The 72,089-nt window shown below is 32.2% G+C and overlaps 4 protein-coding genes across 9 annotated transcripts; 2 read left to right on the top strand and 2 right to left on the bottom strand.

Annotated features, from left to right (window-relative positions):
* Positions 1–21,090: 21,090 nt before the first annotated feature.
* Positions 21,091–52,359, top strand: LOC106671045. Of its 5 annotated transcripts, XR_001341157.2 has the most exons (8): positions 29,930–30,043; positions 33,058–33,198; positions 34,414–34,671; positions 43,494–43,637; positions 44,315–44,371; positions 48,928–49,164; positions 49,726–49,803; positions 52,238–52,359. XR_001341157.2 is itself a non-coding variant. In XM_014401804.2 (7 exons), exons 2-7 carry the CDS (start codon positions 33,105–33,107, stop codon positions 52,258–52,260), a joined length of 813 nt encoding a protein of 270 aa, XP_014257290.1. In that variant the 5' UTR covers positions 21,091–21,274; positions 33,058–33,104; the 3' UTR covers positions 52,261–52,296. The 5 variants fall into 5 exon arrangements, 3 of the variants coding, with proteins under 3 accessions (XP_014257290.1, XP_014257289.1, XP_014257291.1); XM_014401804.2 differs by lacking the exons at positions 29,930–30,043; positions 49,726–49,803 and adding an exon at positions 21,091–21,274 and having other exon boundaries at positions 52,238–52,296; XM_014401803.2 differs by lacking the exon at positions 49,726–49,803 and having other exon boundaries at positions 52,238–52,296.
* Positions 52,360–52,579: 220 nt separating this feature from the next.
* Positions 52,580–54,180, bottom strand: LOC112127052. Its single transcript, XM_024227345.1, has one exon. The coding sequence runs from the start codon at positions 53,654–53,656 to the stop codon at positions 52,619–52,621; it is 1,038 nt and encodes a 345-aa protein (XP_024083113.1). The 5' UTR covers positions 53,657–54,180; the 3' UTR covers positions 52,580–52,618.
* A 625-nt stretch (positions 54,181–54,805) lies between these two features.
* On the top strand, positions 54,806–58,215 carry LOC106671039. The gene has a single exon (XM_024227344.1). It carries the CDS (start codon positions 57,004–57,006, stop codon positions 58,072–58,074), a length of 1,071 nt encoding a protein of 356 aa, XP_024083112.1. The 5' UTR covers positions 54,806–57,003; the 3' UTR covers positions 58,075–58,215.
* Positions 58,216–62,498: 4,283 nt separating this feature from the next.
* Positions 62,499–68,785, bottom strand: LOC106671068 (protein odr-4 homolog). 2 transcript variants are annotated; one of them, XM_014401868.2, is made up of 9 exons: positions 68,555–68,785; positions 64,528–64,695; positions 63,906–64,111; positions 63,678–63,846; positions 63,446–63,613; positions 63,260–63,385; positions 63,114–63,198; positions 62,877–63,050; positions 62,499–62,819 (listed from the first exon to the last, which is right to left on the bottom strand). In XM_014401868.2, exons 1-9 carry the CDS (start codon positions 68,657–68,659, stop codon positions 62,668–62,670), a joined length of 1,353 nt encoding a protein of 450 aa, XP_014257354.1. In that variant the 5' UTR covers positions 68,660–68,785; the 3' UTR covers positions 62,499–62,667. The 2 variants fall into 2 exon arrangements, with proteins under 2 accessions (XP_014257354.1, XP_014257353.1); XM_014401867.2 differs by having other exon boundaries at positions 62,499–62,822; positions 68,555–68,784.
* Between the last annotated feature and the right edge of the window lie 3,304 nt (positions 68,786–72,089).

Below are 72,089 nucleotides of genomic sequence, written 5' to 3'. Positions count from 1 at the left end.
ACATTATGAAAAACCCGCCCCGGTTCAAAGGCGGCCTCCGCCCATAGGTCCATCTTTAAAATGTCTTCAATCAGAGGCAGCAGATGTTCCCGGATAAAAGGTGACATCATGTAAACACACCTCCTTGTGCCAACTTACGTCTCTTGTAAAAAGGGATTCCCCGCCCCTTGACCGATACAATTTTCCTCGTCCTCCCCTTGCAGACCTGCCCTAAGCTCTCGCTTTGAGCAACCGGATGTCACCTTTGTAACTAAAACCAAAAAGGCTCACAGTCAAGAGATACACGACTTCCCAGCTCTCTTTCCTTTCGTCACCTCCCCATTTTTAACATAATGGGGCTTAAAGACATTAATACTACTGCTCCGAATGACAAATTATACTGCTGAATATACTATTGATCTCTGTCAGATAGGCAAAATTACAAAGGATTTAACTATAATGGAAACAAAATATTCAAAATTGTACATTAATGTTTAGAATTAAAGTAGCCATGAAGATAATAACATTGAACAATTAGCAATAGCCAAGAAAAATAAGAATTATTTTTAGTTAAACGTTTTTAAACATTAAACATAGTTGACCGAAAATTTCAACAAAAATAAGAAAATTTACATTTAAACAAAGTAAACATATATTTTACAAACGATTAAACTAGGACTATTAAAAAATTTGTTTGAATTTAAATATACTGTGTTAGTCTGTCAGACAATGTTCGGCATTCCTCTATTTTCACTCTGTCTGTACCAAAAAATCTCAGAATGATTATTCGAAAATCGTGAGATGCATTCAGGTGTGATGTGGATTTCAGAAAAACATTTTTTTTATCGTGCCAACGTTTCGATTTTATTGAGATCATCTTCAGGGCTCAAAGTGTTTGTTTTCTGCGTAATTGTGCCATTCTTCCGTGTCGTGTTGAGAGTGCCCACGTAATCACCACACAAATCTCAGAATATTTACCATAACTCCTTTCAAAAAACTGTAGCTATGAACATAAAAACTCGCTGAAAAATTCCCACATAGAGTGGCACGACTACTCGATCCCTATACGGAACAGAAGTACGGTTTCAATAATGAAAGATGCACCTTGTAACTTGGTCGTTACGATCATTCTTTTCCGTCTAACAAGCTGTGTATGTTTGTCAGACAGTTTCGGCAACCTCTTTTCAAACCGTTACACGTCTTTTGCCCAAAGTTAAACAGTTACATTTCTCCGTGTGGTCTGCGGGATAATGAATCTGTAATGTTGTTCTTACCGATCATTAGCTGGTTTAGACTGTGTGATGCAGCGAAGATATTAAGACCAAAAATTATAGGGATGACCAAATTGCCAAAATTAAGTGTTGATGTATCAACAACGTATGGCTTATTCTTTACCTGGTGAAAACGACCGAAGGGCTGGAAATGCTTTTTCCACTTTACTACAATTCGAATAAACATGCAAAATAAGTTTAAACTGTTAAAGTAAATACCATATTTCAACTTATTTCTGAGACAACCTGTATAATTTTATTAACAGTCATAATTTTTGTGCTTGTCACTAAAGGCAGTTCCAACGGTATTAAGCACTCTGGGATGTCTCATTTAATTTCATCGCAATTTCTTTATATTAAATTGTTTTTGCCTATGAGGGTGAAAACCAGATGTTATAGGAGGCTACCCTTTCGAGTATATGTACTTCACCCATTGAAAAAACCCTTACCTTATTATATATTTTTCCATTCTGGAACCGCTATGATCCACTGTAGGAGATCTTGATTCATCTCCTATTCTGTCATACCTCAGGTGATGGTCAAGAATCACATTCTTCAGAAGCACGACCGAATTTAAGTTGAACTCAAAACAAAAAAATGGTAAAAATTATCTTCATAATACATCTATGTTTTCAGGTATGAATGACGTAAATATCAGTAAGAAATAAATAATCTCTTTTAAATCATTGTCAGTTTGTTGTTACACATCTATTCCTAATTTCATAAAACGTTTTACATTATCATTTTAAATTAAACAATTAAATTGATTAATTTTTGAGTAGAAATTGCCAAAGAAACATAATTATTAATTAAATCATAATAAATGAGTGAAATGTGAAGTTAGCACATTCGATTGATGAATGTGCTTAATAATTATGTTATCAATATTGTATGGAATAATTAATCAATAATCAACGTTCTCATTGATTATTATCTCATTATATATAAATAAATTGTCACCGGCTTAAACCATGAAATAAATCTATTTATGTTAAATTTCCAAGAATGTTTTATAAGCATACAACCCTTCTCTGTTTGCTTTTCCTACCGCTCTTGTAATTCACAGATTATTCCTATCTTCACTTGTAATGTAGTGATTTTAATAACAAAGATCTTTTTAAAAAGACTTTCATAATATTGACACTCATAACTTTATACCGAGCTCGAGATATGGGACAAAACTTTAGTTACTGCAATGCTTGAAAGTAGAGCTTATGCTAAAACAATACTGCAAAATATTTTCAACACTTGATTAAATGTTTTGCAATCCTGATGATAAATTTTATAGATCGTCCCCCCCCCCAAAAAATATATATATAAAGAATGAATGTATATGATTTGAACGTTACGCTCTCGCTTTTTACCACAATTTTAAAATAGAGACGTTTCAAAGCGAACAGATTTTTATCCCAAGTTTTTAACATAATTCAAGCTTAAGACGACTTGGCTTTAAAAAACAGGGCTATCTTTTCAATGGTGACAACACAATGCGACCCCTGCCGATTGATTTTTTCCAAAGAGTGAATGCCGCCTTTCGAATCCTCTTAGGACGACCGGAGGAAGTCGCTTTGAAGGAGTGAAATGGCCTGTAGTTCCAGGCCTACCTGAAGCATTGACTGGGCCAATTATACGGTCGGTTACTCCTCTGCGCCTACCAAACACACTGTCCCATTGTCGACCGATAATCCAATATTCTGCCAACACTTTGTAATTGTACGGGAGTTTACACCCGCAGGTAATCTTCATCCTATTTAGCCACGCGTTTTTTTGTGCACCTTTACTTTTCAATAAAAAATGCAGGAAAACATCTGAGATATTTACTTTTTAGGCTTACGTGTATTTACGAAATTCTAAACATTTTATTCGGTTCAGTTGTCAAGGTGAAAAAAATCGCTAAAATAATAAGTAAATAAATGCCTACATTTAACAATTTGCAATGTTTAAATATTTCAAACGCGCCTCATAAAACATGTTCAAACATTAAAACAAACTTTATTTGGAGGGTATCTCAAAATCAAATAAAATTATTACGTGATTTTATTAATTTATTTTATTTATTTTTCTACTTATTTTAATAGTTTCACCAACATTCACTAGTTTTTAAAGGAATCTTTAAAATTACCTTACAAAACAAAAGAAAAGATATATTGATAAATCAATAGACAGAAAAAATGAAAGATATTTACTGATAGAGATATACAGATATAAATAGATAGAACGGTATCCCCCGAACAGAGAACGGGAGAAAAGAAAGAGCAACGCGAGAGAGAGAGTGAGAGAGATTCAGGGTCTCAGTGGCCCTCAATTCCAACCCAATGTACTTAACAATTACACACAAAACCAATTAAGAAAATTCATTAACTGTTGACAATAGTACCAAGTGTGGCACGCATAATTAATCAAATTCTTGAAGCCATTAAGCAACAAGTCGATAAACTAACTCTTATTACTTTAGCAAAACTTACGTAAAGAATCCGAATCTCTGATAATTTTTTTTCATAACATGAAGTACGTTTTCTTTTAGACCGTTTTGCAAAATAGAAGATATTACATATTCTGTTCCATAAAAAAGATGCACCACGGAGATGAAGGGATAAGGATAGTAGGACCTTAGTATAGTTTCTTAAAAAATATCAATCGTGATATAATTTTGCCTTGTTAATGAATTTCTTTATTGCACCTGACACTTAATTTTCCCATTATTTTACTAAACAGTGAAAGCCATTCATTCACATTATTTATAAAAATTAATTACAGGAAAGATGCACTAACAATTCCAACGCTTAAACAACAAAGCACAAGGATTAAGAGCTACTATTTTAGAAAGTCGGTAATCAGGAAGTTTAAAGACATAGTTAAAGTTCAATTTAAAGTATATAAAAATAATTGGTCTAAAAGTATAATTCGGAGTAGTTTTGGGATGGGAAAACAATTTTCCAGTTTTTTAAATATTTTTCTCAACATTGAATTCAGTTGAATCTGTTGTATATGTGCACCTTGCGTAAAAGAATCTTTTTTTGAAAACTGCGAGATAAAAAGAAAATGTTTGAGGGAAATGTACCGCTTTGGCTATTTATTTACCGATCAAATATAATTAAATGTTATTCGTCTTTATCTTTCAACATACCTTTCTTATCAAAAAAAGCATTCTTCTTAAATCAAAATAAGTTTACTTTAATTACTGCCTTATCTGAAGAACCTGCTGAAAGTTTTTTTGTGAAAAAAGTTTAGTTAGACGAAAAAAATTGGAATCACAGGGAAAAAGCAAATCCCAGGTATTTCCGCTGTGAAGAAATTAATCAACCATTAAAATAAGATAAGACACTAAAAAATTATTACCTTTATTTTTTAAATAAATAATTAGCATGTTCTATTTTAATTGAATTCTATAAGTTGAAAATGAGTGTAAGGTGTTAGAAAATCCATTCGTGTTTATTGTTGTCAAGTTTTTTTTTTGCAAGACTAACAGTAAAAGTGCCTCTGCAGATTTATTCATAGCCCGGGGGCGGTCGGCCCACATGATCTTTTGTGAGTGCTGATCTCGGGGGCGGTGTGATGGGTGGAACGAGGGTGGAGCCGCCTCCGGTCGTCATGGCGACAAAAGCCTTCACTCCTTATTAAGCCTTTCTCCTTCACCCTCCTCCTTCCACCTTCATCACTCCTTCCTTAACAAGGGGAAAGTGAAAATCAAGAGTACACAGCCGTCTTAAAGGAAAGTGACTCTTATTGAAGCTGTCCGGCTTAACAGGCGACATTTGTATACTTACATTTAACCTGATTTGAAATTCATAAAAAATAAAACAACATTTAAAAAATCAGCCATGGGATTTATTTTAATTATTTATATGGTTCTATGTTTAGAAAATCAACAATTAGAATTTCTAGTAATTCTATGATTACCTTAGATGCCAAATAATAATAATTTTCAACCAAGACTTCTTTTAAGATTTGAGAGGCTACACAATAAACCATACATGCAAATTTATTGAATGAGTTTATGAAACAAGAACAAAATTCATTGAGACACCAGCGTAGATTTATTGTTAACAAACAACAAGTGAAGAGAAAATTCTTGGTCTTTAAATATATTATATCGTGGTATGATCTTTATATTTAAATATATCTTTCCATTAAATCACCCAAATTTTGTATGTTACTCATAAAAAATCATTAACGATTCCTTATTTATTTAAGACTAATTACCAAACATTATATAATCTATTTTGGCATATGACTGCTACGTTGCTGTGTTTTAAACGAGGAAAAAACATTAATGTTATTGGCATTATATCACCTTAATTAGACAGAATTTACTTTTCGATAAGATAGCTTTTTCTTGTATGTAAGTGTAAGAAAATTTGAAAAAATGGAACTGGTTTTGAAAACTTTCAGTTCATTATATTTGGCAATATATGATATATTGATTATATTACTATAATATTCAATATAACATATTGACATAATAAAGCAAATATTTTCTCGAAAGAGCAAAAAGAATTTTCGAATGATCAACTCACGTAAGTAAGTTGTATTGATTTATGTTTACCACCTTCCAGTTTACATCATTCTATTTTTCTAGCACGCTTTCCTCTTTCACGCCATCGACTAAAGTGCCATCCACTCTATGAAAACTGTCAGAAACATTGTTTTAAAAAGTTATCACAACAAGACGAACTGTGACGTGGTTTTTCTTTGTGAGACTCGTTTGCCTAGAACTAACGGTATTTCCTCAGATTTCCGTTCACATTAAAAAGGAGGAAATCATGTTGGCGAATTACCCACACAAATGATGTCGATCGCTCTTGCCCCTGAAACATTAATCTCGTTTATTTTGAAAAATATGCCCTTTTAAAAGTAAAGTTTTGGCACGTACATTTTTCTGAGTGACGGAGCCTCGCACACTATTGTGTGAAGTTGAGAAACTATGAAATGCTATATACTGCTTTAAATATCCAGCAGTTTATAAGAAATATAATAAGCTTGTAAGAAAAATATGAAACGCATAAAAAATAACTTTTGTTCCAGTTTTATTTACAGGGAACGTTTTATCTTTTTGAGATGGCAAAAATGTTCAAAAAAGGAAAAAAAACATTCGTTTATGACAGTGCAATTCATAAGGGCCGCCCAAAGCCCTTCCACAAGCGACTAGAAGGAGGAGGAAGGAGTCTTCAACAAGAAGAGGCCTGTTGGTTTTGAGCTGAACGAGAGACGAGACGTGGCAATTGGTTCTTTTTGGGTAAAAAAGCAGCAAGGATCAACCATCTTCACACAAGCGAGAATCGGGACTGCAATTATAAAGGCCGCCCTAAGTCCTTACATCAAGCGAGAATCGGGACTGCAATTATTAAGGCCGCCTTAAGTCCTTACACAAGCGAGAATCGTGACGCAAGTTTTTTTTTTAATTTTAATTTGTTTTTCGTAAAAAAAAAAGGATTTCTTTAATCATTTAGTTTACAACGAAGAGTAANAAGTAGCGGAATGCTACAGAGGTAAACAAACAATATCATTTGGAAGAGGATTAATAAGTGTTGACATTCATACAAATGAGTAATCCTGTAAACGTAAACAGAATATTTTATATAGATTTTTTTTAATGAAAACTTAAAATCCTGCATTATTTTCCGGACAACCCGATAGTAACGCTATACGTTATAATAAGATTATTTCTGAATTAAAACCGAAAACGTATATTATGAACTATTGTAATGTAACATAGAGATATTTAATACGTACCTCATTTTACCTTTCTCTAAATGTTGATCATAATTCAGGAAAGTAATTTGAAGTAAATTCCACAACGAGAAGGAAACAAAAAATAAGAGTCAAGGGACCAAATGGCTGAATTTTAAAAAAGACAGTCTACAAATACACATTTTTACAAAATACTAAAAATTAAGCGTTTAGATTTTTACAACAGCGCTAAAGCTATAAGAATGGAGAAGTAACGTACAATATTATCCTAAAACTATTAATCTTCACTAGAGCGAACAAGCGAAGCCATTGGCGCTTTAGGAGTTTTATAAGAGTAAGAAAGGGTTCGGGATGAAAGATGTTGTACTAGGAGGGTGAGATAAAGGCTTTCGAGAGCCGTCTATATCGACTTTTTTGCGATTTCTAGGACAACTTTGACGGACTTCGTAGGAGCTTGGACAATGGCCCGAAGGAGTTAGGACACGAGTGACTGGATTCTTTGGAAGTTTGAACGTTTGGTTGAACCCCTCAGTTTAATTTCGTACTCTAGATGGGTTGTAATATAAATCTATGATTGAAGCGTTAGTTTTGTAGGGGGAGTTTGGATGTGTTGTCAAGATGTTGGTTGAGTAGTTTATATCATCTTTTCAGTACTCTTCTTTTTAGTCGAGTGTGAAGGTGCCAGATAATATTTTATCGATGTAAAGTCCTAAATAACGGATAACATTGGCTAGAGAAGGGGTGATACGGCTGAGAATGAAGGGTTTTGGGGATTTGGTTTCGTTGAGTCTGATCTGCAATTCCTTAAAACATTTTTCCAAACAGGATATATGGTCCTGCACGTTTATTGGACATATGTAATAAGTGCAAAGAAATAACTGGAAAAGTTTGCGGTGCCACAAATATTTTCTTCGAAGGACCTGGAGGTTTCTCAATTCCACTATTGGATCTAGGTTTGGTGAAAGGACTTACCACTCGACTAATAACTTATATTAGAAGTTATGTATTGGAACTGATAGAAATGTCTGCAGTTATACTGAATAGAGAATGGGCCCAAGGATGCTTCCTTGCGGAACTCTGAGATCGGCATAATGGTTGGGAAAGAAGAACATAACGATTGGTACTGCATCTATCAGACAAATAGGATTTTCGGATGAAGCAACAAGTGAACGGAAAAATGCAGTTGAGTTTTTAGAGCTACCGTTCAATGAGTATTTCGGAAATTTTTATGTTTCATGTATTAGCTTGATTTTTGTGATTACACTTAATGAAAAAAAAAGAAGTAAAAAGCCCTAAGAACTTTTTCCAACTGATAAAGAAAGAAGGAGTCTGCAACCATTTTAAAACAACGTAAACCACCATCTCTGAATAATCATCGATTAACGGTCACTAATCACCACACATTTCTAAACGTAAACTACATTTTTTACATTGCTTCTATTTTTTACAACATAAATTACAATAATTCACCTTGGGAATCTTTTTTTAATAATATATCGGTAATGTAATGTCATTTTTACTTAAATAATAAATTCCTCTCCCTATAACATATCGAGGCCTTTAAAATATAACAAATTTTAGCATTAGGCTCAAGGATTTTTCTAATAAACTGTTCATTTTAAGCTTATTTGTCAACTTAATCCTCGGGATAAAATCAGAGTGCTTCAACCTTTGGACCATTGAGACGAAAGAGGAATTAGGCGAACGTTCAAAACTAGTATCCGATGGGTTTTTAAATCGCCTTAATGCAACTTAAATGTCTACTTTTTGATTATAATTCTTCAATGTAAATCATCCTTAAGTCCGTGAATACAAATATTTCATTGAACAAATATAAATTATAAAAATTGTGACAAATTTTTTGATCCAGCCTCTTTTTCGCGTACTAAATACATATAAGCCTTGTTGATTGGTTTAAAACCGGATTTTCCGACAAACTCCAGAAAAAATTTCTTGACAAATTATAAGCAATATTTTCAACCAATTTTATCACCATTTAAAATTGATAAAAATCCTACCTTTGCAGGTGCGTGCAATGAACAGCCTTGCATCCTAATTAGATATTTTCGTACTTTGTTTATAAATTAACCCCACACTTTCTAAGCACTAATGCAAATTGTGTTATTCTCTAAAACTCTTAAACTTTTAACCTTTTATTTGTAGTTTTTTTTTAGGAAATAGTTATCTTGGGTATCGGAACCAATCGGAAAATGATTTTGCTCCAACTCAAAAAAATATTTAGCTTGAGTAACTGAATACTTCCATCTAAAAAAATTAAAGAACTTAAAAATCTAATTTGATGACCAATCATAAAATTAAGTTAAACTTTACATTTACATCTTGTAAATATTATATCATATTGCAAATTTCGTTTTAATCAATTGTTAAGTAAAATGAGAGAATTTTTTAATGAAAATTACAAATAATATTTTTTAATAAAAAAATTATGTATGAATTTATAAAGAGTTTAAACTTTGAACTGTATTTATCACTGTTAAATGTGTTAAATCTAATAAACAGCCGACAACAAAAAAAATTTTATTTAAAAAAATATTTAGATCTACTTATCAGAGGGTTTTATCAGGTTAACAATGAAAAATGTACCCGTTAATAAAAACTTCACGAGGTTTCCCGCTAATGTTAGATTAAGAGAGGAGATTTCTTTTATTAAGATCAATCAATCATTGAAGGGTTGCAAATTAATGACCATCAGAGTTTTATTGAGCTAATAATCTTTCGAGTCTGGAACGATAGAAGGGGCAGCAGGAAGTTTTAAGAGTATTATCTTTATTACGAAACAAATAGGGGTGGGAAAGAAGGGGCGGGGATTATGAGGGTACCGACTGTAAATGACCTTATAAACCAAGTCGGGGAATATTAAAAAAGGGGTGTCGGGATTTATAGACCCATCACAAGCCGTGGCACCGGGTGCCATTAGAGCTAGCCGTAGCTAGCTGTAATACACGGCTTGATGACTCTTGTGGCCGCCAAATGAAAACTTAAGGCATTGGTCCGTGCTGTTTCAACCCTTAACTAAATATTTTACAAACTTTAAAACTAGCTTTAACTTTATAGTGCTGGCCTTAAAGTGAAACGGGACAGGTGAACTTTTAAATACCTACCGCATTTATTCGTCGTCTCCTATAACACATTTTAATTATATTAAACAAACCGTAGAAGAGTTTTATTAAATGGGAAATGTTTGCCTTGATTTATAAAATAAAGTCTCCTGAGCTCAAGAGATATGTGCTTTATCGAATATCAAAATACTGGTGTGCCTATTCTTCCTGACCTATCCCAATATAATTGGTGAAGTTTCCTCTCGGGCCTTGGGTGTCTGAGGATTAATGAATCGTAAATTATTCGTTTCCATTTTGGTCTGCCAAGTATTGGTAGTATTTACAGATAGACAGACACCAGACCAATATGATCGGAAATTACTAATCTAAAAAAACTAAAGTAATTCATGTAGGATTGGATATAGTTAGTGGCTCTGGAAATTGAACTCGAAAGGAGCTTGTACATTTTATTGAACACAAGAAATACTTGAAGAAAAAACTTGAAGAAAATAAATATCATTTCGGCACATTAACATCTCTCTTTAACAACTTATTCTCAACTAAGTCCTTCTTCCCGCCTGCCGCTTGTATCTTTTCAGGTCACTTACGACTGTTCGGCCATCTTCTTCTTCATCCGCCACGGATGAATTCGTAAGTGGATCTTCCCTGTTACTGAAAAAGTCGTCCCTCGCTTCAGATGATCAGCGCTCGCTGATGTCTGTGTTGGTCCTTTACCTCTTCCAAACAGTGTTGTTTTCTACTAAATGTCGTAAATATTCGATAGATGTTTTAAAAAATTGGCACTTCTTCCGATTAACGTCTTAATAATATTCAGAACAACGGCTGATTACAATTTTTAAATTTTTCGCCGCTTCAGTTTCATTTTTTCCAGGAATGATATATCATCAAAATTCACCATCATAACTTTTTTGTAAATGAAGCATTGGAAAATGTTAGTCACATAACTCACAAAAACAGCAAAAGAATTATTCGGAATCTAAACAGCGCTCATAGAAATTGGTAAGGTCCAACTGGGCAACGAACGCTGGGTATTTATGGCTTTTTCGTCTAGTGGTTCATGAAAAAAACTGTTTATCAGATCGATCGAGCTAAAAATGGCAGGCTCTTCGTAACTGGCTTAACTGATCTCGATGAGAGGCATAGAGTGTCGGTCTTTAATTAATCTTGTTGAGAAATTGTTGAGATGTCGGAAATAGAAGTAAATTCTCTTGAACCGTCCTTTTTCGAAACCAGCACTAGGGGGCTGCATTATTCACTACTTTCTATAATGTTGTTGTTGTAAAGTTTTAAATTTTTTTAAATTTAAAATTTACTTTATATTATCTAAATGAACATCTCCACAACGCACGATTTTATATCACGCTTATTTATAACGCGAATGTTATTTTATTTCCATCAAAAAGTCAATGATTTGTCATAATTTGTCTTACTTAAGACAATATAATCAGTAGGCATGTTTACATTTAATTCTTTTGTTGTTTCGTACTAAAGTAGAAGAAGAACTCTACTAAGTTAAATACATGATATACAAAATTTTAATTTATACTGTTTATATAATATTACGACACTAAACGAAAATGTATCAAATGTAACCTGTAAATAATATCAAAAGTATAATTAATTATATTTATCACGTCTCTTACATTTAATTTTTCAGAACGTTGGGGTATATGCTATCTGTTGGGCTTGCGGAGAATCTTTCTGGGACTTACCTCACTAAAAATAGTTTCGGAAGGAAGCCGCCAGTTTATGTGTAACTTAATACTAATTAAAATCAGCAGTAAACCGTTAGGATTGAATTTTTACGAATAAAACGTAAAATTTTAAAAATATTTGAATAAATATTTGTTGAATATTTTGAAATAACGGAACATCGGATTTATTGAAGAACTTTGTCTGCTTTGAACATAATGATCAAACATTTGAACTATAAGTAAATTCGATCGAACTTGGTGACACAGAAATTTATTATTGGTTTTGTACCAATAATGGCTCATGATGTTTCATAAAATCAAATGTATTATTTAGAGGTTAACTGCATCCTTAAATTATAAATCAAAAATTTGCATGGCCAGTTGTTGCAGTTGATTGCGTCATCACTATTTATGTTCGTTTATGTGATCAATTTTGCCGAAAAATTAATATTTTCGTTTACCATAATAAATAATAAATTTTCCATATTAAATTTATCGGAAAATAAATTTTCCTTTGAAGTTTCCAATGACAAGTAGATGTTTAATTGATAATATATAATTTATAACAAATTTTGAAATATTTAAATAGTTTTCTGTTCGAAATCAAAATTTTCAGGTTAGTCGTAGCCACGGACGCCCTTGGTCCGGTGCTATTTCTGAACTCCAAGCAACGCCGTTTTTCCCTGCCAAGGATTAGACTTTTCCCCTTTTGAATCTAAAACAATTATAAAACGCCGGTCCTCCTTATCAACATCTGCTCCTTTTTTTCTATTTTAGAATCAAATTGAACGCAAAAAGCCGACATCTGGAATTACGAGGTCGTTCTATGTTTAAACGTTGATTGAAGAAAGACGTAAAGCTAGAACTTGGTTAAGACGATTGGAGATGACGAAATTTTCACAAAATACAACTGGCTTCATCGATTATAGCTATTGCAAAATACAAACCGTCTTATGTATGCAAATAGAATAATGGCCAAGGCTTTGAGGTATTTACAATCTATTGCCACTGCTATTAATAATTATGTATTTATAATGATGACGCATACACTCTGATGCAAAATGATTCTGTATATACAATCAGATTCTATGTATATTAATATATATTTTAAATATATTTTATTTAACATTGTTTCTAAAGTTTTGGCATTTTCCATGCTAAGTTCATCACGGTAGAGATTTATTTTGAACTACTGTAATAAAACGAAAATTGGTTAAATAGTTTTTTAATTACTTAAAAAGAACAAAAAACAATTAACTAAGTAAGACTTGACTTTATTATTTATATTGTTTATTAATAAACTTTTGAACTATTGTTTAAAATTTAAAAATGTTGAGTGTACTGTTATTGAATCGCTTTATAGTTTCACAATTTTATCTATTGAAATTGATTTATATTTGTATTGGTGACGCATGAATTCTCATAGTAGTGTTTTAGAAGAAAGTCATCCTTCCGTTTAGACATTTTTGGGCTTGGTCATCCGGGTAAATTTCCCTGCGAATTCGTTGTCTCGCTTACACATTTATATACCTCTTGATTTTATTCACATTCAGCGTAATAACAATCGTTAGATAGCCTATTCTTATTTCTTTATGAAAGCCTATAATGTACCAAAACATTTTATTTCACATCGCAGGTTCTATTTTAATTACAGTAGTCAGGTTGGCGCCATTACGTGTAGGGTTCTAAACGCCAATAAAGTTTTCTATGTTTATACCTAATTTAAAGTTTTCACCATTTTGTTATTTTTGAAAACAAAAAACATCGCAGGCATTTGACAGACGAACAGTTTGAGAAAAACCTTATTTTTACATTTTCACTAAGCAAATAAACCTTTACGAGCTTCCAAAGTTCTTGTCTAAAGTTTTTGTAAGATTTTCTTGCTTCTGCAAATGCTGACAGATATGGATGGCCGATACTGAAAACTGCAATTTCTTAAAGGATATTTATCACCGATCTCAAAATTAACGTTTAATAGCTATATATTTGATTTTTTGGTTATAGACAATAAAAAAATAGACATTAGATATAATTCTTTGGAACAAAATGGCACAAAGCATCGAAAAATTAAATTATATGCCCCAAAACTGTTAGGAAACGACGTCAGCCTTGCATTCTTCAAGAACGTGGACATTTTGAAAATTTAATTTAATATTTTGAAGCTTTGTGTTTTCTTTATTTTCAATTTGGTACCAAATAGTATTTTTTGTTTACTTTTTACTTACATTATGTTGTAACGTCTGCCCTTCTAAATGTCTATTCACGGGACACCCTGTACAGATATACATACACTCACGCTCATACACACGAAAAAATCATCAGAATGTTTAGGAAATATACACACTTAAAAGCTAAAATAATTTGATTGCAATTATTAACAATTTACTGTACAATATGAAATTATACAGAAGTAAACTAGCAGTACAGAAGAGTGAAACAATTTAGCATTACTAGTACCTTTAAGGAAACTTATTTTTCAAGATATTTTTCCCACGCAGTACAACTTCTTGTCATAATCACAAGGAAGTATGAAACTAAGCAGTTATTTACCAGCGTTAATTTCTGCTGTAATTTTTTATTATTGATGAAATCGTGTCATCTTTTGTCAAAATGTTTATTCGTTTCCATATTTAATTAGTCAAATAGGTAATTACAATTATTTCTATATTTCGTTTATTTGTGATGCTTAATATAGATTAGAAATTCGCAAATTTTTTACTTTCGTCCTACTTGTTAAGATAGTCCAAAAATTACCATGGCAAAAGTAGGTCAAGATCGTATCAGGATTTTTTCTAAATTATGTTGCTTAGAATCATGATTTAATTCAATTAATGGACCACTGTTAAAAACCGATTAGAAATATCAACAGGTCATGTTAAAATTAAATGGTAACATTAATAAATATATCTTTAAACGTTTACAGTGTAATTGGTAGAAAAAAACCTATCAACCCAAATCGTTAAGTCTTCAAGCGTCACTTTGTTGCAACAATTCTATTCTGGTTCGGCGAAAATGTTTGTTGGGGTAAATAAGTGGATTTTAGGTCAAGCCGAGGGGATCGGAAGATTCCATATAGCCTTGTCCTGTTGAATAAATTCAGGGAGTGACACGGCTAACATCTCTTAGGCGTTTCTTCTTAACGACAGGGGGGAAAGAGACAAAAAAAATTATACCATCATTCAGTAATTTATTGCAACGAATCATTCTTTACTTGCTACTACGAGAACATATATACAAATTAAATATGCAAGCGTTTCTATTTGTTGTTGTATCGCTGATTGAAATACCAGGTCGACTGGGCGAGCTGACTATATTTAAACACTTTGGCAGTAATATCCGACTACGGTACCAATGTCAGAACATACATGTATTCAACAGTGAGCTGACCTTTCTCAATAGACAAGTGATAGAAATGTTTGCTTCCAATAATAAAAATTACGGACCTGGGTCAAAACCCGAAAATCGAATAAAAATAAACAATTGAAATTTGATCTGACTGAAAGCAGCGTGGAATATAAATAAATATATAGATATATACCTGAGAGATAATGTCATATTTTTACTATAAAATGCGCAGTTTTTTTATATTATCATTCTCTAAAAATATAATATTTCTTTTTTGTGTAAATCAGTGTTTGTACACACAGAAACTTATGTACTTTTGAAGTAGTGAATATAACTTGTTACCTGTTGAAATCGTCTTCATATTCGTCATAAAAACAACATTCTGGCAAAATGAACATTTTGTGAACACTTTTTACAATGGTTGGTCTTGCATGTGCGAGGGAATTTGTGGGTGTATGAGATGGAGGGAGAGAGAGAGAGAGAGAGAGAGAGAGAGAGAGAGAGAGAGAGAGAGTGAGAGGGAGTGAGAGAGAGAGAGAGAGAGAAACATAATTTGGTCATTTCTACTTATTGATTAAAATCCTATTGCTTAATATCCTTACTTTATTTACCAATTTGATAATGTATTAGGAATTAGTGAGTGTAGAGTAAGTAATAAGTACTTATAAAAAACAATAAGACCTATTCTCTAATTTAAAGTGTTCTGTTCTATAGGACGACACGACAGTGTCCTTGTTCTTTCTTTAGAGTCTCCTAAGTAGAGGTGTTAAATACATAAAAGAGATGGGAGAGAAAGAAAAAGAGAGAGAGAGAGAGAAAATTTCTTTTACAAACATTTATCAGTGTTTAAATTTACAATAAAAATTAAAAGGGTTATAGAATTGTTAAAATAAAACATAATTTGATCATTTCTACTTATTTATTAAAATCCTCTTGATCAATATCCTTAATTTATTTACCAATTTGATAAGATATTAGGAATCAGTGAGTATAGAGTAAGTAATAAGTACTAATAAAAAACAATAAGACCTGTTCCTTTAAAGTTTTCGGTTCTGTTGGAGAGTGTAGGACGACACGACAGTGTCCTTGTTCTTTCTTTAAAGACTCCTAAGTAGAGATTTTATATGCACAAGAGAATTAGAAGGGAAGAGAGAGAGAGAGAGAGAGAGAGAGAGAGAGAGAGAGAGAGAGAGAGAGAGAGAGAGAAGAGAGATAGAGGTAGAGAGAGAAAATTTCTTTTACAAACATTTATGTGTTTAATTGTTTTTTTTAGAACATTCAGCAGGAATACGAACCTATATATTACAGGAAATATCAAATTCCATTTTTTAACATGACTAGAAATTCAGAATCATAAAGCAATGAATAAATAACAAGTAACAAGAGCAATAAATATTGATCAACCACAATAAGTACTAAAAATCAAAAGTTCGGTACGAAAACAACCACAACAACAAAGCATAAATAAAGACAAACAACAATGAACAAATAAAAGTGCAGACCTATCAAATAACTAATTACATTTTGACAAGACTAACAATTTGAAGACACAAACTAATAAATAGATAACAAATAACAGATGCAATGTTTAACTATCTACTAACTTCTAGAATTGTTAAAATAAAACATAATCTGGTCATTTCTACTTATTGATTAAAATCCTATTGATTATTATCCTTACTTTATTTACCAATTTGATAATGCATTAGGAATTAGTGAGTGTAGAGTAAGTAATAAGTACTAATTTAAAAAAAATTAGACCTGTTCCCTACTTTAAAGTTTTATGTTCTGTTGGAGACTGTGGGACGACACGACAATGTCTTTGTTCTTTATTTAGTGTCTCCTAAGTAGAGGTGTTAAATACATACAAAAATTAATCTTTCATGCCGGTGCATTTGGAGCTGTCCTGTAAATGTAGGTTCCCATAATCAGAGTAATATGTGATCGGAAGTTGAAGTGTGCAAATATGGGGTGATCGGATATGAAATACGTTTCCATTGTTTTGAGCAAAAATGGGACGCAAATTTAATCAAAAATCTTATTGTGAAGCTTTCTTGGGTGGTCTGCAAATTATTGTAGTTATCTCTTTGGTCTGTCTATTCATTTACGGTGTATCCGACAATTTTATTAATTAGCTTTAGCCCATGAGAGGCCTTTAACACGACTGGGTATTTTTTGGCCAGAACAGATTATTTCAAGGAGAGCTGAATAGTTTTGAATCACTGAATACCTCACCATCTGGAACCAACTCCTTAAGTGAAAAGTAGATTTTTTAATTGGCCAAAAATAAAGAGAACGTATTTTAAACTAAACATAAATATCAATTATGAAATATTTGGGTGAATAAAGTACAAATTAAATTTTGTATAAAATGTTGTATAAATTACAACGCATAATGTTATGGTGAAATTTATGATAGGAATTATGATGAGCGGGGGTTTGTGCTTCCGAGGCCTATAGTTCGTAGTTACCCAGTTCAGTGCGATCGACTCAATCCTTCTTCTCCAGAAGAATTACGTCATTAATTGTCGCTGCTACTATCATTCTCTGGGTTTTTATGATAGAGAACAATGTCACGTTCAACATCATAAGTACATTTGGACAAACTTTTCGTTTTGTAGTTCTAGCCATTTCCGGACGATATGTTAAGTAGATACTTTGTAAAACCATGCCCTACAACTTTGAAGATGAAGTCAGTCTACTTGTGTAGCTTTAACATGAATTCTATTTGATCCATTGAATAAGACGTGGGGGCTCTTCTGGACAGATTCCCACTTGGCCCTTGGCCCGTATATGGCCTGAGCGAGGATGGACGCCGTGACGTCAGTTAAATTCATTTATGTAATTAACCATCCTGTTTTTATAAATAATTTATATCAGTTGGTCAAGCTGGAAAGTAATGTAAATATGTAAATAAAATTGTGGGATGTTGTCATTTGCGGAGGATAATTTAACATTTTTCTTGGTAATATCTTTTTGTCGGTCGTCCAACTCGCGTATACTATTTTTAAACCCTTTTAATAAGTCTCGTTTAGGCCTTCGTACTAATTTAAACGCGGTCTTGAAAGTTCGCTAACATTTGCCGCCACGGGAGAAGCGTTATGACAAATTAAAAAAAGAGTTCTGATTAAAAATAACGAAACATGCTGGCATCTTTAAAAAAATTGAGTCGTACATAATTATTTTTTTAATGATCTTATATTGCGACATAAAAATAGTTTTGTTATTTAATAATAAGTTTAGCAGGCATTTATTTCTTATGGCAGGAAACTTTGGCTGGAAACTAATTGAATAGTAAAATGCTGACATCAGGTAAGGTTTTGTAAGAAAGACTTATATAAATTTTTTTAATGTTCTAAAAATATTAGGAATGAAAACTGGTTGATTATATTAAAACATACTGGAAGATGAGAAAACATAAATTTATAAGGTCTAGAGTCGTACCATAACAATGGTGATTGTACATAATAAAAGCTTTTTCTGAAGATATTAATTTTTGCCCGAGGTAAAATTTACTATTGTTCCGAACCTCTTGATGGATAATTTCCAGCAAATTAGTTACTATCTGTTATTACTGTTGTCATTTTTTCCAGAATGTTCATTTCACTATGATTCTCTAAGCTTCTGTATAAATATGCGTCTATCTGGGCTGTCAGGCCATTTAAAAAACAGCGACAGTTAAAACAGAACTTGAAAAAAAATTAAGCTTATGAACCTACGAACCAGACGTACCGGCACAAACGTCTGAATGCCAATTTGGCATGATAAGAAGAGCAACTGTTCCTTCTATACATAGAATCCGGCCTGTGCGCAGCTTTTGTTACCAACACCAATATGTATTTTTCTCCACTGACGCCTCAACTACTTTTATTAGAGTTTATATCTATGTTACAGAATCATTAATGTAATAAAATTGAAAATTACCAGAATCATTATCCAATTAATTTCTCATGCATGGCCATTTCTCGTTTTTATTTTTTAATAAAATCATCAACTGCCAATAAACATTGAAAGCAAATTACATTACAATCATTTAAAAATAATCAAGGTGTATGTAACAAAGTTTATTTTTAAATTGCTAGATGTATCAACCACTATTTTACTCTGGAATAATCTGATTCTTCCTACGGTCTGGATGATAAAAAAATTGAACATATTCCTTGTTAACTGCAGTTTACAATTGAATTTATTTTTTCATCAAGATATATCGAGCTCTATATTATTCGAAATTTATAAATTATATTTAGGACTATTTTACAGCGATTTGTTTATATGAATGCTTTTATTTGTAATATAAATTAAAAACTAGTGAAAGACTTGAGCCTGAGTGAAATATCAACGATGGTAAATGACTTTTTTTTTCAACTTACTTCGGCGAAACAGGTAAAGCGTATACATGACTACTTACATTACAACTCCTCCGCTGCTCAGATGCTATTTTCAAAACCGAAGCCTATTCTTAAAAATTACAACTAATTTTTTCTTAATTTGTACAATTCATCATGGTTAAGGAATTGTAAAAATAATGTATAGTTTATGAGAAACATTGGTAAGTTTGAAAAAATTAAAACCTTTTCGCAAAATTCAAATTCTTATCAAATTAGAACTTCTTACATTCAAATTTTTTGTTAATAACTATTCGTAATATGTTGATGGGTAGGAAATAAATTGTCTTTTCCACACTAAGCCGACCACATGCCTAATGTGGAAAAGACAATTTATGTCCCACCCATCAAGTTATTAAGGAGTTCCATAAAATTAGGATGGTCACTATCAAAAAATTATTCGGAATATAAATTCACATAAATATAAAATTTTAATTAAAATGATTATTTTGTTTTTGTTGACATGTGAAGTGATATTTCTTATATTGGTCTTGTCTCTCCTCTCTAAACGCTATATTTGGCAAATATAATCTGTGAGGTAGCACGTCCAAATGCAACAATTTTTGGCGCGAGACTCACGAAACATGAGACTTCGCGGTGTCATGAAATGACTCATTTCTATTTGCTAGTAGTTCATTCGTTCCAAAATTTTATTCGCCACTGTATTACATAATCGATTTTTCATCTACCTTCATTAAATCTTCTAAAACAACGAACTACAACAAAATAGCAAAAAAGAAACGAGATGTCGGACATTTTTGCCGGTTAACTTATTAGGTTGTTAATTATCGAAAACTTCTTTGAGATTTTTTCATGAGGTCTTCGCAGTGATAAACCTGCTTCTCTTATCTTAGTAGTTTTTTCAAAACCTGTCGCGTTTCAGCGTGTCTCCATAGTCTTTTTTTAATTATTAAAAAATAAATGGAAAATAACGATCAGATTTTCAGTTTAATGTTAGAAATGTTGAACAAATATTTTGATTGTGATTTATTTAGTGTGATGAATGGCTAAAACAACATTTATTTTCTTATCGAGCTTTCGGCAGAATATATCGCCTTCATCAGGACTCCGTATTAACAAATTAACATAAGTAAATTTTCAAATATACAATTTTTAAAATTTTCCTTAATTACTAACTCGAAAAAAATCGTTATACTATATGAACAGGTACACGTGTGGATAACGGATAGATGTGATGGCTGTTGTCCAGTTGTCAGTAGTGGGATCTATTGTGGTTAGTATATTTCAGTATTTACAGAGGATAAGGATTCTGTGTAGTAAAAGATACATTTGAGTACCCACAGAAATGTGTCATTATTCATATGACGACAGCGAACATGAAGAATTAAAAGGAAATCGGCGCAATACAAAAATATATGGCTGTATATTGCCTTATTTAGCCGTTTTCCGTTTATTTATTTTTTTGCCTAATTTTAGCAGCCCATGAACTTAGGCAATGAGTGTGAAAAACACTTCGGATTAGAAGACAGGGATGTTGTGGTCCACGGGATTTTCTCTTTTCTCAAGCAAATAAAACCGCCGGCTTCACTACTTCAAAATCCCTGTAAACAAACTCGACACCGTGGACTATTTACGTAATATCCTGCCGATGTGCTACGTCAGCCGTCTATTCCTAGAGGTAGTACGGGTAAAAACGGTCCATCCTGTTGCATCTTATTCACCAACAAGTTGAACATATAATAGTTTGGCAAAAATAGACACCTCATCGCGGTTCCTCTTCAGTAATCAGTTCGTCGTCAACCCGCACCCGGGTTGAATTTTGACCAAAAGATAATATTCTAAGCCGATATTATCCCATTACAAATTAGGTAAGAGTTTTTAAAACTTTTTCAATAGAAGGGGAAAAAGATATAAGTAGCTATTAACAACACAAATATTCTCCATTTTCCAAAAGTTTAATTTATCGTTTTCATTTGGCAAACATTCTATGAAGGAATCATATCAACAAGTATTTTAATAATGTATAAAGAAAACCTTTATTACTAGACTTTTCAACACTCTTTCAACCATGTAATTCTTTCGATATTCTGTTGTATCTGTTTACAGCTGATTTTAAAATACCCAACTATTTAATTTTGTAAGAAAAATCAGGGGCAATGACATTTTTGAAAAACAAGTCGAAGTTTCTTCATTTTGAGGAATATATCGCTTCATCCAAACGTTAATTATTAATAATTAATAAAGATTAACAAATTTGAAAGTTTACTTACAGTTTCAAACATGATCATTTTCTCAGTTAATAATGAACGAAATCTACAACCTTATCACTTTATATTTTCTGATCCCATCTTTCAATTTGGTCATATTACTAATTTTTTATTTAATAGAATATTATTATACATATATTTGAAGTATGATATATTTGAAACATAATATTAAACGATGATATCAGCTGGATTAACATAATAGTTATTTAAAGTCAAATTAATATAGCGCTGTTAGTTTCTTATTACCTTAATTACATACGCCTTAATTATACACAATTTTACTGAGAAACTAATCACTTGTGAAATTTGCATTCATGGAAAGTGAAGAATAATGGGTAAAAATTTTAACTGATTTTCAAAGGTTTAAACTAATGTAATAAAACATTAGTTATCATAGAGTTGTCATAACTTTACTTTGCTGTTAGGCTGTTTTGCAAAGCCTTCCTGTAGCAAATTTGAATGTGAGTTTTCCAAAATCAACTCTAAGGGCCAAACCTCGAAAAACAAAAATTTGTTAATTGACTTTTACTTTTCTTATAAATCTTATCTTGCGGCAGTTCATGAGATATTGACGTGTTCGTGCGGTTGACAACAAGTATTTTTAAAAGAAAAACGAAAGGAAGAAAACTTGCAGAATAAGAGATATTCTCCCGTAAGAGTAATTGCATCATTTGTATAATACATAAATAATATATAATGTAATAAAAGTAACATGTATAAGTTATTGAAAACGATCTATGAAATTACCAATAAAATATATTTATATAAAAAATATACTTGCTAATAATAACAAAATAGAAAGCAATACTTTGTAACTACATGCATGTAGTATAAATTCTGGAAACATGAATTCCTTAAAGGAAAATAATAGAAACTTTGTGTGGTGATTAGTGACCGTTAGTGTATGATTATTCGGAAATCGTGAGATGCGGTCTGGTGTGACGTAGGTTTCAGAAAAACATTTTCTTTATCATGCCAACGTTTCGATCTTTATTGAGATCATCTTCAGTGCCTGGAATTTACAAACATTGTTTAAATTTAACAAATACACATAGGATGTTCAACCAAAGTATTTCTACTCATTCAAAGTGTTTGTTTTCTGCGTAAGTGTGCCATTCTTGCGTGTCGTGTTGAGAGTGCCAGTGAGGTATTGCTGCTTTATGTGTATATACGTTGGATTTTGAATGGGTGGGGAAAGAAGTCGGTATAGAAAGGCATTTTTGCCTAAGGAGTCGGATTCTTTGAGGTGAAAAGAGCCGACGATGGGAAAAACGTTGGTAATAGTTCGGCCAGATTATCTTTTCAAGATTATATAGACGGGAATAATTAGGAAAAGGAAAGCTAAATTGTTGAAAAATTAGACTGTGTAAAAATGTTTGATGTGTGGAATGTGATGAATTTTTATATGTTATATTATATGTTTTGTGTGATGTGATGATATTTTTATGTTATCGATATTGAATTTGATTTATTGGGGTAGCTGCGACTGAGTTAACATGTGTCTGTTCTGTCATTGATGCTGTGTTTATCTCTGTTGATGTAAACCATTTCTGAAAAGTTACGTTTATGTTTGTTTTGTTCTGTGTGTAATATTTTTGGATTGTTGAAGTCGAAATTGTGTTTGTGTTCAAAATGGTGGATATAAAAAAATATTTTTTTGCATTGTATAAATTCACTTTTTTCCACATCCTAAATTTGTTAAATTTAAACAATGTATATAAATGCCAGTCCCCGATGTTGATCTCAATAAAGATCGAAACGCTAGCACGATAAAGAAAATGTTTTTCTTACATCTACGTCACACCAGACCGCATCTTACGATTTCCGAATAATAATAGAAACTTTAGAAACATTCTATATTAGAGAACAGAGTGCAAATGCAAACTGAAAGTTAAACAAAATAAATTATGTATTCAAAAAGTAAACAAAAAAAGGAAAACAATTTTTTTAAAGCTAATTGTACCGAATATTTTATAAAGAGAATATTACAAGTGACAGTTGATAATAAAATTTGTTGGTGGACACAGTTTGAGCCAATGCAATTTGTTATAGAAGGGAGTGAAACGAAAAGCGGCACGTTTAGGTACTTCGGTCATTTTAATAATAAATAAATAATTTAACAAGTAATTAACTTAATAAATAATCTAGTAATAACTATTATTTACAGTAAGGATTATGTTCTTCATTTTGTTGTAAAAAAAATACAGCTACTTCATTTCAGACCACATCCCCGATTCCCAAAATTAAAATTGTATTTGCATGTTCATTCCATATCAAATAATTGTGCAAGATTACACCCAATTTACTAACTACAATTGAAAATTTGAAAATTTGCACTTCTGCAGATTTTTCTTTTCTTTTAATGATTTGCAAAAGGCCAATTTTGTTGAGCTGGTACTTAAATATATTTTTAAGTATGACGCACTTTGTCTTAAATGCATTAAGGTTTACTTAATTACAACCTTCTCAATGAATTGTCATCTCAATATCCTTATTAGTCAATCTATTGCATTTTTTATAAACTTTGGGATTTGCATGTAAATGTGGAGGTAATTGCAAGAACTTTTTTAGTAGATAGATGATAAAGATGGAGGTATAAAGGAAGAGGGCCCAGAACCGAGCCCTAAGGAACACCCCGCTTTACTGGCAATGAAGAGATAGACCCACATCTTTGTCACCTCATTTTTTAGAATGTTCTCAGGTCACTATTTGTTAGGAACATGAATTAGTTGTAATATTAATACTGGATATAAATTGATTATATTATACATCGGGGATTAACACAAAAATTGATTTTAATGTTAACAAATTGACCAAGCATTCACGAAAACATTACTTAGAAATTCAAATATAACAACTTAATAAATATGATATAATTTTAGTTTGCCCAAATCCAAGGTAATGTTCCGTTAGAATTACGTAATAAAGTGCCTATTGCCAAGGGCGGCACACAGAAAAAAAGTGATGAACAAAGTTTGCAAATAACCTGTCCCGTTTTGTTTTCCAAACGGCCAGAATCTGTCCGCTTGCCAAAATGTCAGCTCGTTTGAAACTGTTGATCCACTATTAACGCATTCACGTCAACCCTTGAAAACGTCTTCTTCTTAATTGGCTGATTTAAATTGTATGAGTGTTTATATTTCACGGTACATATATTATATAACTAATTGCTTTTTTTTATATTTTTTCCTTTCTTTTAACAAAAATATTTAAGTCCAGTGTACTACTACAAGCGAAATTATTAATTTATACAAATGATAAAAAATAAATGTGGCAATTACAAAAAATTACATTATTTTTTTTTAACCTGTAAGGATCACCCAGTGACTGTCTTGTATTGGTTACGCCTTTTTAGTTATTTAGGCAGCTACAACCTAGTTTTGAGTAACTATCGAAAATATTATTATTGCACCCTTGAGACTTATTTATTTTATGTGCACATATTTGTCTGCCTAGCAATTCGGCTTGAAAGGTGGTTGTGCTGGGGCCAAAGGTCATGGTATTCATAGTTAAAGCCCCTTTATGCTCATTGCCGTACTATCTCTTCTCATTGAGCCTTCTGTATACCATAGACAAGCTCCAGGTTCTTCTTGTTTTATTTTATATTTCCATTAGGCTCTCTTTTCAATAATTATATTGGATTAGATTTAATCAATTAGGCTGAGGATAAGTTCGACGTAGTTGTTCCAACTATTCTTTGAAATTTGTGAAGAATTTCCCAGCCTTTTTTCGTTCTATTTTGGCCAACTTGCATAATGATCAACGATAACGTATAACGATCAGATCCCTTTAGAATATATCCTTTATGTTATGTACCACATAAGCTTGAACATATGTTATGTCCCACAGAATATTTGGCATATCCATTGTGCCATTGGTGCTTGGAAGGTTTCTTAAAGCGTGCATTCCACGTTAACCTTTTGTACTATTGAAACGTATTTGATTGTTTTTCTTGGCGAATGGCACTATTATTGCCCTTTCTTGATTTGAAAGAATTTGCATAATTAAAATTTAAAAAAAAATAATTCAATACAATTTTTTTTAGCATTAAAAGGTTTGTTGGTCAAAATTTCAAGAACATCTGTACCCACTATAATTTGACGGTTTTACGTTTTTTCTTCGTGTTTGATTAGAATAATGTCAGTAAAAAAATAAAACTAAACGTTTTAGAAATCTAATCGAGGAGTACAAACATTTATTATTTTTAATTGAATATATAATTTAATCAATTTACTTAGTGTATTAAGTACCCTCTTGGCTTAAATGTAAGCAATTTTCAGAATTGTCCATCGTTTCAAGGGGGGAAAATGAAAAGAATAACAACAGAGTAGATAATAATTTTATATTAAATTGAGGGATTGAACAGATTTTTTTTAACAGAACGAGTTTTATGCTTGTGTCCGCTTTTTTTAGAATTTCTGCAATTTCTGCGCGTATTTTGTGAAGTTTTTTCGCCGACTTTTTTCGTGCATAAATAAGCACTTCGTGGCAATATTCGCCCTCACCATTAGTAAAACAGTCATCGAAAAATTTGACCTGGTTTTAATCTAACTACGCGGCCAAAAGTTCTTGCCAATAGTGTTGAGCTTTTTTTTCTTATTATAAGTTGTGTTTTTTTAACTTTTACATTTTTTAATTTTTTTGTTTTATTTGTACAAACGAATTGTTGGATTTTTTAAAAGAATGTCCTTGAAAAGCTATCTTTACATAAGTTACGTATGCCATATGGAAATACACAAAAGTGGGACAGGATCGCGTAACACGGGAAAAGGGGCTAAACCTAAAATTTATGTTTTGTATTTTAGGATTGCTCCACTTAAATTATTATTTGACGTCTATACTTCTTGAATTGTTTTATTTACATATTTCATCTAGTATATCTCATTATTTTTAATTCTCTACTAAAATGTATTTGTATTTATATTTCTTTAATATTATCCGGTATTTCATAATTAAACTTAATGTGGACTTAATTAATTCAATTCTATATTTGCCAGGAAAGATGTTTATTTGTCTAATCCCTTGGTAGTTAAGGTAAATATAGGAGGCTTAATGTGGACTTAATTAATTCAATTCTATATTGGCCAGGAAAGATGTTTATTTGTCTAATCCCTTGGTAGTTAAGGTAAAAATAGGAGGTTACAAAGATTTTATTTGTTGCAGTTTTTACGATACAAAGTTTGAGTTTTATTTTTTTACAAAATTGATTTACTGGGTTGTTTTTGCTACCACCTAGTTAGTCCTGGAGCATACGAAAAAACCAACACCAACTTTGGATGAGTTACAACAATATTAATAATTGTTTATAAATTTTCACTTAGAATAGCTTCGATTTAACACTATAATTTATTTTTACTATTTCGTTACAGTGCAGCCAGAGTGTATAAGAAATGGTAATTTTTTTTTTGTGTCTGTAGACTACATTTTAAACTTCCAATCATTTTAATGGAATTATAATAAAATGTAAGTAGTCCGCAGAGCCTAAAACATGATAGAAGGATCAGCCTAACTCGACTCAGAATTGGCCATACGCGATTGATAAACAGATATTTTTTTGCCCAAAGCCAGCGTATGTTTCGCGTATCTTCTTTACCATGAAGATAAAGGCTGTCACAGTTACTTTAAGGGTGTCGTTTCTTGGCCCCTTATGGACAGCGAATAAGAATGACCACTACGAGTATTGTACTGATGTACGGCAACGAATCTTTGGCTCACCGGTACCGATTTTTGGAGAAGAGGCTGTTTTATTTTACATAGTATACTACATACATAGATATCTCGTTTTGTGTTCCCTTGTGGGTATATCGAGGGAGACTGAATTAGAGTGAATGTGAAGTGTGAGAGGGACGACGGTTGACAACTGATCCCCTGGTATAAAAGTTTAAGAGAGGAGAAAAAAATCGAAAATTTGAATTTTCGTAAAAAAGTAATTATTCTTTTTACTTAAGGTTTTTGACTTATTTTTTTTAAATCCCGCTCGTGACATTAATTTTTCATCTCAACCAAAAACCCTAGATAAAAAGAATAATTAATTGGAATGTTAAATTTAAACAATGTTTGCAAATCCCAGGCCCTGAAGATGATCTCAACAAAGATCGAAACGTTGGCACGATAAAGAAAATGTTGTTCTAAAACCTACGTCACACCAGATCGCATGTCACGATCCCCCAACAATCATCGACTAACGGTCACTAATCACCTCGCATTAATTGGAATAAGTAATGTGGTCAAGTATGACCACTAAACAAATATGGCTTAAGAAGTAAGTTTATAAGAAATGTGTGGTGTTTAGAGAGCGTTAATTAATGATTATTTGGAGAACGTGAGATGCGGTCCGGTGTGATGTAGATTTAGAAAAACATTTTCTTTATCGTGCCAACGTTTTGATCTTTATTGAGATCATCTTCAGGGCTCAAAGCGTTTGATGCATTTTGGCCACTCTCACCACGACACGCAATAATGACACATCAACACAGAGAACAAACACACCTCAAGAATAATCAAACCTCGTAGAATGAACACCTTATTAAATGAAAAGCAATTGCATATAAAATATTTCAACCATGCTAATGCAGAATGCAACTAAATTGTGATTTATGCTATTTTAGTTTTGTAAGTGTATGAATAATTTTTTGGCATACAAAAATGTCATTTTTTAAATTTTAAAGTACACCTAATCATTTTTAATCAATAATTATAAGAAACGTATTACTCAATCGTCTACATTATTTTGCAAAAGAGGTTTTAGTTAAAAAAAAATAGAATTAAAGAAGACAAAATCAAAAAGAGCAACGTCAGTTTACATTTTGCAGAAAACTGGATTTAAGTACTAATGATAAAATAAAATAAAAAAGTTAAATAAAAACAATTTATGTGTAGAGTGAAATTTTATTTTACTACTATTAATATACAATGTATACAAAGAATATAAAAATAAATAAAAATAATGTTAAAGAAAGAAGTAGAACAAATATTTATTTAGAGAATTTAAAAAGATTGGTTGGAAATTTTGCATTTTTGACAATTTTGGGCAATTTCTGTTAATTATTACGGGCTCTAATTAGGAAAGAAATTTGAAATAAAGCTGTTTTGTATTTATGAAGATGGAGATTTGAGCGAATTGAGTGCGAATCTTTGAGATGATATCTGGCTATTTAAATGGAAAAAAAATGTAAAAAGTCTGAGAAGATGTACTCTGGTGTTTGAAATGGCGGTTATTAAATTGAAAGTGTGTTTAAGATTTCTTTGAAAATACAAATTTTCGGCCAATGCATTTCTTTGAAGAAAAGGATAAATGTATCTTTTTTTTACACTAAAGCGGATAGAAAAATTTAAAACCAGCTCTATGTGCGAATAGTTGGAATAAAAGCGGCTATAAAAGTTTCTAAGATGGTAAAAGTACTTTATAGGGTTTCAGCCGGAGTATAATTCAGTCATCATTTTTAAAGACCAAAACTAAGTTAGTAACTTGAAAATAGAATTTCTGCACAATTTATTTTATGAATTGTCTAGAGGTCAATTTCGCTGAGCTGGTTTTTACTTCCAATTACTTCCAATCCATGCATTTGTGCCTATTAGTAATTGAGGTTAATCAGCCAATTGAATCTTCTCCATATCCTTATTAATCAATCTAATGCATTTTTCGATATCAGATTGGAGTATTGCATGTAGATTTGGAGGTTATCAGCAAAGAGTGTGTGGTTGTGAATGGCAAATCATAAAGGTAAGTACAGAAAAGAAGTGTCCCAGGAGGAAGCCTGAGGAACATCCCGCTTCACTGGTAACCACAAGATCTCATTTGTTTTCTCATGATCGTTTCCATCCAGACATATAAGACCCAAACCAATTTAGCTTTGAGCTGGATGACATAAGGAAGCCATCTTTTGAAGGATGACATGGTCCACAGTATCGAAGGGAGAGAAAAGGAGGACAAATTTTGGAGTAATGGATTTTGCACAATAGTAATTTATTTACCAAACACTTTTTGATTTGTATTATCTGTTTTGAAATCTATTGTGCAAAACCTTTTGTATTTTTTAACAATAACCTAACGAAAAACAGGTATTTTTATGTATACGAAGGTAATTCATTTTCAGGGGGGTTTCTTGGGGTTTGGTCTCTCTCAACCCGTACGGATTAATACCCTTCATTGGGGTCAATTTCGGTAAACAAACGCTCTTCGGCGAGGGGCGCGGTATCCTTCAGTTGTTTTGTTTACAGATAAATCTGGGCCAGAATTTGGACCAGGAGGGGCGGAATGAAAAAGAGAGGGGTAAGGGCGTTCCTTAGATAGGGGGGACCGACTTGTTTCCCAGTAGTCGAGGTAGTTCTGTGCAGTGAAGGGGAGCATCTCATCAACGAATATCCTAGGTGAGCTGGTCTTTCAAAGAAATAATTTAAATTAATAAATCAAATCAAGAAGCTATGAACTTCGGGGTGAAGGGAAATTGTACGAGCCACTATCAATGACAACAAAATAACCACAGTTGCTTCATAATTTTTTTTAATATAGCAATATAAAAGTTTAAGCATTTCCAAATGAAAGACATATAAAAAATTTTCTTTAAACAATTGATTAAACATGTAGTAAATCAAATATGTCACATGGTTACTTGGTACTCAACTTTTTCAAATTTTCAATTTTTATTAACGGAAAAATGGTACAAAATGATCCTTTTATAACTCATATTCAAATAAACTCAAAACCACATAAACTCTTTCTAATTTTCCAAGAAATTTTTTATTTGTTAAATAATATCATAAATGCAAAACTATATAAAATATTGTTTAAGTACTGTATGTATTATAAAAGTATGTAATGATAAATTAGGATATCTTATTAAACTAGAATTAGTTTAAATTTGCTTGAAAAATTTAAAAAAAATGCTTTAAAATTGGGTTTTTAAAGTGTGATTAAATTGTTTTCTTCAATGAAATTAAAAACTCAATGCTCTCAGTTATTGGGTTTGTGGATAACTGAGATCATTAATTAGCTGGTTGATAATCTACATAGTTAAAAACTCAAAAACTTAGTAAATTGATTTTTTTTTGTGTATTGAAAATTGTCTTTTTCTTGAAAGGAATCCATTTTGGGGGGTAACTTTAGCCGGATTATTACTCGCCCCCATTCCCTTACTCTAAATTTTCACGTTGGGTACATTTGCGAAAGAAAGCTCAAATTACAAAATTTCGACTCTAATGGAATATTACAATAATATAATGTTCTAATTTAAGTACAGGCATCGTGAAGGTAGTTAATTGCGAATCATAAATTTTGCCGCATTTAAAATGGGAAAGGCCAATTGGCCGGGGGATGAAAGCGTGCTGCCGAGGTCGCGGCCTAAATACGTTGGAGTATTAATAAACGTTTAAAAATTTATTCGCCCAAAAGTACTGCTGCTCTATTTTTGGACCAAGTGTGAGCATTAATTTATCACGGCGGAAGGTTTGCACTTCAAATACCCAAAATTCCACTTGCAAATTAAAACTACTCGAACTATAATTAAAAGCAAAAAGTAACAACAATAATTTACACAATTTTAAAAACTATCTTTGAAAATTAAAATTTATAAATACAATCCAAGGCTGTATAGTATAATATTTCAAATCCGTCCAGGATTTTTACTAAATTTAACATATATTTCAAATGAACTTAATATTTTAACCGATACATTTGCCTTGAATGCTCCTTTTGTCACGGGTTGGAAAATGGGTCTAGGGATTTGTCATAGTTCCAATTCGAGCCTATTCTATTCTTGGCTTTTGGCCCTCTTGTGCTGCCAAAAACACTTTGCACTAGTTTTTCGATCCAATTTTTTCAACCCGTCCTCTAAATTTAATTATCGCCGTATGAGTAACAAGTAAATTACAACCGGGGCTTTGCAATAAACTGTAATACATTAAAATTATAAACCTACCGATTTACAATTACGATTCTGTGATAAAAATAAAATTGATAATTAACGAGAAGAAAATAGTACTACAAATATATAGTAGGATTTTTTTAATTTACTCTAAGCTTTTGAGGTGAGAACATTTTGCAAAAGATCATTTTAATAAGTAAACTTAAATTAGCTAAAGAGAACATTTGGTTAGGTGCCGAAACGTCAAATAAAAGGATAAAACTGCAGAGAGTAGTTTAATATAAATAAAATACAATTATGTCTACAATATTGAAAGAGAAAATAATACGTGATAATGTAATAATAATAAAAATTGTAATGATGAAACAAGAAAGAAGAAAAAAACATTATTATAAGACAGCCTTATTTAGTTTTGTTTGAACTACAAAAAATTATATTAGCATCTAATTTAAAACTAGGCAACTTAATAAAAGCATACGATTCAAAGACATTTCGTTGTAAAATTAGCAAATAAAATAGAGTAATACAAATAATAATGCACAATGGAATAAAGAAAAAGGATAAAAAAATATGAAATTTTAGTTAAATCCCTCATCCTTCCAGATAAAACATTGTACAAACCATATAAAATATATTTTTCATATATTAAGAACGACAAAAACCTAGTAAATAAAATAAAATAAATTAATTAAATTAATTATTAGAATTATTTTGTACTCTCTATACTGCAGTGACAGTATAGAATTATTTATCTATCTTAATCGACCATTTTTTCTCATTTACTACTAATTACAGCTACTATTATTGTTGAAATTTTTCTATTTTATTTAAATATAAATATTTATTTATATGTATGATATGGGGGAGAGCACAAAATTTTATACGTGAATTGCATTTGTGGTTTGGGCGATATTTATTTTTACGCAATCGAATTATTTTTCATTAAAAAATATAAATATCTGAAATTTGTTCATTTTTGGTCATACATAAAATAAACCAAATACAGTTTTCACAACCACAATGATGCCAGCAGATGCTGAAATAATACCACACAATCAATCAAATTGGAATAGATGTTGCTATAAATCGGACACCGCAAGGCCTGACATATTTTAAACCACTAAAAAATTCTAAAATTGTCGTTATTAAGAGGAAAATTATTGGTGGGCAATTTTTTGTTGGTGAAAACCTGGGATAACACCAAGTGTATGTTTTTAAAGTTCATTGAGAATTTATTTTAATTTTTTGAGTAAATTCGTTTTGTAATTTGATTGTTTCCAACCTTTTTTCCCTGCCCATTTTTGCTGGTTTAGATTGTCAGGCGGATTTTGGCTTTTCGCCTTTTTCAGTGGTTCTGATAACTAAAATACAGTTTCGTCACTTCAAAGTGGAATTAGGGGATTTAAACTTTTAGTTACTATGTTTAATGATATTGGGTTTTTTCGTACATTTTTCCCATTAAGAAGAAATGTTCTGTGTTGTTAATTAATGATAATTTATTATAAGTACGTTCTTTTTCAGGGCATTAAGAGAGAGGTCGTAAACGAAAAACAACTACAAAAAGAAAAATGTTGCTCCACAACCACCTTGATATGATCGGGAGGAACGAGCCGATCCAGAGGAAAGCCAAATTCTGGCAGTCTTATGTCAGAGCTCTTAAAGGTAAGACAACGTGAAAAGCGCTAGGCAATCATCCTTATTGACTGATGAAAAATGTAATATCAAGCGACTTGTTGATATCAAGTCAATTATCCAATATGGCACTTGTATTCGAAAAACCTTTTTTGGCTAAATCCTGAATGTCGCATTCATGCAAATGTAAAGATTCTATACATATTATAATGAGCCAGTAAGCCTGCCCTTTTTCAACTTTTCTTAGAATGATATGAGAATCAATATGAATTTCTTCAATCAAAGTTTTGAGGGCGGAAAAATACATTGTCGTCCGAGGTTATATAAGTCGTCATATATCTTAACACTAAGAAAGAAGAGAGTCGTTTACCTTATCACCCAAAGCCTAATTGACGTGAATATAACCATTTGGATGTTCAGGTAAACGTCTCTCTTCTTTCTCTATCCAGTTGCCAGTCTTTCTCTACTTCACGGCGTCGTAACTGAAGAAAAAATATACAATGATAAACCCACAAACTTTACACATGTAATACAATATATAGCCCCACCATTCACGCTAATAAATTGCGCGCGCGCACACACACACACACACACACACACACACACACACACACACACCAAACTTTATTCACTCTCCCAGAGTACCCGATATTCTTAAAGGTAATTGGGGAAGAAGCCCCTCCATTTACGCAAATGAATCACATTCCCACGCACATGCAAAAGTTAATTCGCACTGTCGCTGAGAGTAGTCGATATTCTTCAAAGAAATTGGGGAAGTAGCCCTTGTTTTAATGAACTATTTATATTAAAAAACATTAAAAATTAGATAATTATACTTGTATGCCCTAATTTTGTCTATTTTCGTGCTAGATTTGGCATCATATTTGATTTATTTTCCAATTGAAGGAAATCACCTGTTTTGAGAACTATTTGAACTGCTAACGTAGAACAGTATAATTTTTTAGAAATTAATAAAATTTATCTCAGTATATTACGTTATAATGTTAACCAAACTATCAACAATTTTGAACAAATACACATTATGCAAAATACTTATGTTTATTTTTTAAACTCGATATGATTCTCAGTTTAAATTTTAGTTTAAAAGGGATTCAGCTTTAAAGACGACAAGTTGTGATCGTGACAGGCAGTTTATTTATGCTGGTTTCCCTTTTTGATGTCTGTCGTATTCACCATGAGATCAAATGTAATAGTAACTTATGAGTTAATACATTTTTTTTTCAGGCACTGATGACATAAGGGCACCAGAGGCGTCCCACTACTCTCGCTACCCATCATCCAGGGGTCTTTTCCGTCCCCTTCTCGACTCTTTCCCAACTTGGCCCCACGTCAAGTCTATGTACGACGACCCGATCGCCCCGTCCGACAGGATCTCCGTCCCTGGCTACCGTTACCTCCCTATATCCAGGGAAACATACGGCCTTTCCCCGAGGAACATCTACCCACATCACTACTCGAGCCTGGACCGTTATCCGCGCACCGGTAGGTACTGAACACATCAAAAAAATCTCCACGGGAACAGCTATGACCGGAGTGAAATAGCTCCAACCTCTCTCTTATTCGAACACACGACTCCCGCTTTACCATCGTTGTTCCCTGTGGGATTAAGATCGAAGTTTAACTATAGCCGAATCGTCTGAATGTGTTCACTTTTTCACCTATCAACCAGTCGAGAAAACCACATAATTTTTTTTTATCTTTAACAAACAGCGTTTGGTTTCGAGTTTCACTTGATCAATCGCTCATATTGTTTTCACTTATTTTAATTACATTACAAAATCTTCAGATCCAAAAAAATGCTTATATTAATACAAAACTTAGAAAACTATCGGGATTATCCATCGTTATTGTAACTAAAACTAAAATTTGATTGTAATAATCTCTTAAATGTTTATTTTAAATCATTAATTTGTTATAATTTAAAAAATCTATATTTATTTATTATTTTAAGGCAGAGTACAGTACTACTGTAGAGTCAAAGTAGTCTCCTGGCTAAATTGAATTTCCATCTACTTTGTAAATTTTATAAAACATCATATTTTTTTCGTTTTTCTATGGTCAATAAAAATTACCATTTAAAGACTGTGAACAGAAGTGTGTGTTTTTTTTACGAATCACCTGCTAACCTGTAACCTCTAACCTTGGCATGGTCAAATGTTTTTAGCAATTAATAAATACAAAGGGGGATAATGTCCATTTATAAATAAAATAGGCATGATTTTTGCTGCAAGAAATAATTTTTGTTCCCATACGCTTTATTTTATTCTTTATTTACCACAGTCTTTGGTCAATCGACCTTTTTCATTAGATGATCTGAACGCTCACCTTTGTTTTTATTCGCTCTTGATTAAAATTAAAATTGACCATGTCAAAGAACAAAATCGCAAAGCCTAAGGCATTAATTAATATTTTGCTTCAAATGAAACAAAAAATCATTCATCCGGTACTTCGATTCAAGTTACTGACACTTGTACATAACCATACTGAAATTCATTTTTTTTAATGAAGTTTTTTTCATATAAATAAAATCATCTCCAAGCATGTACTTGTACATAGTGTGATGCTTGGGCGGTGCTTTTTTTAAACATATATTTTCTCTTTTTTAAAATACTACGTCCGCAAACATTGATAGTAACGTTAGAAGCGAATTTATTCTAGTGCGTAAATCCTAATTCAGTAATGTATCTTGGTTAAAAAGAAATTAACAAAATAGAGAAAAGTGTAAATCGTTGATTTTGAATTAGCTTGAAGAGATATTTTAAAATAACCCAAAACCTAGCCATAGAGTAAGACACGAGTCACTGATTGTGGATGGTGCAACTCCCGACGGCAGTGAATTTTTGGAGCTGGACACCGATCTCCAAACCTCGATTGAACGATTTTCCAAAAAGGAATGCCAGCCAACATGTTTTTTCTAAAATATTTTTTAAACAATTTTTTTATTAAAAGAAAATTCTATCAGACGATCACGATTACGCTACCAGTTCAAGCACGACGAAAAGTATCACTTTCAATTTGGTAAGTACAAGTTTTTATTTTTTATATATTTTATTTAATCATTTTTAATACTAGCTTCATTATGCTTTGTACATAGCTTTTTACCGCTATATATTTCATGCTTTCTATCATGATGATTTTAAAACAAACATTCAGTTTTACAAAGTACTCATTTAGCCAGTTCCAGAAGTTTCATGAGAAATTGATTGTTTTTATATTAAAAGAAAAAATTATTCTCTAAAAATATTATTTAATTGAAATATCGCGAAAATATTTAGTGCCCCTGGGAGGTTCCCAAAGAAATGACATATTGGTAGAATTTTGTTCTAAATTAACTAGATGACCACCCATTCCTCTTTTCTCCATTAATTAGTAAAAAAATTATCATAGTAGATAATTAAATGGAGGAAGTAAAGCGTCAATGTAGTTTCAATTTAATTCAAGCCAATTAAAAAAAATTCAAAATTCTTAGGTTTCTTAGTTCAGTTTTAGGTATATAAAAAGTTATCGTAAACCATAGGACTAGTTTTGAAGAAAACTAAAAAAAAAAAATTGAAATTTCAAATATCCTGATATATTAAGAAAGACAACTGAACCAAAATAATTTTATACACAAATAATAATATTTGATAAAACCAGTTTCTTTCTTTCATTTAGAAAAAATAGAAAAATCAACTTAACTTTTTCATTAGGTTTAAAAGCGCATTTATATACAATTAAAACTACATTTGTAAATAAATTATTAAACTTTACTCACTTCACTATTCGATTTTGCAGTTTTAATACACACTGGTATCCTTAGCACACCCCATAACAATTGTAGCAAAATTAATGTTTAAAGAACTCGAAACCACTGGCATAAACGATAACATAAAGCTTCCCAACATCTAACACTTGCCAGCAAATCTAAAAACGAATAGCGTTTCCGTTGAATGATAATCTAAATAATCGAACTAAATTTACTACAAACACTTCACACAAATCTTTTTACAATTCCTAACGACTGATGTACTGAATGAGTGTTTCAATAGATTAATTAAGACTGAATGGACATCAAAATGGGATTATCGAATAATATATTTCGTTATTTTTTATCTTGTCTATGTTATTGTAGCCATAGTATACAATATGTTTTGATATTACAAGTGTTAATAAATCAATGTTTCATGTTTGCTATAAATATTAAGTTGATATTTTAAGTTTTGCTAATGAATGACCAAATGACACATCTAAAAACACTTTTGTTGGCCTTAGTCGTTGATATTTACCTAGCTACTTAATCGTAACATTTTATTATGGATATTTGTTACCATTGTACTATAACCTGTAGTCCTGTAATAATTTCGTTTAAATAAGCTAAATTTGACTCAACGTGCTTAATAATGACCGTTAAGCCTACTAGGGTGCTTAAGGACAGGGATAGGGATAAAAGAGGCGGTCACAAGGCCTTCTGCACCTCGACCTGAATAGATCCATTATGCTCTTGTGTTTTTGATAGTTCACTGCTAGCTTCAAGTTGTTAATCAGTCTTCATACATTTACCAGCGGCTTCTTAGTGTAAAATCTTGCTTGCTGTTTTTCCTATCCAAGTTGCAAGAACATGCACCTACCTAGGTACCTTCACAGAAACAAGCATGCTCTTCCTGGCAGTACAGGCAGTGTTTCTCCTGTCTGTACTCCTATCTGGTGCATGGGTTTTCTTAAGTGGCAATGTCCTGTCAGAAGTCCAACCAGAACCTTGATTCGGTTGATGTTGCCTTCCAGGAATTCCTTTGTACGTTTAGCGGATGGCCTTATATAAATCCCTTTGCTTACCTCATAATTGTGGTTAACCACCAGGTTTTGAACTCATTATGGATTCATTTTTCTGGCAGAATGTTAAGCCACAGTTGGGTTGAGGTCCCAGAGTCCATATTGACTCCCCTCTTTGGCCAGCATGACAACCTTTTCGATGCCTATATGCCCCGAGAGCCCAGAAACCCATGGTCAGTTCATTAGTGTCACTGATGTCCTGATTGATGATTAGTATCAGGGCCTCCATGCAGTTCCAAACACACTTTGCCTTCACCTCACATTAGTCGAGGGCGTTTAGTGCTGCCTGATGTCAGAGAATATGGCTATCTTCCGGGAATGTATTCCTATTTTAATTTTCCTGGCGCAGCAGTGTTCACTGGCTATGATTTCAGACTGAAAAACTATATAATATTTAGCTAGGTTTACCGTCAGTTCGGTCTTAGGATTCATCCCGAAGACTCCAGCCCCGTGCCCTTGTCGGTTTTGAAGTCATCGTGTTCCTTATGCCCATTTTCCCGTTCTGGTATCAGTATCTTGTACTTTCTAGTAAAATTGTATTTTGGAGTAGTGGCATAGATTGGCATGCCTAATATGGCATCTACCTGAATCTCCTCCCTCAGCTTCCATTGTTTATTTTCATGCCTATCGTTGCAGATGGTTGGCCATTGTGAGCGTGTGGGTTGCTGCTCTGGCTTCTCCTTGGATTAAAATAAAGTGGTGGACAGTTTTTGGGTGCCACTTAATAGCCTGATTGCTTTGGCTTGCAGTGTCTTGGTCCACCACACCACCGACCCATTGACCTTAATTCGCAGGTGGACATGAGCCATAGGGACATTTTGGGGTTTAAACCCCTGTTTTTGGCTCAGAGCTTTCAAGGGGCTTAACAGTTGAAAGGAAAACAAAAGTAAGAAGTAATGTTGATCGATTCTGAATACTGTAGGTGATGATTAATTATTTCTCTACTGGCCGTTCATTCATAGTTCATATTAGAAATATTTGAAGTATACAAATTTAATAAAAAATCTTGTCATTAGTTTTCTTTTATTCCAATTATATTTAATTATAATAATAATTCTTATTGGTGGGATAGAATTCGGTCGAACATTTGATATCCTTAAAGAGTTACAGCTGAAAAAAGTACGGAACAAATAAGCCTTTCGACTTTTCGATGGATTCATATCTATCATCATAATTATACATACTTAACTTAAAACTATTGATTCAACATTTAAGGGAACGTTTATTCTACCTTAAGAGTAATAGATAATTTTTTTACATTATTTGTTATCAAATGTTTTTCGTTGAAAATTATGTATTACATTACCTAGGAAATTATTTTTAAATGAAAATTATATACGTTGTAGTATGAGATTTCAATTTACTATTAGTAATAAATAAAGTACAAAACATAAAAACAACCATTATGAAGTTAAATTTTAAAAACTTAACTTTTTTAAAAAAGAAAAGATACTTTAATTTTGTATATTAGAAAAGAAAGTTCAAACGTAAACTGAAAATTAAACAAACCAACTTTCAAAGTATTATCAGAAAAAGAATAAGTAGTTACTAAGCCATCAAAATAGCCAACAGAACGTATTCAAAAACAGATGGAGATTTTGCATTTTTGACATCTATGAGCAGATTCTGAGATTTCTTTGTATTGATGAACAGTCTGTCGGCCACGTTTCGGTATCTACAGTGTGTCTGTTCAGAAGCGAACATCACAGTTCAACGAAATAGGTAGGCCAAAATGATCGATACCGATCGAATTTAAAGACATTTGTTATAATTTTTGCATGCTCTGATGAGGAAACCGTTTAGAAAAAGAATGTTTTGGATTTTGAGGACACAGATAAGTAGGATTCAAATTAATTGAGCGGGATCTACGTGGTTTGATCTGGCTATTTGATCAAAAGATTTTCAAAAGGTAGTCTGGGATATTCGAGTACACTGAAGATTGGTGTACTACAATTGCAAAAAAATGGGCAATTGTAGGTTTTGCCATCTATTATCACTGATTATATTGGGCTGCTGAATTTATGTGAATTTTTAAATTTGGATGTAATAAAGTCACATTTGAACAAAAATGGATTGAAAAACATTAGTACAATTTAATAATATTAAAATATAATAATATAATAGTATTAATAGGTCATGTTATCATTTGATTTGCGTTCTAAGAGTGATCAATAAAATCCGGCAGCTTTAGAAATCACGGCGCCCAGTTTATTCCATTCTTCAAGACACTTGTGTGTTGCTAAACTTACTTTTTCAACCGGTCTAAAAATATGCAAAGACAATCGTATGGACCTGGGCCAAATTCCCTCAGACAAAGTCACTGGTTTGGAAAATTCTAATTAACATCAAAATAAATTTCGGGCGGTACAGATTTGTATACAGAAGTATATTTTGTGAATGATGTGTTATAAAATTTCCAATAAACTTACAATGTAAAGCTCACCGAAAGGAATAGTGCTGGCCCTCTAGTGGATATAAAAGCTTAAATTTAGCCATTTTGTAGTGTTTGTCTTAAATAAAATGTTAAAATTTTAAATTACACGCTTTTACATTATCTATTTATAATATACACATATAGTATGCAAAAACTGTTTTCTCAATCAATACTTGTTTGTTATATTCTGATGTATTATTGTTGTTAATGTTTTAACCGTTGCCCTTCTGTTTAAATTCGTCTATTTCTCGCAATATATTTTTAAGATATAAGTTTTAAATTTGGTTTTGATTGAAAGCTATCTCACGATTCGTAGTTAAAAATCATCTTTGAACAATTTTCGTTCGTTTGTATTTCATAGATAGATTGTCGGTAGATACATTGGTTCTTGTGAATCTCTTGTAATACAACTGATTCCATTCTTGTGACGGGAGGGAATGATTGAATGATACGTAACTATTAATTTTTCGTTATCTATCATTTTTGTCTGCCTATCCTCTCCAGGTTGATCTTCATTCTAGCATTTTGCCATCTACAGTACTGGCTGATGACCAGAGGATAGGCCCAGTGAAGATAGGCTGCCCAAAATGATAGACACCGATAAAATTTAAAGGCAGTTTGTTATAATTTTGGAATGCTACGATGAGGAAAATCTTTTAGAAAAAGCATGTTTTGGATTTTGAGGATATCGATCAAAATTATTTAAATTGATTGAGCGGGATCTACGCGATTTGATCTGACTATTTGAAAAAAAAAAAAAGATTTACAAAGTTACTGTGGAATTTTAGAATGAATATTACAATTAAAAGTTAGTAATAGGATTTCTTAGTGAACATAAAGTTTCGACCAATGCAATTTGTTGTAGAAGAGGGTTATTATCTTTTTCCTCCATTAAAAAAGAAAGGGACAGGAATTTATAGTACGCTTACGGTTTTTGAATTGTTGTGATATTTAGTTCAAACAATAAAACAAAAAGAAAAAAAATTGAAAGAAAATTTCTAGGAGAGCGCCTATTGATTTAGAATTTACAGTTACATATAATACTAAAATTTACTCATTATTCTGGATTTGTACATCACTGATGATGTGCGTACTACAATTGGAAAAAGATAGGCAATTATAGAATTTGCCCCTATTATCTTGGGCGCCCCTGTGTTCCAAAATTTTGTTTAGTCAGTTCAGTAAAAAATTCATGTTAATTTTTAAATTTGGATGTAATAAAGTCACATTTAAACAAAAATTGAATAGAAAAAGATTAATCTAATTTAAATTATATAAAGTTTTTGTTGATAAAGTAAAGTTTATAATGTTTTTGTTTAAAAAATTAATTTTAAGTTTAATATGTTCCTGGCAATTGGATTTTTTCCCGTTGTGAATATGCTTTTTAGTTTTATTTACTATATCGCATAGTCAGCAATAAATTTCTTTAGATTTTATAATAATATTTAAAATTCACAAATAATTAATTTGGAATGGGTTAAGATTTTTTATTTCTAATACTACTTGACGTTTGAGTTTCTACATTTTATAAAAATACTATATTGTGATGTGACCCGTGGCCGACGACCCTACTGTACGTACAACGGAATAATTAATAGTGTACAAAAATTTCGTTCGAAAATAACCAAAATTTGGCATGCTGTCTTCGATCCTTCGTGAGCAGCTGCCGTACAAACTAAATTTAAATAGAATTTTTTTTTTAAAGAAAGTTTCAAGTTTGTATGCTGCCTGTTTTTTAAGAATTTTTTAAACTTAACAAAGAGTATTAATAGGTCTTGTAATCATTCGATTTACATTCTAAGAGTGCTCAATAAAATCCGGCAGCTCTAGAAATCACGGCGCCCGGTTTATTCCATTCTTCAAGACACTTGTGTGTTGCTAAACTTACTTTTTCAACCGGTCTAAAAATATGCAAAGACAATCGTATGAACCTGGGCCAAATTCCCTCAGACAACGTCACTGGTTTGGAAAATTCTAATTAAAATCAAAATAAATTTATTGTAGATTTTTATAGTATTTTAGAAATAGTCATTTTTTTCTCTGGGAGTGTATAAAAAGGTTTGTTTGTAAGGGTCGATACTTTATACAAATTTCCATTCAGCGGACGGTCTAGATTTGTATGCAGAAGTATATTTTATGAATGATATATACTAAAATTTCCAATAAACTTACTAAAGTAAAGCTCACCGAAATTAATAGTACTGTTTTTACTTGGCCCTCCATTTTGAAAAGAAAAGGGCTTCAATTTAGCCGTTAGATAGGGTTTTTCTTAAATAAAACATTAGAAATTTTTTTTTATATATGTTTGATATGTATTTAAATTTGAATGTTGCACAGAGTTAATAAAACAATTTAAAAGTCTAGCTTTATCAGATTTTTGACAAAATTTAGAAGCAAATTAGATCAGAAGGTCAGGAAGTTGGATATTCAAATTTTTATTCCTTCGAAAATGATCTTAAACTCTTAGATTAGACACACACCTTGTAGACCCTGGGTAATGGGTTCAATTTCCATCGCCACCCCTGGAATTTCTCACCCTGACTCTGTCCTCCAATTATTTACTTTGGAAAAGGGTTAAATATTAAATTTTTTTAAAATAAAACTGTCTCGTGTAAAAAATTATTATTTATTGTTGTATTACTGCAAAAGTTAATTATAAATCCATTTCTGTTTAATGGTCTAATTTGACCAAATTACTTATTTCAATTAATTATTCTTTTTATGTAAGGTCTTGGTTGAGATGAAAAAGTTAGTGTCACAAGCAAGATTCAAACGCATGACCTTTGGTTCAATACGCCGCTACTTGAGCTATCATGACTTCAGTCCACTCAAACAACAACTCCCCCATCTCAACCTACAACCTTTCAAATTTTCCCTCTTTTTGCCAAAATTATTTTTATTATTTCGTCAAATTAAACATATAGCTAGGTCTAAAAATGTGGCCAATTTGAAAACATTTTAAAGTTCATAAATAGTTTTAGCAGATTGAGCAAGCAGCCACACCTTAAATCAAAATAAAGACAAAATAAAAAATCTTATCCTATTCTATATCTCATTACAGAATACTACTATCCTTTTACTGACTGGGATCGTCTTGACCGCCAACCTGAACATAAGTACCTGAACCCGGCCTACAGGAAGCCATTTGTTAAGGAGTACACTATTGGACCCGATGGAGCCAAAGTTCCACTTTACACGTATACAGGTATGATGGTTCCCTGGAATTCTTAGCATGAATTAAAAATTTTTAATAAATATTGATTAAATTTGCAACATTAACGAAAATGTGAGGGTTTTGAAAATACTTTTATGTATCTTCAAGTTTACCTTGTTTAGTTTTTTCTATTAAACTTAATATTCATTATTATTCAACTTTATTTTATACATATATATTAAAAAGTTTTGAGTGTACATTTCTAACGTTTTTGAAATATGTAATTTTTTAAAAATCTTAATTACATGACTGTTTGACAACTAGTTTTATTGTCTCATTTGTACATGTGAGACTTAGTTTTGCTGGTTTGGATTTAATTAAGCGTTCAGGCTAATTAATTAACCAAATGACAAGAATTATATAATTTTATCAGATTTTTTGAAAATATACTTCCTTCTTTGTAATCAAATTTAATGATTCTTCATTTTATATTTAATTTAAAACAGATATTGTATTATGCTAATTTAATTTTGTGTTTATTTATTTGATCCTGGGATTCAAGAAATCTGATGCCATCTAAAGTTGGATTAAAACAAATTCTATCAAGAATGGCCAACTGACTTGTCTACTTGTCAGCAACAATAGCATTATTGATATTAAACAGGCCAATAGCTGCTTTTGGTTGTAATTTGTTTAATTTTATTCATCAAACTCAAGTATTTTTCCAGATTTACCCAAGGTGACTATCAAGAGCGTATTCCTCAAACCGTTCGTCCCACCGTACAGTTAGTAACTTTAATTGGCAAAATGAATATCAAAATTAATCAAATGTGCACTAACCAATTTATGCTTCTTAATCATAGTTATGAAAATAATTTGGAATCTTCACATAAAACTACAAATATAAAATTTCAGGTTTTAAAGGTAAATTAATTTTATAAATTCAAATAACAATAAATCTACTTTCCAATGTTTAAGCATAATTTTGATAGTTTTCATTTGTAAAGAAAAGTTCAAAAATTAGAATTAAAGAATTGTAACTGTTTGGTTAAGCAACTATTACAAATTTACTTCATTTTTGAAAATTTTATGTGGCAAAAGTCAATGGTTTGCAACTCACTGCCATGATTCTTTTTAATTTCTGTACAGTTTATCCTTTTTTAGTATTTTCTTTCTTTCGGTGACTTAATTTACTCATACAACAATAATTCTAATGTAAGTGAAGATCAGCCAGTGAAATTATTTGAGTAAATGGTCATCGGATCAAGAAAACAACAAAAATGTGTCGAGCTTTCATCAAATATTATAGCATCCTCAGGGTCTAAATAAAACAAAATATAATATTTTGAAAACATATTATGTTTTTAATACCGCATGGCTCAGATGGCAAATACTTTCTTCAGATACACATTATTAATATTAATATATTTATAGTAATGGTCCCATGGAATTCTATGTATCACATGTGATTGAGTGTCTGATTTTTCTTTAGATTTAAGTTGGGAGTATAAGCAATCATATTTATAACTGATTAGTACATGAGGGATATGTTCTTTAAACTAGTATTTTAATTTTGAGGAAATGTCCTTCACATAGGTAATTGATTTTGTCATTGTAGAGTTGTCAAAAAAAATTTGGTTTTCAATCCCATTTTCATTTGGAAATATTTGTTCTGTGTCTAAAGTGATCAGTCTATTTATCAAAGGTGATACTTAGTAGGGTAGTTACTTATTTTTAGAATATCTTTTATTTTTGCTGTTTTCGAGGAACATTATGTTCTATGTATAGTGTGGTATTGTAATAGATATATGATAGGTATGTACCATGTGTTTCATTTTTGTCACAACAGCAAAAAATGCCTTTTGCATTTATTATTGATACAGCCATGCAATGTATGTAGGGGTATTTCATTTTTAAGTGTAACATAAACATGTCAAATTATTTTTATACTATCATTTTTCATAATGAATAAGCTAATAGAGAATTAAATACAAATATAAAGTCATGTATAACAAAAATAATTATATTTGATATTTCAATTTACTAAGAGAGAGAAAAATAGTATTAATCTACTTTAAAGTTTCTTGAACTGTTACTTAGTGAAAATGAACTATCTGCTACCCACAAGTAGCTGATTCATTATTTTAATGGGGTGTTCAAACAAATTTCCTTCTGTACCAACAAAATAACCCAGCCACTCATAAAATGGTACCTGTTTTTTTCTCTTTTTTTCCTTTTTTTTTAATGAGGGTTTGTAACTTAACTAACTAACTCATATAAATCACTCGGTCAGCATTTTCAAAAACTTCAAGATTACTATAAATTAAACTGGAGAAGGAGAGAGAGAGAGAGAGAGAGAGAGAGAGAGAGAGAGAGAGAGAGAGAGAGAGAGAGAGAGAGAGAGAGAGAGAGAGAGTGAGAGAGAGAGAGAGAAAGAGAGAGAGAGAGAGAGAGTGTGAGAGAGAGAGAGAAAACCCAGCAGCCAGCAAAGAGACTTACAAATTTTGGGCAACACTGATGCAAACAAAAGGAAAACTAACATGTAACTAATTGATCTATTAATAAAGTTTAAAAAAAAGATAATTCTATGTATTTTATGGTAGTATTGTATAGTGTACAGTTATATGTATTGCTTGAGTCTGACAAATGTATTTGTCATCCTTATATTTTGTTCTAATTAGACCCCGAAGAAGTTATTATATGTATATTACAAAAGCTTGGCATGTTTTTGGTGTTATCTTCATCCAATGACCATTTATCGGATCCTCACTCAAACAATAATTCTGCTTGCATACTAATTATAAAATGAGTATAAAATTTCTCTATCTTGTCTATCAGCTGTTAAATGTGAAATTACTCATAGTATGTTACAAATCATTTTGATCAACCTCACTGGGTTTATTGTCAGACACACTTGGCATTTCATCTTCAGTTCTGGCTAGGTTGACACACTGAGAATAGTGGAATGCCGAACCACATCTGACAGATCAACTCAGTAAGGATAAAAAAACTACATTGTTCAGTAATGACCAAATTTCAGTCACAGCAGTGTTTAAAAAAAAGTCTGTTTAAAAGTATTTCATAATTTGTTATTTTTGTTTCACTGAATAAGCATGCACTTAGTCCTTTTTTTATTATTATTTAGTCTTAGGCATAATTAAATATTTTATATAAGGCATCAATGGAACTGGACATGTGGAAGCTTTCCAGAACATTAAAACTCCTGAATAATCCTGAATGAAAGTTTTTTTATAATTGTTTTGCTGTAGTTATTTTGATTCTAGAAGATATTTGGTCATAAAGTTAATTATTATGTAAAAAGTGTTCTGCTTTTCCATCTAATTTTTTATCATTGCTTTAAAATAGATTATATAATATTAGTAAATGACTCTCCTTTCATTAGAAAATTGTTGTAGTTTTTATTTATTTTTTTCTTATATATTGGGTTGTCCGGAAAATAATGCAGGATTTTGGTATTAAACAAAAAAAAAGAAACTAGTTACTTTAAAGCAATGTTCTTTAATCAAAATAATTTCCCATACTCTCAATACATTTCTCCCAACGTGTTGGTAACTTATTAATTCCGTCTGAGTAGAATTCAGAATTTTTAGAATTGATAAAGTCAATAAATGCATTTTCCAGTTCCGTTTGATTTTTGAATATTATGTGTTCTAAGTAGTGGTCCAGGTGTCTAAAAAAATGGTAGTCAGTAGGCGAGAGGTCCGGAGAGTAGGGTGGGTGAGGCAAAGTTTCATAGCCAAGCTCCAATAATTTTTGTGACGTTACACGTGACACATGTGGTCGAGCGTTGTCATGCAACAAAATGGGCCCTTTCCGATTGACCAAAGAGGGCTTCATTACTGCCAATTTCTGATGCATGGTATTAATTTGGTTACAGTATGATTCAGCATTGATGGTTTCGCCAGGATTTAAGAAGCTGTAGTGTATTAAACCAAATGAAGCCCACCATACCGTAACCATTACCTTTTTTTGATGAGTTGGGAGCTTTGGAAAATGTATTGGAGCTTCTCCTTTGTCGAGCCACTGTCCAGAACGTCTAGTGTTATCGTAGAGAATCCACTTTTCGTCACATGTAACAATTCTGGCCAGAAATGGGTCATTTTTGTTTCGACAAAGAAGTGATGCACAAACATCAAAGCGCTGATTTTTTTGGCGATCGTTTAATGAGTGTGGAACCCAATTTTCGAGTTTTTTCACTTTTCCAATCGCCTTGAGGTGGTCAGCGACGGTCGTTTTACTGACTTTGAGTTGCTCTGCACCCACCACTGATCGCAGAACATCATCATTAAGAGAGGAAGGCCTTCCACGACCTTCTTCATCTTCAAGGCTGAAATCTCCCTCCCGAAATTTTTTAAACCACCTTTGCACAGTGCACTCATTAACACAACCCTCGCCCCAGACTTGGTTAATGTTTCTAGCCGTTTGGGCTCCGCTTCGGCCGAGTTTAAACTCGTAAAAGAAAATCGTACGAAATTCTCGCTTTGACATTATAAGGATGACTGAATTATTTCCAAGTAGCGGAATGCTACAGAGGTAAACAAACAATATCATTTGGAAGAGGATTAATAAGTGTTGACATTCATACAAATGAGTAATCCTGTAAACGTAAACAGAATATTTTATATAGATTTTTTTTAATGAAAACTTAAAATCCTGCATTATTTTCCGGACAACCCAATAGCAAGAGTAATTTCAATGGGTAGAGGAAAATATGCAATATTCTCAATAGACATCTTGTCAAACCATTGTGTTGTGTGTAAAAATAGCTTCTTAATGTAATTTCATTTCAAAAGCCTTGTCCTTTATTTTTAAATACTAATTATATATTATAAAATTTAGTTGTTACTACTTAGGATTCAGTGTGAAATACAATTTTACATAACAATTTTCAGAATAGATCTAAATTTGAGCATTTGATTGATCAAAGTTTTCTTTCATTTTCACAATAAAAAATAAGCTATTTTACTATATGAAACTCAAATAATTTCCCATTAATTTAAACCATAAATACACAGCCTTCACATAAAATATTGGGAATTTAGCCTTATTTATTGTCAAAAAATTGTTTAAATTCCCTATAAAATAATCTTTTCATTAATCTGCAAAAATGTACATAAAAACAAGATAAACTGCACATAGACTTGACTTTCAATTGCTTCATGATTTAATTGTTGAAGATTTTAAAAATGATCCTATATCAATTTAGTTTAGTCACAATTTAAAAATGTTCTTTCATTCATTCTGAAAAGTGTTTACAAATAAACCTTTAGATTTACATATTTAAGCTGAAAAATTGAATAAAAATGTTACTCTGCCACAGGCACTCCGATCTACAGCCGTGGAGGAATCACCAGGAGGCCATTGACTGACCTCTTCTCTCCCAGGAGCTATGTCCCTTTGTCGAGGTACACCAGAGACCCTTGGTGGTGGTCATACCCATCACTTAAGCCGTTTGAATCACTTTATTCAAGACACTCTCCTTTCTATCTGAGGGACAGCTACTTGTCCCCTGTCAAGAATACTTACCTTTGGCGGGATCATCCTTTCCGTGCCTTCTGTAAGTCATTTGGCTAAATTCTGATTAAACCTGCATGTAATAAATAGGGATGGTTTGTGTATTGTCATAACATATACAAGATAAATGTACGTCTTGCATGTCTAAACAGAAAATTCAAAAAATATTAAATTATATCATAAATTACACAAGAATTGATATTCTCGATTGAGCCTCTGACTTGAAATGCATGGTTTGAAAGTAAAAAACAGTTAAGTATTGAATTGTAATTTACTGGCTTATTTGACCTAGCCAATTTAAATTAAAATAAATTTTTAGTGATTATGAAAACTTTTGAACCCCCAAAAAGCATCAAAGAGGGTAACTCGGCCAAAAAGTTTTGTGTGATATTGTTTTTACAAATTTCCTCTTCATCGATTTGTTATGTTGAATTCATTTTCTTGAATTCCAGTGTGTTTATATTATATTTTTAGTGTTTAATTTCAAAATATCTAGACGAAACATGATTTGAAAATCAACTTGTCAAAAACTGTTACTATCAAGTTTCTTCTAAACTATCTTTACTGAAATATGAAATGTTTTCTAATTTACCTTCAATTCCAGGGTGATTGGAATCACAAAGGTTTTCAAACAATGCAGAGAAATAATGCTATAATTATTGCTAATCCCAGCTACAAAAAAGTAAGAGAATGATGAATGATGAAAGAAAGATTTAATTAACTGAATGTTTAGGACATTAGAGATTGAAAAGGAGGTCTGGAATTGGCAAGATGACCTTTACTGTGCAATTATTTAAGACAAATAATATTAACTAGTAAATAATTAGTTCATAGTCTCAGTCACTTAACAAATTTTTAAAAAGAGTAGTGTTGAATAAAGTTAATTTAAATCATTGTGTGGTGTGCATTATTAATTTTGAAAACTCAAGATTTTATTTAATATCTTTATAATAATTTCACAGCTAAACCACTAAATTAATTATTTAATTTATATCATAATTTTTTAACTCTATCCTCCTCCTAAACCATTTATTCCATGAGATGTACGATGTACTGTTAAACAACTACCTCCTCGAAAAACACCAGTGTGGTTTAACTACAACAAAAATATACAAAATTTGCCTAACAGGTTTATTTTACATAAAATACATGATTCATAAGCCAAATAAACCTTCTGATTTTCCTGGTTTCTATTGGCTCATTAGTCTGCTATCCACCGAAGTTCTAGAAAATATTCCATCTCCAAGGATTATTGCACACAATTGAAAATGCCAATATTTTCCCAGATAATTTATTCTTCTATTATCTTCCATTGAACAAAAGCAACATTGCTTGAGTGTCTTTCTTGATTTGAAAGAGGTGATGGAGTCTGTCACTCAGGCTTGGAAACTAAAGAACATCCTCCCTCATGTTAATCTCAACAAACATCCCAGAAGGAAACTGATGTTTTTGGTGACCACATAAGGAATAAACTCAACTTTAATATAATATATAACTTTAATATAAGAGTTATATTTATTTATCAATTCAATTCACAATTTACAAACATGTACAGTAAGTTGAAGACTCAATTGTTGTTAGAGTTGATGATGGGTTTGGGCTGCTAGCTGGTGAATTTTCAATATAAAGTGCAGATATTCCTAAATATGTTAACATTTCAACATATACCTTTACTGATGATACAGCATTCTTACACATAATTCAAACATCTATATAAACACTTAACATATATAACACCTGAATGAGTTAGATGCATGTTTACATTGGTAAAACTATCTGCCTCCAGAGAACATAAATTGAATCCTGTTACCTACTGCTGATCTTGTGTAGGCAAATGACTGAATTCCCACACAAAACAGAAAACAAGAAACAAACCAACATGCAAACTTTTAATTTATTGTAGAAAACAATGATAAGACTTGTCTGGACTTATGATTGTGAAGTATGGGGCTAAACAAATTTCCAATTCTTAACTTCCCCAATATTTTTAGTCAAAATTTCTGCGTAAAACTCTAAATGCTCACTTTTATGTGTCTAATTATACTATTCATTATGACCTTCACATACATGTACAAGACCTATTCATAACCCATTAAAAAAAAATCCTCCAAGACCACAGTGAAATTTAATGGAGCCACTGGACTTATACAAGTGACTCACACAAGTCAATCAACGATACAAGAAAATATTTTATGTTAAAAATTTTTTGTAGATCTAAGTGATAAAAGTTTTCAAAACTAGCTGCAAGGCTTTATAAATAGATGATTAATAAGCGATACAATAAAAATATTAATGTATGTTTCTTAGTGACCTGTGGTTTCGTAGTTTGTTGAAGTTGTGAGAAACGGTAAAAAAAAAAAAAATAATAATAATAATAATTAAAAAACACGACTAATTTTTACCATAGTATATATAAAGTGGAAGGTTTATGGGCTGACAAACAGCTGAGGTCATCGCCGGCCCTCCGCATGTATTCCTTCTCTTTCCTGTCTTTCTCGCGTATTTTGTATTGAACTGCAGCCATTTGAGCATCTCGATCTGGTTACTGACTCTCTGCTTTTACTTGTATATTACGTCGTTCTTTTAAAAAGCTAGCCTCTTGTTAGTACCTCAGGTTGTCAATTTAAGAATAGATACACAACATACATAGTATTTAACCATTATAAGTAGTGTTTATTTAATGTTTTTGCAGGTATTATAATTAAGTGGCAGGACAGGAAAATGTAATAGTTTATTTGAAAATAAATTTGTATTAAATCTTTTATTAGTAAAAAAAATATGAAGCATTTAGAAGCAATGTGCTAACATTTATTTTAATTGAAAAATACAAAACCAACAATTGGAAGATCAAAATGATCAACTTTAGTCACACAGTTTACAATATTTAAAATTGTACATCAAGTAATGGACAAGGAGACAGTAATGAACTTGCAAATTAATGTTATATAATTTATCAGGAAGATTTAACTGTCTCAATTTAGAACCAGAATTTTTTATTGCTATTAGTACAAAACTATGAGCAGTATAAATAAATATCAATTTTTAAATTTAGGCATCTACAATTTTCAATTATGAATATAGGTTTAAAAATTCTAAGATTGTGATTTTTGTTACAGCTACACCCAGGTTGTACTACTAAACTGGATGATCAATAGGGGGAAGCAGTGAAAATTCATCAAAAATGAAATCTCTAAATCAAAATAACTATTTTTGTAAAAAATCCAAAAATTAAACAAGAGACTGCTACTTATTTATTTATTGAAGTTTTAGATTTAAGATTTAAAAAAAAAAATAGGAACAAAACAATTCATTTCAAATAACAAAAAACACTATTCATAACAATAATTAATTAAAATCACCTGTAATTTAAATGTAAAAAAAAGAAAACAGCTTCTTTCTAAATTTTGTTGTTTTATTGCCCTGGCTTATTTTTAACTTAAATAACATAAGAACAAAAATTATGTCTTCAAGATTTTATTATCCAAAAGTGATTATTTTCATAGGTGAACAAGATTTCTAATTGTCCTGGCCAGTATACATATGAAAATCATACAAAAGAAAAGGTTTGTGCCAAAGTCGAGTACTTCCATCGAGTAATCCACAATGATTTCCCTGAAGAGCGTATTCTTATAAATAAATACGTATGATATTTCTACTAGATCAGCTGAACCAATGTGGAAGAAGCACGGAGCCTCGTATGATGGGATCCTTAAGGAAAGGCTTAATTGTGGGCTTGGTTTGTCACCAACAAACATAAGATCTGGGTGAGGGTAATATTCAATCACTAGAACCGTTTTGTAAACTGATCCAAAGGGACTTTTGGACCAACAGTAGTCCCCCTTTGAATGTTTCAATGCATGGATTAACTGGTCATTGAAGCATCTCTTAGTCCCGGACCTTTTCCAATAATACAGTAGAGAGAATACATCCCCGTTGTTGCATCCGATGTATCCGAAATGCTTTTTCAAGATCTGTGACTTTGTCAGTTGGACCGGTGGATCAGAGCACACTTTAAATGCAAAAATTGGATCTGGGCAAAGGGAACTGTCTGTAAAGCAGCTCAGCAAGTCCTCCATGTGTTCCTCAGGAATTTTGATAAAGCGAGGATTCCTCAACCCTACTAACATCCAGAATAACAGGTCTATCAAGTTTGTTGGCACATTTGTCGGATTGGCTACCAATTCTAATTGTAAGGTCTCAAACTTCGGAAGCTCCTCCGGCAATGATATGAGCATCTTTTTAAAACTGTCATCAAACTCTGTATCTATCAGTTCTTCGGGGAGAGATTTAATTGATGACACAAAATAGCTCAACTTCATTTCACTCTCGATTGGATACTTTTTCATCATCAAAAGAACTGCCTGTAACTTATTATCATGAGAGAGGTGACCGACATCGGGCATTTGTGGATGATCAATGACTTCCCCTTCAGACACATTATTCACTACTACAGAGCCTTCTCTCAATGTACACTCTCCTGACTCATTTGGCAATATGAAGTACCTCTCACTCGGATAATCGATCAGTAAATCCATTAGACAAAGTTGGAAATAAAATCTTGCCAAACATAAAACTTTGATTTATCATGAATAATATTCACATACTATGCACTGAACTTTTAAATTTGGTTAATACAAATGATAAAACACTATCACCTGTTCTGTTATTTGACATTACAAGCTGGGCATTAAACATGCACAAACTTTTTTAATTTTTCAAATAATATCAGTTGGCAATATATTCGGTTCAGCATGATGTATTTACTATATATAAGGGTATAGAAGCTAATAATATTAATCTATTTCTTAGTACAGGCTCTAAAATATCCACATGTTGAATTTGTCTCATTATTTAACTATTAAGAAGCCGATTTGTCATCTTGTTTAGTTCCTTGTATAATCTTGTGATTGGACTTCTCAGTTTAAAATTACGGTCTAATGTGTGGTGATTAGTGACCATTTGTTGATGATTATTCAGAAATTGTGAGGTGTGACATCCATCGAAGCCTTTTCAAAATTTCTTATAAATTATTTTTTGGAGATCGTGAGATGCGGTCTGGTGTGACGTAGGTTTTAGAAAAACATTTTCTTTATCGTGCCAACGTTTCAATCTTTATTGTGATAAAGTTCAGGGCTCAAAGTGTTTGATGCATTTTGGCCACTCTAACCATGACACACAATAATGACACATCAACACAGAGAACAAACACTTTGAGCTCTGAAGATGATCTCGCGATTTCTGAATAATTAAGGTCTAAGTCAGTATAATAGTACAAGCTATTTGTTTAGTAGCTTTGTATTATTTAGTTATAACTAAAATTATTTTACTAGATTTTTATCTGATTTGATTTTGAAAAATTAAAAAAAATCCTATTTTTCTCTTAAGAAAAGAGATCATATTGATACTAAGAATAGGTCATGTAAGGTTGACACATGGACACTTACTTTTGAGCCAAAGCCCACATTGTGTTCAGCATGCAAAGAAAGGTTGCTCAATGTGTCCGAGTTAATAGAAGAATGTCATTTTTTAGTAGTAATGCTACCCAACATGAAAATTGCACTTGAACACCACTTCAAGCCTTTAGGTCCCCTGTTCCAATATTCAGATGTTGTTTTATTCTTTTTATTTTTATTACTACTTTATATTATTTTTATTACTTTTGAGATATCTCGGTTTGTAATAATAATAGTAACACTTTATTAGAATTGAAAAATGCAAACAAATGTTAATAAGCATGGCTAATAGCTGTCTGCTTGTTTTGGGTTTCCTTTATGGATAATTTGAGAGTGATTTAATTATTAGTGAGAAGTGCAGTCTGAAAGAGGCATTGATGAAAAAATTAAGTATGCCATAGACCATTAAATAAATTAGTTAGATATGGATAGTACCATTGGGTAAAATGGATGGAGGAAATTGAGTACTCCACCTACTGGTGAAATAATTCAGTTAATAGGAAAAAATGAATTTATGAATGTGTGAGAGTGTGGATTTAAAAATAGCATCAGGGTCTGAAATGACCTAGCTGTTGACAGCTAGAGCCTAACTTTGGTGTGATGAATAAGACCAAGGTCTGACCTCGAACTGCCAAAACACGAGGTATGGGATTTTCAGAGAAGCCATAAATTGGATTCCATACAATGTGTATTGTCAGAGGGCATCCTTGCATATTAGCCATAGAGGGAGCATTCAGAAAATCCCAGTGGCGACAGTGTGAATCGAACTCACAGCTGCAAAGTCTATAAGTCTGTCACACTAATCACTCGACTACCATGATCCCGAATGTGCAGAGTGGAGCTTAGATTATATACAAGCTGGCTTCTTTACAACCTACCACGACTGGTATTCATCTATTGTTTTTTTATATAGAGCTCCTCATTTAGCTGAGGCTTTTTACAGAACCCAAAGCTTTTTCAAGAGCTCCCCGGATTAGGAATCTCAGCCTACATAGGCCTTCACAACGGAGGATATGTTCCTCTGTTTCTTCTTCTTCTTCTTCTTCTTGGCAATATCTGCACAGGCTTGTTTCTGCCACTTTGAGTCCATACATGTGTCTCTGGAGTTTGCAGTCAGCAGTCCAACTACCATTCTAGACCTAGCACGTCCTAGATTTAGTAGTTCTGCTGTTAGTTTCTGCGATGGTCCTTTGATAAACTTTTTTACATGCCTCTGACCTGGGCTACAGTCCCATTGAATGGAGGACTTATTTTTAATCTGTTGCCTAATGGATCCACATTTTTGGCACATTTTGGTATGCCTAAAATAGTGGAGCTATATAAAACAGTAATCAGTAAAAAATTGATTAAGTGCACCTCAACTTTAATTTTTATATGTGAGTAGCTCTTTAAACCAGTTGCGAATGCAGAACATTACAGCAGTAGTTTGAGAAATATATTTCTAGACATAATACTAGATTTAACAGTTCTGCTGTTAGTTTCTGGGATGGTCCTTTGAGAAACTATTTTGCATGTCTCTGTCCTGAGCTAAATTCCCATTGAACAGAGGACTTATTTTTAATACATTGTCTAATGGACCCACAATTTTGGCAGTTTGGTATACAGTTAGGTATTTTGGCCTTAAAGAGTAGAGCTTATATAAATGAGTAATCAGTAAAAAAAAATCTATTAACTGCACTTCAACTTTAAGTTTTATATATAAGTAACTCCTTAAACCAGTTGCGAGTGCAGAACTTTACAGCAATAGTTTGAGAAATACATTTCTAGATAAAATCCACTATATCAGTATTACTTTTATATAGTTACTTCTCAGAAGAAAATAATTTAAAATTGAACAAGCATATTTGGTAATGTATAGCATTGTTGAAAAAAATTTTCCTTTCTATTTTTACAGCACAGAAGTCAGTCAAATATCACCATTTTTCTATAATCAGTAGTTGTCCATCTTGTCTGAGCAGGATGGTGCAAAACAATAGACTTGTATTAGTTAAAAATAATAACCTGGTGAAAGTTAGTGAGTTGTGCGCAGTCAACACAGAAGTTTTATTGCATAATGAAATATTTATGATATACAGGCTACATTTACATTGATATTACTATTTTTTGAAATTGTGAATTTAACCATCTATTTATTTTAAGAAATAGAACTTAAAAAACTGACTAAATATGTGTTGGGGTTTTTATTATAAAAGTAGGTGGCAAGGATACTATACTAAACAGAAATTTATAGACTTATGTATAAACTGCCCAAAAGTGCTCAGTAAGTTGTAAAATTTTATTTTATTTCTTAAACTGTTTTGTTTTAAATATTTCCAAATTTTCACATATGAGACAATAGTTGTTCAAATTTTTCACCATTACACTATTGTTTGTTGACACTGCACATATTCGTATATTTATTAGTTCTTTTATTAAAAGTTGTCAGCATAATGAGACAGATGGAGCCTAACTGTGAACTTCAACCTTCTGAAAACTTGGAATTGGGAAGAAATAAGCATTCAATTCTTCTGGACAGGGAGCATTCTTCTATTGAACAAGTAAGAGATGCCATTATTAAAGTTATGGACCGTGATGTAAAAGCAGTTGATTTAAAATTCACCCTCTACAAGGCAGCTTGTGATAAGCTACTGCCGAAAAATCAACTAGATCCTTGTCCACCCATATTTACTACAAGCGATCCAATGGAAGCTAGGAAGATAATGTTACATTACAATGAGCTGCTGCCAGGCATGCCATTTCTAAGACATTATTTACGACACCCAGATAAATTTGAAATGCCCATTGAAGTTTTTGAGATAATCATGTGGTTAGTGTTAGACTTACAGGAACCAGATATCAAATCAGTCCAGCCAAGGTATTACAGCAACATTATCAACATGGTTGCTCCGGGAAACAATCTCAAAGCACCGTCCATTATTTTCAATCTAACTTTTTCAAAAACATCAAATTACGAATTCCACTGGCATAGGAAGTCATTTCAAAAATGGACGAAGTACGGATTTTACCCTTGTAACATGGAAGACCTTCACAGCATGATATACAAAGATTTGATCGTAACTACCAACTTAAAGTCTCAGTTCAAGTGGAATACTCAAAAAGTAACTCTATACACAAACTTGAGTTATTGCTTGAATAAAGCTCCACAATCTTGGACTTGGGGTAAAAGCTTAATAGGGACAAACATCAAATCGATCTGCATTGTTGAATTTATTGATCATCCAGGTTATGCAAAAAAAGTCATTGTGTCTAAGAAAATTAAAAGTGACACTGGTTCCCAAGATATCGAGTTGAAAAACTATGAAATTATCCATCCGGAATATGCGAGAATTAAGTACATACTTCTTTATGTCTACAACTCCCAAACATTAAGCAACCAGCCAAAATATAGATGGTGGGAAGGCGAGAAACAGTTTCTAGTCGCTTGCACTCTTGCACTGGCTTTTCTGGCAGGATGCACCGTTGGGCGTCTGCTCCGTGGAAAATTTTCGTCTTCGACATGAATTATTGTTTGTCACTTGTGAAATGTGCTAATATTGGAACAAAAAGGCTTAAATAAAATTTACAAATAATCCATTGTTATAAGTATAATTAAACCAGCTGACTAATTTTCTTTCACTGGAATAAAAATACACTTAACTATGTATTTTGATTCTGCTAGATGTTAGTGTTTAATATATTATAATGAAATATATAAAATTAAACAAATTATGTCATGGCCACTTTTATAAAATTTAGAAAATTATATTACAACATCTTAAGCTAAATTGTTTTTTTAGGCAATATCTTATATTGATAACTTAATTGAAAACAAGTAATAGTTAAGTGATAAGTTTAAATAATTTGTAATGAAAATATTTCCATATGATTTGTTAGTTTTAGAAAAACTTGTAAATTTTCCACTGTTCAGAATAATAATTAATATTTATCGCCTAAATAATTGGGTCAAAATTGCACACATCTTATTATAACTGGGCAATTGTGGAATATTAAGTACCAGATACTTGAGCTGTTTTATGCAAAAGTGGTGCAAGTGAAAAAATCACCTTTTGAACAAATTTGATGTTTATGGGTAGTTTTGTAAATTTTGAGCTACTGAGTAAATTTCCATTTTTTACTACAGTGGCACTTCGGTATAGAACTTTTCTAACTATTTAGGCACTTTTCAGTAGTAATCAATTAGATATGAATGAATTACTACACCACAAATTGACTTACACCTCTTTTGCATAGAACTTCCTTTTAGTCTCTCAGTTCCCAGTTAATGCCGACCATATCTTGTTTACAGATGGCTCCAAAATTGAATATGGATCAGGAGCTAGGATTTATGATAATAAACCAAGGATTAGAATTCATATAAGTAGTGGACAATATGCCACCGTCTTTCAAGCGGAAACTGGGGCTATTGAACACTATGCTAGAGATAAAACGGTTCAAGGGTATTGTCAATAGAAGAATAGCCATCTACTCGGACAGCCAGTTGGCACTGAAGGCAATTGCCGTATCGGCGGTAAAGTCCAGTTGCTTGGGACTAAATTAGGGCTCTGTCAGACATTGGGGGAAAAAACAAAATTACCCAGGGCATACAGGGCAGAGGGGCAACGAAGTGGCTGATAAATTGGCCAAAGAAAGTTTGATGATACCTATTGGCCCAACCCTTTTTTGGCTTACCAAACTTCCAAAAACGTGCATCCATTAGACATTGGATTAAAAATAATTCCTCCGTTCAATGGGAATTTAGCTCAGGACAGACATGCAAACTAGTTTATCACAGGACCATCACAGCAGAAAATAACAGCAGAACTACTAAATCTAGGACGTGTTAGGGCTAGAATGATAGTTGGACTGCTGACGGCAGACTCCGGAGACACATGTATGGACTCAGAGTGGCAGAAACAGCCCTGTGCAGATATTGCCAAGAAGAAGAAGAAATAGAGGAACATGTCCTCTGTTGTGAAGGACTATGTAGGCTGAGATTCCCAATCCTGGGATAGGAAAAGCCGAGGATTGAAGGATTCACATGGGAAAACCTTGAAAAAAGCTTTGGGTTCCGGTAAAAAGCATTAATTTCATAATTTCATCAGCTAAATGAGGATTAAAAAAATGGATCACAATCGATGAATAATAGTTTCGGTGCGCAAGTCATAAATAGGTTGGCTCCTATATAATCTAAGCTCCAGTCTGCACGTGGGGGACATTGGAAGTTGAGTGATTAGTGTGTCAGACACTTGTAGACCCTGCAGCCATGAGTTCGATTCCCACTGTCACCACTGGGATTTCCTGAACGCTCCCACTCTTGCTAATATGCAAGGATGCACTCTGACCATAGATATGTGAACGGGACAAACATCACTTCTCTGAAAATCCTACACCTCATGTTTTGGCAGTCTGTCAGACCATGACCTTATCTGTCACACCAAAGTCAAACTCTAGCGGCCGTCAACAGATAGTTCATTTCAGACCCCAATGTTGTTTTTACATCCAAACTCACACACTCGTAAATATATTCTTTCCTATTAACTCAATTATCTCACCAGTAGATGGAGCACTCAATTTCTTCCATCTCATTTTACACATTGGTACTATCCATATCTAACTAATTTATTTAATGGTCTATGACATACTTAATTTTTCCATAAATGACTACCTATTGGCCTGAAGTATACACATGGGAGCTCTTGAAAAAGCTTTGTGGTCTTGTTAAAAGCCTTAAGCTTAAAGAGGAGCTCTAAATAAAAAATAAAAAAAATGAAAATGCACAATAGACCAATACTACCCATGGTGCACAGGTCGTAAAGAGGATTAGATTATCAAATCTCTAATCTAATCTAGTTACTCACATAAAAAATAAAATAAAAACTGTATAAAAATAACAAAAATTAAAAAACATTTTCCAGAATAGGTATGTAAAATGTTTTACAAAGCCAAACAGCAAAAATGGTTGCATATTTGACAGTTCTCTTTCCGTTTCCTAATATTTTCCTAATTTACAACACAATAAATCACAAAACTTACATAAATATTTAACAAATAATAGTGAATTAATGTTTTACCTTTTTTACTTACCTTTACCTTTTTTCTTATTTTAAATAATTGCTGAAAGCATACAAATGGGGTTCAATCTCAGTAGATTGATATCCGGAGGGTCTCTTCTACACGAGTGCAAAACCACAAATGTCTAAATTGAAGCTAAGGTTTTTATACCCTTCCAAACGTGCTCCACTACCCGCTGAATAGACTACGCCAGTAGATTCAGGGAGGGGACCCTATGCCATGGCATCCGTCAGTAGCAGACATGTTAAGAAGTTAATCTTAACTAAAAGAGAAAGGAAAAATAAGGGAATACAAAAAATATTTAATAATGTATTGGGTTGTCCGGAAAATAATGCAGGATTTTGGTATTAAACAAAAAAAAAGAAACTAGTTACTTTAAAGCAATGTTCTTTAATCAAAATAATTTCCCATACTCTCAATACATTTCTCCCAACGTGTTGGTAACTTATTAATTCCGTCTGAGTAGAATTCAGAATTTTTAGAATTGATAAAGTCAATAAATGCATTTTCCAGTTCCGTTTGATTTTTGAATATTATGTGTTGTAAGTAGTGGTCCAGGTGTCTAAAAAAATGGTAGTCAGTAGGCGAGAGGTCCGGAGAGTAGGGTGGGTGAGGCAAAGTTTCATAGCCAAGCTCCAATAATTTTTGTGACGTTACACGTGACACATGTGGTCGAGCGTTGTCATGCAACAAAATGGGCCCTTTCCGATTGACCAAAGAGGGCTTCATTACTGCCAATTTCTGATGCATGGTATTAATTTGGTTACAGTATGATTCAGCATTGATGGTTTCGCCAGGATTTAAGAAGCTGTAGTGTATTAAACCAAATGAAGCCCACCATACCGTAACCATTACCTTTTTTTGATGAGTTGGGGGCTTTGGAAAATGTATTGGAGCTTCTCCTTTGTCGAGCCACTGTCCAGAACGTCTAGTGTTATCGTAGAGAATCCACTTTTCGTCACATGTAACAATTCTGGCCAGAAATGGGTCATTTTTGTTTCGACAAAGAAGTGATGCACAAACATCAAAGCGCTGATTTTTTTGGCGATCGTTTAATGAGTGTGGAACCCAATTTTCGAGTTTTTTCACTTTTCCAATCGCCTTGAGGTGGTCAGCGACGGTCGTTTTACTGACTTTGAGTTGCTCTGCAAGTTCTCGAACAGTTGTTTTGGGGTTTTCTTCCACCACTGATCGCAGAACATCATCATTAAGAGAGGAAGGCCTTCCACGACCTTCTTCATCTTCAAGGCTGAAATCTCCCTCCCGAAATTTTTTAAACCACCTTTGCACAGTGCACTCATTAACACAACCCTCGCCCCAGACTTGGTTAATGTTTCTAGCCGTTTGGGCTCCGCTTCGGCCGAGTTTAAACTCGTAAAAGAAAATCGTACGAAATTCTCGCTTTGACATTATAAGGATGACTGAATTATTTCCAAGTAGCGGAATGCTACAGAGGTAAACAAACAATATCATTTGGAAGAGGATTAATAAGTGTTGACATTCATACAAATGAGTAATCCTGTAAACGTAAACAGAATATTTTATATAGATTTTTTTTAATGAAAACTTAAAATCCTGCATTATTTTCCGGACAACCCAATAGAATATATTTTTCATAAAAATATAAATCCATAACAACTGATGGCAAAAATGTCATTATTGTATAATAAAACAATTCATTGAACAAAATCAACTTAAATTTCAAATAAATGCAACAAATATACCATTGTGGAAAAAAATATTACAATAAAGGTGATGACAACAGCTAGTGATTAGTTAAAAATGAATAGTTATATTCATCTTTTATCACAGAGATTGTGTTTTCATCAAGACAATAATTTAATTATTGCAGTAAAAACAGGTTATTTATGGACCAGTAGTGTTTTATTAACATAAAACACCGTTGTTTTTTTTTTTTTAATGTTTATAAGTATCACTGCTCTATATAGTGAGTAGTATCAACTGCCCAATATTTTTTGGCCTTTTAAAATATTACAATAGAAACACATTCAGTCATAATTCATACTTCTACTTATAAATTATTAAGTAAACAGGTGTAAAAATAAAGAAATGACTAAAACGACAGCGGCACCCATGATACCATATAGTATAAGATTTGTATTATCACTTTTTTTATCCGTTCCCAAGTGGTTTGCTTTTTGTTCTCCTGTATCCATCTTTGGTTTTAATTTCCCTGCTGAAATTTTTTATTTAAAAATAAAGCTATCTAAAAAAGCCAAAAGTTACTTACTGTACGGTCTTTCAAAGCAGTCAATCAAATCACTTATAGGTACTAAAATTCCAAGATGCAGCTGAAGATTTGATGCAATATCGTTAATTGTCTCGTTTTTATAAATGTAGTCTGAAAACGTGAGACCGGATCTTTTATCTTTAAATAATATTCTGCGTGGAGGTTCATGTACCTCTGTGAATTAAACGAACAAATAAAATATATTAATTATCTTTAATCAGAATTGAATTGTCATACTGTTGTTTTCATCTGTCAAATCAAAAGAATCCCAATGCATTTCTAGTCTTGATGCAAGTGATCTAAGTATATCCTGTTTCACAGCCTAAAAAATGAAATTTTTAATACAAAATGTATTAATTAGAGAACATTTCTAAATCACATACTAAGACTGTTTCATCGACTGTAGCGTTTTCATGAAGAAACACCTGGCTTCCAATAATCCCGTCAAAAACCATTTCTCCGTAAGTCATCTGCACAACCACTTTAGAAGCCATATCTTCAGGCGGTTCCTAAGAAAGAAAAGAATTGTAATTGCCTAAGAAGACCTAATTTTTAAAACAAATTCATACAGTCAATGAATACATGAAGACTTTAAATGAATCATCTTTCTCTTTTGTTTTTCGTTGTTGATCTGTTAACATCTTTATATCCTGTAGAGTGTCAGTGTTTTTTCTAAAAACGCCATTAACAGTGCAAATCGTTGCATCAATTTCTTTCCTTATTTTCTGTAACTTATCCTAAACAAAAAGAAAAACAACTTAAGTCAATATAAATCGAGAGAATAATAGAAGGATGAAGTACCTTTAAATATACAATCACAGGCTTTGGAGTTTCATCTACGATTTCATAAGGCTCAAAACGGTTCAAGCTGTATGAAGACTCAACTTTATGCCATACAAACTGAGAATTTTGAAATTTCCAATCTGCATTAGCAAAAGCCATGCTTGAATCAATGCTTTTGCAGGCAAATCTATGAAATAACATTGTTTATAAATGCATCACCATCTTGTAAAATTGTTTAATAATTACTGTTTGCTTTTTGAATTGTAATGAAAGACCAGTTTATAGTTTCCAGGTGGGTCGCCGAACAGGCATTCATTCCGTGCAGTACTCTTATTTATAAATGACATTATCGACCGGACCTTGTTCAAAGTTTTTTCATTGTTAAAAATATTTTCTGGGCTTGAAAAATACAAACCCAAAATCCACATTCCACCAGGGAGCATTCGAGACACCTTTGGAAAAAAGAATATAAAATAATAACCTTTCGTTGAATCTTTTCAAACGAAAATTAAGCTGATGTTATATTTATTTTGTATCAATTTAATGATCCAATCATTCTCATATTTCTGCTACCAAAATGTTTGTAGTTGTTATAGGAAAAAAAAGAAATTATATTTTGGACAAAACACGTAAATAAATTGATATTTGGAGAGTTGGAATTATTTTGTGAACACGAAAAAACACCCAATAGAATGAATGAGAGTACATTCACACTCCTAATTTAAAAACTACTTATGTTTTGGGGTTGTTTTCACTAGTAAGTTTGTAACAAAGTAAGAGCATGTCATCTAATTGACAAATAATCACAGCATAAGTCTAGGACTAAGTAATCAATTTGTTAAGAAAGTTTTTTTTTTGGTCAACTTACATTTTCTGTGTGGAAGGTGAACCATGTGTCATCGAGCTCTAATATTTCACTGACACACCTTAACTCCAACGGCTTTCCATTAGTTACCTCCGTTTTAATCGGCCGGCCATTTTCTTCTGGTACCGGTGTCACTGTCAAATGAACAACTATATCCTTTTTTGGTGTTCGCTAAAAAAAAGAAATAAAGTTTTTTTTTTGCCTTCAACCACTACGGGTCATTTAGACCAGGAGTCCAACTATTGTTCTGGTATGAATATGGAAAGGAAAAGAGGAGCCCGCGCATGAGCACCATCCCCTGGACAGACAGACACGGACAAGCACCTCAGCTTTTAACGGAATCATTCCTCCTTGTATTTATGGGCATTTTGTGAGGGATATGTATAAAAACCATTTACAAATGTGCTATGGAAAAATGAATAAAATCCCCCCCCCCTTTAGTTTAGTAGTAGTTTCTACATAAAGCCTAAACAGTTATTACTGAAATTCTGTTATTAGTCGTAATGAAAGTATGAAATAATAGTTAGGACTTAATTTTGTTTTTCAATCTGACTATATAATGATGAAAGCTTAATTTTTTTAAATATAAAAAATTACTGAATATGACGAGTTATTTTTTTAAACTTATTTTTGACTTAAGATCTGTTTTACTATTACACTATTTGTGAAAAAGGGGGTTTGATTATACAGATCATGAGACCAATTACTAAATAATCATTTTTAAATGTTACTGCTAAAGATAAGACTAAATGGTTCATTTATTTGTTTACTTTTTCTTATTTCTGACAGTGAGGGAATTCAATCGTTATGTGATCCCATGACCCTCAATTAACACAAGACCACTAACAACCTTGTCTACTGTTCATATCTTACTTTAAAAGTGCTTTTAAAAAGAAAATCTCTGGCATGTTTTCACATTAGTTCAATGTGCTGCTCAAAAAAATCAGATTTCTCAATAATCTGTAGAGATATCTGCCGTTTTTCTTAAATTAACTATTGATGAAATAAGGTATTTAATATTTTATCTGCAAGGAAGTTAAAATTTATATGAAAAACAAAAATTGCAGATAATCGGCTTACTAATGATTTTGTCATTTCTGCTTGTAACAGTTAAGCAAATCGTTTGATAAATTAGACCCAACTTACAATGGCAACACATATTATTGGCTTTATCTCTTGTTACCTAATGTTAGCCATAAAAGGTACTCAATAATGTGTGACAAAGAGAGCTGTTATTTTGCAAGCAATTTGGTTAATTCTACCACGCTTAATTATAAAAGAAGAAAACGGTTAGACACTTAAATTTTTTAAATTGTACTAAAATGATTTGTAATAAAATATTTGCCAAAAATAAGTATTGCCTTAAACGAAAAAAGGAACATTGTACATAGTTTTTATGTAATATTAACTCTGTTCATATTTTTCCTTATTCAGCCACATTATACATAATTCAAAGACCATAGATAGAAAAATGTCTAATGATTGTATCATTTACACTAGCCCTACTGTATAAAATCATTTTAGAAATAATTTTTGTAGAATTGTAACAAGTCATTTATGCTAATAAAATGTTTGCCAATAGGATATTTTATATCAACGTAACACATGTTTTCCAGAGAGCTTGGTGTATCATTTATGATGACTGATTTAATTTTTATTCCTTCATTACTTGTTTTGTAAATAAGATCTTTCGACAGCTGTTAATTTGGCCTATTTTTTGTTGTTTACCTTAGCTTTTGGTCTTACAACTAAGACTACAAGTGTTTTCACTTGTTCCCTTTTAACAGTTGAAAAACTGCTCACGAAATATTTCAACATTTATGTGTGAAAAATTTATACACAAATGTATATATATTATTAAAAATCTTTACTTTGATTTTTATTTTCCTTAAGCTTTTTAAAAATATATTTATAAACTTATCGACAACAAGCGTGCAATACTTACAACTTAAAAAAAAAAAAATAATAATAATAATAATTTCTAATTAGTAATTGTGGCTATCTTTATCATTTTAATGTCTGGATTGTGAAGACTTTTTAAAAAATATCTATCTGTTTGTTGTCGTCATTGCCAAAATATCAGTTTGATGTTTTGAATACCATTCACCTTAATTTACAAGAGGGAAGAGAATGTGTGAAAGGTTGAGTGCAATGGAGTATTTGCATGTGAAGTCAGATGGAAATGGCACAGTGTAAGAATACAAACTAAGATATCAAATTAAAAAATATTTGAATCCTGAAATATCATGAATAGGAGGTCCTCAGAAAACAAAATTAGACTCACCAAACAAATGAAAAAACAAGGGATACTCTTGGAATAGTATATTTTCACCATATTAATTTATAATAAAAATTAGAAATGTTTTTATTCTGTACTAATAAATCATTTATCTCATTGGTGTTTGAATACAAAATTTGGGTTGCTGCTTCTGCATTTAAATGGTGTGTCTGCAGCATAATTGGACACAAATTCATAAAAATATTGAAATTTAACTGCAAATAGTGAAGATTTCTTTCAATTGAGTAATAATTGCTAAATCAATTATTTTCTGATAGAATAGGACTAAATACCTCCTAATTATATTTTGTCACCTTGCAGATTGGTATATACCAAAGTTTGCAACTGATGTAAATTTTTTTTTCAGGATTGTGATTTTAATGTTTAGTCCTTTGGGACAAATGCAATTTTTGTAGTAACAGTTTTTTTATTAGGCTCACATTTCAGCAAATCCAATGTAGTTGTCCTAGTAAATTGGTTTTTAAATTTATTCAATTACATCTGGACTTTCTGGTGTTCATTATGCACCAACATTTATCTAGTTTTTAACATGGCTTTAAGGCACTTTCAGATTATTTATACCACATACATTTATTCAGATATTTCATGTATAACTGTGATTTGCTAGATGTACAAAATGGGATATTAAGTCGTATTAAAAACCATTATGTTTTACAGGTGATGTAACACAATTTCACTTGTAACTAACGAAACAAATACTAACGCAAATAAGTTAAAAAAAATATCTTTTTGTCGCACCTAGACAAATATTCGTTGGAGTTTACAAATAGAGCAAAATGTTAAAGTAACTTTCCAAAATGTCCAAAAAGACACATTGCATTTAAATTGAAATTGTTTCCTTCTTGTCTTAAAGAAAGAAACAGTTTGTCTGGCCTAAAGACATATTGGAATTATCTCATTTTGGCAAAAATTTGACTTTTCCTGTTTGCAAGATTTTGGGAATTCCATTCAGGACAATTTGTGGTGAAAGTTGTTTATTACAATATATAAAGTTATATCCTATCTAGTCCCACTTTCTCCAAAGCATATCAAACATTTCTTACATTTAAAATTACCAATAGTAAATGTGATATTATTAGTATGAGCTAATTTACTGTTTTTATTTGAATATTTTTAGTTTTAATTCTTGTGATTTTGTCTGCTTGATTATTCATTATTAAAAAAGACATGACATATTGCACAATTAATGATATAAAACTTTTATATTTGCTCTAGTGTCCATCTAATAGTGACGATATAATAAAAATAAAGAAATAACTACATGCATCATCAATTATGTATGACCCAATGACCCCGATTAATGCAAAACTGACACACATAAATTTATTGCTTATTTAATGCAAAAATTTTTTCATATTGTTACTTGGCTATTAAAAAGATATGCATGACTTGTTCTTTTTATTTCAAATGTTTCCTGGTTACTTAAATTTTTAAGTTTAATAAATAATATATTCCATTAAGTAATATATAATAAAATTATGAGTAATATAACATAATAAAATTTCAAATGAAATGCTTAGAGTAGAAAATTAAATTGGCAAGTTTTTGTAGAATTTTTTGTAATCAAGGCATATGGAACAGATCTGACATAAGGCATAAGGATAGCATATTTGTCATTAATTTATTTTTAATAATGAACATGGAAATAACATTTGGGTAGTTTTTAATTATTATTATCATATTATTTATAAGTTAAACAAAAAAAAGCTCAAGAGACATGCAAAAATATACCTGTCCCACAATCAAACCAGAAGTGACACCACCTTCAACACATGAGATGTTTGTAAGGTGGGCCAGAAGTTTCTCATCGGCGTAGACGGGCAATGACTTTACCATGATGACGCTGGGCTGATAAAAAACCGCCTCAAAACAGACAACAACAGACAACAAGAAACGCGTTCATGACAGCAAGAGAGCATGTGCTGCAAGTTGTCACTTGTAAAGTTTCTCCTACCCACTTCCAGGCAGCAGTTCGCACCATGCCACCATGTGGCGACCTCGTCACCCTTCTCCTTCTACACGACCGGAACGTTTTCGTCACTGCTAGGGGAACAAAATATACTGTCTAAAAATATCCCATAAAATGTCGATTTTGCTTTAGCCCTTGGGTTTAGTGCAAGCAACCATTTCAGCATGTCCATTTGCAGACTAAGATCATAACCGTAGGGCAGGATTAATAGAAGTGTTACCGGAAACCAAGATTATACAACTCCATTTAAAACATCCTCATAAACTTTAAAAGATTTAAAGACTTAGATTTATCAAGGTAGCTAAAAAGTCTTGTGTATTGCGACTATCAAGTAGGAATACTATGCTCCTCCTCGGGCTATTTCTCACTCAAAAACACCTTCATGCTTTTTATCGTCCTCCATCCTTGATAGCCCATAAGTTATACATGCAGAATTGAGCTTTTCTTTGACCACGAATAGAAATTTTATCCCACAGTTGACTAAATAATAACTGTAATGTGTACTGATTTTTTTTTCTTATCACAATGATCAGCAATGATCAATTAAAAGACCTACCAGACTCGGATTTTAGTGTAAACCTTGTAGGTCTAATGTAAGTTTAGCAGAGACTTTTATAACTAAATCTTCGGGGTTTTGTTCAATCAGTTTTGTTAACTTGATCCATTAGGAAATCGCTAGTTAGATAGATAGAAATAAAAATATCCCGTAAAATGTCGATTTTGCTTTAGCCCTTGGGTTTAGTGCAATCAACCATTTGTATTAGTCTGAGTGGATATAATAGTGCGCCCTTTAAGAACTATATCCTTAATAGAGATCATAGAGGCGAAATTAATATAGATATCCTGTATCCTCCGTTTTGTGCTTAAAGCTCACGGGTAAGTCCTAGTTCACCAAGGAACTTGATTAATAGGCCCGGTTTCAGTGGTTGAATCTCTTCTTCGGTTACGATGTATATCCCAAAACACTTACACCTGCGGCATGTGTAGCACCACAGTTTGCTTGTAGGTGTATTGGTGCTCTGCTTTTCTGCAGAATCTGCACGTGCCGTGTTGGGCTATGCCAATCTTCTTCAGAGGTCCATTTAGTTTGCAGTTTACTGTTTAGAATTCTGTTAGGATTCGCAGTTTTTTCCTGCTTCCTTTAATACATTCTGTTACCTCTTTCCTTCCAAAGGTTGTTAGGAGGTTCTTGGATTGTTTGTGTTAAATGAGAGAGTTCCATTGTTCCCTCATTTTCTCTTTACCCGATTATCTGAGGTGCTCATTGATGGAGTGTATTCCTATGCCACAGAAGGGAATCGCTAGTTTTTTAATTTTAAAGAGATCAGTCCCGAAAAGTGAGAGGGATGTTCCAGTTTTTGCTAGTTTGTCAACCTGATCGATGCACCCCCTCATGTACTAGCACCCATATTAGTGTGTTTTCCCAGGAGTCGGAGATAATGTTAGGCATTACCAAACCAGCTTTGAGTTTAATGTGGAGACCTAAAGCCTCCAGTAAAGTTTCCAGTGCAGTTTAGCGCGCCTTTTAATTCTCCCTCAGTTCTGTTGTATGGATCTTATCAATCCGCACGTTCTAATACCCCAAAAAGTATATTTCTGCACCACTCAGGTCTGCTGTAAATTTAGGTAAGATTTTTTAAAATGAAATCTTTGTGGTGTTGTTCCATCAGATATGAGATTCTTTATTTGATTTATACGGCAACCATTCCTTTTTTTTTAATGGAATTTTGGAATTGTATACACTTCTGGTCCTACTGGTGTAGATGAGGAACCCCTTTCAGGCCGTCGCTACCTTCTGTACTGTGCGTATCGCAAGTCTTACTTTTCTACATAACGCGAGTTATAAGGTTAATCATTTGTTTCTATCACCACCTGGTAGTGATCAGTGATCAGACTTCAGGCCTTTCAATACTTGCATATTAAAGTAAGAGTTAAGTTTAGATTTTTAAAAGAATAAACGTCAATGATTTTCTCTGACATAAATCACTCCATTATGAGTGAGTAGGCAAGAGTAAAGTCTAAACAAATATTTGGTATAATGTCTTAAAACGTGACAGTGTTGGTGTTTGGAAGTATTCAGATTTTTATCTTCTTTAATAAAATATGCTTTTCCACCCTCCCACAGTTCCGTCGTGTCAACCAACTTTCCCTATTTAGTACGCGTAAATTCTTAGTTTCCTCCCTCGTTCACCCCCACTTTGATTGCGGATGTTATGTACTTGGGGACTTACTTGGGAGCTTGAAGATAAGTTTATGCGTCTAATTAATTATTTTGTACGTTTTATCTTCGGCTCCCCAAGGAGGTCCCAGGAGACTGCTCTACACACCGATGGCAATACTTCCTGGTTACTTCTTAGCTACTTCTTCTATAAAATGTTATGTTTTCATTTCCCTCTCTACATATATAGACCTTAACTGCAGATCCTCTGCATACTCCCGTTAGTTTATAAGTAAACTCCATAAATAATAAAAAAGTAAATAAAGATTTACTACTGTTAAAAATATAACAATAGTAGTCAAGTTTGAATAATTTTGAAATTTAAATAGGGGGAAATTAATAAAAAGTTTCCCGTTTGATCAAATTTCCAGCCTAAAAGCAAATTTTGTCGATGCACGACTAAATATTTGTGAAGGTTGTGTTTAAAATCGTGACCGTGATACATTGCTGTGTATGGGACGTTTATATTTGCGGGTGACCTCAAAAAATTAATGAATGAGAGCTAGCATGAGTCAGCTAGTATGGCCCATTTAATTTTTCCAATGTCGACCCTGCCAAATTTATAAACCGCCATTATAATCTGCATTGACACCCACAAATAAATCTTATTTATCGACATTTTTATTGACATTAATTTTACCATCCCTAACCATCCCTTTTTATTGTATTTTAGCATGTTTCCTTTTTGTTAAGTATTCGATGTCGCTTCGACTTGAACACTACTGAAACGGTCTACAATCGGACGTTAACCGTAAGAATGAGCTGGCAAACAATAGATTCGTACAAAGGGAGTTAACAATCAAATTGTCCATTGGATCGAACATTTCTGTATTGTTCAAAACTTAATAGAGGCGGGTTGAAGAACCTGCAGCTTCCATTGTACGAATTATTATACTGCGAATATTGTCTGCTGTATTTTTTCTACGTTTTGTTGAGTCGAACCTTTTGAACATGATCAATTCCTTTAATCATACGAAATCAATAAATCCTCCCAGGGGAGAACTTAAAACATTAAAATTAACGTGATACTCAGTACCATTGTACTACTGTCAATCCATCAGGCTAAGAGAAAAGGTGTC

This window comes from Cimex lectularius, unplaced genomic scaffold (assembly GCF_000648675.2).
Source record: "Cimex lectularius strain Harlan isolate CLEC.00 unplaced genomic scaffold, Clec_2.1 scaffold179, whole genome shotgun sequence".
NCBI lineage: Eukaryota > Metazoa > Arthropoda > Insecta > Hemiptera > Cimicidae > Cimex > Cimex lectularius.
This window is presented reverse-complemented; position numbering and strand designations above follow the sequence as displayed.

Coding starts and splice junctions, on each gene's coding strand:
- LOC106671045 (XM_014401804.2), top strand. CDS start 33,105: ATGTTGCTCCACAACCACCTTGATATGATCGGGAGGAACGAGCCGATC. Junction 34,672..43,493: donor GGACCGTTATCCGCGCACCG/GTAGGTACTGAA, acceptor ATCTCATTACAG/AATACTACTATCCTTTTACT. Junction 49,165..52,237: donor TCATCCTTTCCGTGCCTTCT/GTAAGTCATTTG, acceptor TTTTTGTTACAG/CTACACCCAGGTTGTACTAC.
- LOC112127052 (XM_024227345.1), bottom strand. CDS start 53,656: ATGGATTTACTGATCGATTATCCGAGTGAGAGGTACTTCATATTGCCA.
- LOC106671039 (XM_024227344.1), top strand. CDS start 57,004: ATGAGACAGATGGAGCCTAACTGTGAACTTCAACCTTCTGAAAACTTG.
- LOC106671068 (XM_014401867.2), bottom strand. CDS start 68,659: ATGGTAAAGTCATTGCCCGTCTACGCCGATGAGAAACTTCTGGCCCAC. Junction 63,199..63,259: donor CAGTCGATGAAACAGTCTTA/GTATGTGATTTA, acceptor TTCATTTTTTAG/GCTGTGAAACAGGATATACT. Junction 62,823..62,876: donor CTGCTTTGAAAGACCGTACA/GTAAGTAACTTT, acceptor AAAAAATTTCAG/CAGGGAAATTAAAACCAAAG.